General features: G+C 38.6%; 4 protein-coding genes and 1 long non-coding RNA gene across 6 annotated transcripts in view; all 5 read right to left on the minus strand.

Moving 5' to 3' along the window:
- Positions 1-5,363: 5,363 nt before the first annotated feature.
- Positions 5,364-6,055, minus strand: LOC108992314 (blue copper protein 1b-like). The gene is made up of 2 exons (XM_018966848.2): positions 5,846-6,055; positions 5,364-5,730 (listed from the first exon to the last, which is right to left on the minus strand). Exons 1-2 carry the CDS (start codon positions 6,030-6,032, stop codon positions 5,474-5,476), a joined length of 444 nt encoding a protein of 147 aa, XP_018822393.1. The 5' UTR covers positions 6,033-6,055; the 3' UTR covers positions 5,364-5,473.
- Positions 6,056-25,945: 19,890 nt separating this feature from the next.
- Positions 25,946-26,801, minus strand: LOC108992309 (blue copper protein 1b-like). The gene is made up of 2 exons (XM_018966839.2): positions 26,570-26,801; positions 25,946-26,487 (listed from the first exon to the last, which is right to left on the minus strand). Exons 1-2 carry the CDS (start codon positions 26,754-26,756, stop codon positions 26,231-26,233), a joined length of 444 nt encoding a protein of 147 aa, XP_018822384.1. The 5' UTR covers positions 26,757-26,801; the 3' UTR covers positions 25,946-26,230.
- A 14,316-nt stretch (positions 26,802-41,117) lies between these two features.
- On the minus strand, positions 41,118-41,988 carry LOC108992311 (blue copper protein 1b-like). Its single transcript, XM_035686098.1, has 2 exons — positions 41,746-41,988; positions 41,118-41,618 (listed from the first exon to the last, which is right to left on the minus strand). The coding sequence occupies exons 1-2, from the start codon at positions 41,930-41,932 to the stop codon at positions 41,362-41,364; spliced, it is 444 nt and encodes a 147-aa protein (XP_035541991.1). The 5' UTR covers positions 41,933-41,988; the 3' UTR covers positions 41,118-41,361.
- Positions 41,989-67,047: 25,059 nt separating this feature from the next.
- Positions 67,048-67,795, minus strand: LOC108992340. The gene is made up of 3 exons (XR_001996299.2): positions 67,513-67,795; positions 67,220-67,389; positions 67,048-67,129 (listed from the first exon to the last, which is right to left on the minus strand). It is a non-coding gene; the product is annotated as an uncharacterized LOC108992340 (long non-coding RNA).
- Positions 67,796-69,068: 1,273 nt separating this feature from the next.
- Positions 69,069-72,089, minus strand: part of LOC108992302 (TMV resistance protein N-like) — a 6,675-nt gene continuing 3,654 nt past the window's right edge. Inside the window, exons 4-8 of one of the 2 annotated variants that reach the window (XM_018966831.2) lie at positions 71,688-72,089; positions 71,030-71,590; positions 70,906-70,925; positions 70,248-70,755; positions 69,069-70,139 (exon numbers count right to left, since the gene is read on the minus strand). The exon at positions 71,688-72,089 is cut by the window's right edge and continues 537 nt beyond it. In XM_018966831.2, coding sequence (XP_018822376.1) covers positions 69,609-70,139; positions 70,248-70,755; positions 70,906-70,925; positions 71,030-71,590; positions 71,688-72,089 — 2,022 coding nt within the window. In that variant the 3' untranslated portion in view covers positions 69,069-69,608. Of the gene's footprint in view, positions 70,140-70,247; positions 70,926-71,029; positions 71,591-71,687 lie in introns of both variants that reach the window. The other variant, XM_018966830.2, reaches the window with a different exon arrangement.

The raw sequence follows: 72,089 nt of genomic DNA on the forward strand, positions 1-72,089 counted from the left end.
GAGGAGGAATTGACTCCACTGTTGGGAGATGATGTGACATCTGAGTATGTTGATGTGTTACCTGCCAACAATACAGTTATTAATGAGCATCTTAGTGATGAGGCCATGAATAGTAACACCGATGAGGAAGGAGGCTCTGATAATCAGTTCTATGCAGAAGAAGACATCTTGGTCACTCAGAGTAATACAGACACTGATGATGAACTATAGTGAATATGTTTTATTGTATACCAAATTGAGGTATTTATTCTCTCTTATAAAATAAAGTTTGACTGTTAAGTAATACAATAGATTTAGTTTTTTTTTTTAATTATTATTCAATTGTTGTATGAATTAGTCTATTAGAATATATGGTTTTTGCAATGACTTTGGTTTAGGGATTTATGTAACCCCCAGAGGTCTTCCCCCATTTGTAAAATGTATTCTTACACCATAAGAGAGGGTTATCAATACAAATTGGGGATATCGTCTCTCTTATTGAAAAAATGGGCATACACTTTTTATATTATACTCTTTAACTTTTAGAATAAAGTTGAGATATATTATCATTTTTTATACTGATTAAGAAATTATTAAATTATAATTTCTTCAACTCTATTTGAAAATTTAAAAAGTTCGTACATTTTAACTTTTAAATTGAAGTTGGAAAATTGTTATATTTTTAAATCAATAAAAAATGAACAGACTTTTAATTTTTATTTGGGCATGTATTATCTTTTTTTATATATATAACAAATTGTACGTACATTCTTTTAGTTTTAATATAAAGTTGGTGACATATTATCCTTTTAATTAATATATAATATAAAAATTGTACGTACATTTTTAACTTATAGAATAAACTTAAAAGGTTTTTTCTTTTTAATCAATATAAAAGAAGTGTATGTACAATTTTGACGTTCTATAGTTCAAGTTTTATGATGTGTTACCGTGGTCCTTTGAACCTAATATACACATTTTCTTATCAAGTATAGTTGACTTATTATCAACATATGAATTCAATTAATTCTCTATATCGTTGTTATATTAACATATAGCTAGTCTTGTTTCTATTTCATCTTTCTTGCTAGTCGTTGTTATATTAACATATAGCTAGCCTTGTTTCTATATCATCCAGTGTATTTGGTTACACATTGATGTTAATAATTTTTTAGTTATAAAGAAATATAAATATATAGTAGATGAGAATTCTTTTAAAACCATATAATCCACTCTCCACAAAAAAATGTGCATCTTAATGGCATCTTCATATTTATTCATAATTAACTAATGATATATTTGCCAGCATGATTGTGAACGAAATATAGATTTTAGAAGAACATAGATTGATTACGTTTGAGAAATAAAAAATAAGAAAAAAAATGGCACATGAGTTAATACAAAGGCAAAAAATGGCACAAGATTTTATCATATATTGAGTTATTTGATTAAAAAAGTGGCAGATCAATAATCCTACATTTTCTCTAAGTATCTTTTTTTTTTTTTTAATTCCAGAACACAAGACATTATCAATTTATATTTTATATTTATAATATTTTATATATACATAGGTGGTGTTTAAAGCCCTGATTTGAACGAGTAATTCTGTAAGTCCGGGTTACGCACGCCTCCATATGAATGAAATTTTCATAAAATTACTTATAAAAAAAAATATTTTATATATAAATATAAATATAAAATATTATATATATTTTTATATAATATATATAATTTCTAATTTACAGATCATGGATTCAGGTGATAACAACCAACCATGCATTGAATCAAGGGAAAAAGGCATGGCACGTTAGTCCTTGATTTTCTCTTCAAGTGAGTGGGTTCACTAGGTTGACAAGTTCAACAAATGAAGTTGGCGGCAATGTCAATTCGGCTGGCACTTTTTTTTCCCTCCAGATCTCATTTTTACTCCTTGCCTTTATTTCCATATCCCACCATTTTCAGAGCAGTTTTTTGTACGTATTCATTGCCTTTTTGTACGTATTCCTTACCTTCTTCCTTACCTTTAGTTTCTTTCTCCACCAATTCTCATTGCATTTTTTTTATGTATTCATTAACCTTTCTTTGTCTTTTTCTATCTTAATTATTACTACACTCCATCAATCACTACCATTTTCAGGTAAATCTCTATAAATTGTTCTAATTCTTACTTTCTAATTGTTTAACACTAAAATCTCTATTGAATCAATATCATGAAGCTTTTGTATGTATATTTTTTTAATAATTATGGCTCCAATTACTACTCGAGGACGTGGAGGACAATCATCCCGATTGACTTCAAGAGGTGCTCCTACGGATCAACTACGATCCTTTCATGAAGGATCTTCTTCTATAGGGGGATCCTTGCCAATAGACTCAACAATAATTGGTAGTCAAGTGCATGAAACACAGTCAAGTGGTGAAGGAGCATGTAAGTTAAATTTTTTAATTTTTTTAAATCTTAATCTTGTAATGGTTTTCTAATTTTTTTCCTAAACTATATTTTGATATACCATGATGTACTTTTTAATTAGCTTCATCTTCTTTAGTTATGGTTTGTGATGCCTCTCATGATTTCACTTCTTAGAAATTCTACCGTAAAACTTATTTCATACTTGGTGAAATCTTTTTCTATTGTGTTTCCTGAAAATACAAGGTGGGGTCATCGGTAATTGATATGACCTGCTGGTCTTTAATATGCCATTAACGGCTAATCCCATTATCCCAAAAGTAGTTTTTCAGGTTATGTGCTTATTTAATGCTACTTTCTTTTGGGTGCGTATTTAATTATGATTTATTGATAGCTAAGTTTATGTGTGTATGCATGAAGTTTAGTGTCGGCTCCAAGATCCTCATAACCTGATTCTCAATTGCTAAAATCTCTATAAACAAAATAATTAAAAACTATATTTCTGGTTTCATAACCTTAATAATTAAATGTATAGTTCCAAATGGATTTGAAGCAACTAAAATATAAGCTAAAATAGAGTTGCTGCCATGTAACTCTTTCTTTAACACTGCTAGATTTAGTAAAACACATTGGATTGGAAGCACCCACAATAATATTTGTAGCCTCAACCAAAAGTTTAGATATACCAAATCAAGTTCCATTTATTTCCTTGCATCTAAAAGCATAACACAACCCAACCAAGCATACCAACAACATTTTATATGAGTGGAATTAATCCCAACCAACCAAGCATACTAGCAACAAACTCACTACAACTCCATTATTCAATCCCAACACTTCAAGACAATTCATCAATAAACATAATCCAACACAAACATAATCACACATTTAGAAATCATTTCCGTCCTCACAAATCCAATATGAGTGAAGTTAAAGATTAAATATTAAATCCATCAACTACAAACAATCCAACCATTACATTACTCCAATATTTAGCATCAATTCATAGGATTCCACTTCACACTCCCATATGCATAATCTAATAATTTCACAACCCAATATCATCACAAGCCACACCAGCTTTCCTCAGTCTGCCACATCAACACAATCAATTTATAAAACAGATTTGTCCATAATTTAACACAAACAAGCAATCACATAAACAACCTAGAGCTCTAGATAAAGGAATAGCTGTTATACCATAAACAATCTAGACGTGGCTACAGTGTTGCTCGGGGCTGTAGTTTTTGCTTGCTGCCGCTTGAGGAGGTGTCCAATGGGTGGCCGGACAACCATAGAAGCTGTGGCCTTGTGGTGGTATTGCATCGTGGTGGCTGATGGCATGGGTTTCCGTGGGACTGACCAAGAGGAGGGGCTGCGTCACGGGGGGTACCTTGATTTTAGGAGGCCAGCCGTGAGACATGGGAGGAGCAGTCGTGGGGTTGCCATTTACGGCGGTGTTGGGTTGCTGTGCACAGGGGAGGCGACTTGAAAGGGAGATGATCCGAAGCTGAGAGGAGGAGGGGTTTTTAAATCTTCCATCTTGGTGGCGTTAGGTGGATTGATAGCAGTCTTGTTATTACCTGAGGAAATGAGAGAAAAGGAAGAGAGAGGGGAAGGAGAAGAATTTTATGGCGGAGTGATCTTAAATTAGTTGGGGAGTCGGCTTGGATACTCTTGCTGATCTTGAATTGGCCTAGTAGGGAGGAGATCAGTAAGGGCGAGAGAACATTCATTAGGAAAGGAGGAGACTACCAGCAGCGATCGAACCAGCAGAGGGCTCTTGTAGGAGGTTTGTGAGAGAGGAAGACGAGTCTTAGCGAAGAGAGAGGAATCAGGATTTTGGGGAGAACGGTTTATGGGTTTTCAGAAAAAAAAAATTCATCATCTTAGTTTTCATCATCTTCTCATCTAATGTAAAGTAATTATTTTATCTCAACATTATTATACATGCATGCATCTTTTATAAGAGCTACAAAATAGTAATTTTAAAAATGATTTATTCCTATATTTTTCAGCCACTTCTAATGTGAAACGAGGCCGTGGTAGTTAAGTTATGAAACTCTTTTTATTGTAAAATATTATATTTGATGTACTACATCAAGTCCCATAATTTTTAACTAACTTTCTGTAATCTTCTTCCTAAACTAACCATTTCACTTTGAAAATATTGTTCAAATTTCATAAGATTGAGAGTTATATAATATAATACATACTCCAAATAATTTTTGGACACGAAAGTAATCACGTCAATCCATCAACATATATATTGGAAGTAATTGACAAAAATAATGATAGTACTTCTTACAACTATTTAATCACTCATTTTCAACAAACTAACATGCATGATTATATATGGCATTCATAAAAAATATAAATTTTTTTATTCTAATTCATATTTTAAATAAGGGAAATGATATTCCAACCGAGAAAGGTTACCAGCAAAGTCTATCGATTTTTTTTATTTATTTAATAGTTAAAGAAATACTTTTTTGATGAGCATGTGATTTATTTTTTAAATGTTGAAGTATTTTAAAGAATGTTTGAAAAAAAAATTACACTATCAAAAGAAAGTTTTGGTGATTTTTGTCAATAAATGTAGCATTATCCTTAAAATAAATACCCTCTATTTAAAACCAAGTTATAAAAAACTGTACGTACATTATTTCAACAATAGTGGGCTTCTAGTCTCGTGAATAAAGTTTGGAGATGGGCCACAATATAGAACAGCTATATATATAAAAAGGGCTTCCATTCGTCTTTTATGATCTTTGTGCAATTATACCATACCTTTACATTTCTATGGAGAACAACACATAGTTTCAGCAAACGAAGGATATAAGAAAGCATCATAATATAAAAACAAAGGCTGTTTTATTTCATTCATGGTGATATATCAAGAAGAAACACAAAGCATAAGTAATTGGGAACAAACCCTTTTATTGATATGCATTAATCATGCAGATGATCTGCATGATTGAATGTTTTTGTACCATAGAAAATAAAACCTGATGAACAACACACAGCAAGCACTGCCTGCGTCGTTTTCAAGCCCTCGATCGGCGTCGTTAAGCTGGTCATCGATAATTAACTCGGATGTGGCAATGGGATAGCAAAGAACTTCATCTGTCCCTCACGGCAGTGACTGCCATCCTCTGCTGTAGAAGCAAAGTATGCAGGCCTCCAGCGGTTCAGCACAAACTCAAAACCTTCGCCACTTCCTTGTGTTTCGTTTGCCAGCAGCTTCGCACTACTGAAGTTACATGCCAAATAGCTCAATAGGTTTGGTAATAGGTAGACATTTGGAGCAACAGAGGTGTCACTTGGGGGTGCATATTTGAATACTAGTGCAAAACAAATGGAAAGATTATTAGAACTTAAACTAAATTCAATAGTTTGAGTGATATTAATTGCCAATTTAATGCCATATATATTAAAGTAATGGCCAATATTACCCACCTAATTTATCGTTCAGGTAGAAAGGACTTGTTTTGAGAGCCCAATCTGTGTAGTTGAAGCCAAAACGCCAGCCTTCTGAGCCTCCGACAACAATGGTTCTAGCCTCACCAACTAGCAAGAAAGAGGCTGCAATTGCAAGTAGAATGAATCCTTGTGCACCAAAAGTAAACGCCATCTTCATTCTCATATAGAATCCACCAATATATGGCCTTAGCATGAAAGAAAACCAAGGTGGAATGGAATGAAATGGCTGGTAAAGTGGGTTTATATAGGAAAACTAAGCCAAAATGTTTCAAACCAAAACGTGTAGGGCTTATAATTCAATTCAAAGGGGTTGACAATCACATGATCAGTTCCAGTATTCGTAATTTTGGTAAGTTTCCATTAGGAATAGAAAATGATGCTCATGGTTATGATTAGTGAGGCAGTAAGTTATCCAATTAAAACAACTCGTTTTTGTCGGCGGGGTCGATCTAGATGTAACCTTTTAACACAACGGTCTCAACGGTCAACCAAGGGCATCTCTTGTATCTACACTACTTTTTCTATTGTTGAGCTGCAATTCCTTCTTTTCCTAACATTTCCAAACCCACTTTCTCGGGAAACTTGGGTATAATATGGTATATATGTTTTTGGAGAAATGATCGGTTGCATTTCGCATTTTTAAAAAATAACTTGATCGAACTTGATCGAAGACGCACTTACGTCCCCATTCAGCATAAAAGCTAGGAACGACTGATTTGCACTCTATTTGGAAAACATAGTGGAGATTCAATTAACTGCATGCATATCTCCAGGGCACAAGAAGAGCAAATGCAGGAAAAACTCAAACTTCAGGCCTTGGGTTCGAGGAGTTTGGACCTATGACGTCCCATGGCTGTGGAGCACTGAATTAGAATATTCAACCAAGTTACTCGTGTAGGTCGTTGACTAATTATTTTTATTATTTATCTTTTGTTTTTTCACGTTTGATGTATAAGCAATGATGTAAATAATGTAGAAGCAAAATCAACTCTTTCTCACTTGTATTCCAAAATTTTCATTCAGTACGTACGTACAACTTCAACCTTATTTTCATAAAGTTTCTGCATGATTAATGATTTATTCATCTCTAATTTCCATTATTGCAACCGGCCACTAATGCACGCGGGTGTTAAATAACATAAAAAGAAGAACAGCATTGATGAAAGAATGCACATGTCAAAGGCCTTTGTGTTCTTTTACATGTTTTCCCATTTGAGTTTATTACTATTTTGAATGCATGTAGTAGCTATTTATAGAAAATAAAGTCACATTTATAGAAAATTGAGAATTCAGTAAGAGAACATAAAAAATATCAAATAAATCTCTTATAGTCTTACGTATTTGGTCGTCTCTCAAATTGGTTTTTCATATTTTTCTCTTCTTCTCAAAACTCAACCTTTATTGAACTTTTCTTGTTCACAAAAACTAATATAGGTTCGAATACCAAACGGGCAAAACTTGTATAAGCTCGGTTCGACTCGATTTAGATTCGTGAACAAAGTTCGCATGAACTTGACTTGACTCGTTTGAACTCGTTTTGAAGCTCGTAGCTTGTTATATATGTATGTGCTATATTTATTACATGTTATTTATATTTTATATTCTTAATTATTTCATTAATTAATTTATAGTTTACTTTATTTAATATATTTATTATATTCCCAAAGTGTGTATGGGATAATTTGTATAATAATATATCATACAACTTGAACTCTTGATTTATTAAATTATCTATACATACATATATATATATATATATATATATATTAACTAGTTTAGTTTATTACATTTATATTTTTTAAATTTATAACTATAAGTTAATTTATTGGGTAATTCTTCTCATCAGCCACTATTCACTATCCCACACCCTATGTAAAAAAAAAGAGTTATCAAGTGTGGGGGTGAATGGTGGCTGATGTATAACAAAATCTTAATTTATTTTATACGAAGTTATACTATAAGAATGTTTTAATAAAAAATAATAGGTTAAATAGTTAATGGGTTAGAGTATTTTGTAAAACTCAAAATGTTTTTTTTAATAATGGAAAGATAAGATTCAGAATTAAAAAATAAAAAGAAAGGGAGTTCGAGCTACTCAACCTCAAGTCGTTTGTTTATTTTTAATCGAGCTCGAGCCGAATTTAAATAATTTAATGGTTAACAAGCTGAGTTCGAACAAGGATATCTGTGTTTTATTCAAGTTCGATCCGTTGAACGAGTAAACATGCTAATCGAGTTCGAGTATCCTTGTTTGACTTCGACTCAACTCAATTTATTTGCAACCCTAATTGTGTTTAATTATGATAAAAAAATAAAATGAAATATTATATATTTTGCAAGAAATAAAAGGATAATTTAGTTTTAAAATAATCAGGTAACTAATGTTTACAGGAATTTTTAGAAGAGGAGTGCTATGTCTATAAAGAAAAATACGAAACAAAACTTACATTTAACATGTGGTAGTTAGGTCATGAAACTCTTTTTATTGTAAAATATTAAGTCCCATAATTTTTAACTAACTTTTTGTAATCTTCTTCCTAAACTAACCATTTCGCTTTGAAAATATTGTTCCAATTTCATAAGATTGAGAGTTATATAATATAATACATACTCCAAATAATTTTTGGACACGAAAGTAACGAAGGAAATAAGAAAGCATCATAATATAAAAACAAAGGCTGTTTTATTTCATTCATGCTGATATATCAAGAAGAAACACAAAACACAAGTATTCCTCACACACTTGTTTCCCTGAAAGGCATTAAGTGTACGTAACTTAAAACCAAAACAAAGTAATTGGGAACAAACCCTTTTATTGATATGCATTAATCATGCAGATGATCTCCATGATTGAATGTTTTTGTACCCTACAAATAAAACCAGATGAACAACACACAGCAAGCACTGCCTGCGTCTTTTTCAAGCCCTCGATCGGCGTCGTTAAGCTGGTCATAGATAATTAACTCGGATGTGGCAATGGGATAGCAAAGAACTTCATCTGTCCCTCACGGCAGTGACTGCCATCCTCTGCTGTAGAAGCAAAGTATGCAGGCCTCCAGCGGTTCAGCACAAACTCAAAACCTTCGCCACTTCCTTGTGTTTCGTTTGCCAGCAGCTTCGCACTACTGAAGTTACATGCCAAATAGCTCAATAGGTTTGGTAATAGGTAGACATTTGGAGCAACATAGGTGTCACTTGGGGGTGCATATTTGAATACTAGTGCAAAAAAAATGGAAAGATTGTTAGAACTTAAACTAAATTAAATAGTTTGAGTGATATTAAATGCCAATTTAATGCCACATATATCAAAGTAATGGCCAATATTACTCACCTAATTTATCGTTCAGGTAGAAAGGACTTGTTTTGAGAGCCCAATCTGTGTAGTTGAAGCCAAAACGCCACGTCGCCAGCCTTCTGAACCTCCGACAACAATGGTTCGAGCCTCACCAACTAGCAAGAAAGAGGCTGCAATTGCAAGTAGAATGAATCCTTGTGCACCAAAAGTAAACGCCATCTTCATTCTCATATAGAATCCACCAATATATGGCCTTAGCTTGAAAGAAAACCAAGGTGGAATGGAATGAAATGGCTGGTAAAGTGGGTTTATATAGGAAAACGAAGCCAAAATGTTTCAAACCAAAACGTGTAGGGCTTATAATTCAATTCAAAGGGGTTGACAATCACATGATCAGTTCCAGTATTCGTAATTTTGGTAAGTTTCCATTAGGAATAGAAAATGATGCTCATGGTTATGATTAGTGAGGCAGTAAGTTATCAAATTAAAACAACTCATTTTTGTCGGCGGGGTCGATCTAGATGTAACCTTTTAACACAACGGTCTCAACGGTCAACCAAGGGCATCTCTTGTATCTACACTACTTTTTCTATTGTTGAGCTGCAATTCCTTCTTTTTCTAACATTTCCAAACCCACTTTCTCGAGAAACTTGGGTATAATATGGTATATATGTTTTTGGAGAAATGATCGGATGCATTTCGCATTTTTAAGAAAATAACTTGATTGAACTTGATCGAAGACGCGCTTACGTACCCATTCAACATAAAAGCTAGGAACTGATTTGCACTCTATTTGGAAAACAAAGTGGAGAATCAATTAACTGCATGCATATCTCCAGGGAATTACAAGAAGAGCAAATGCAGGAAAAACTCAAACTTCAGGCCTTGGGTTCGCGGAGTTTGGACCTATGACGTCCCATGGCCGTGGAGCACTGAATTAGAATATTCAACCAAGTTACTCGTATAGGTTGTAACACTCCGTATTTTTAGTATATTTTTAATTGAAGGATTATTTGTTGTTAATTTAAAATTTGATTATCTTGTTTTAAATTTTCAGATTTTAATGGGTTTATTTTTATAATTTTTAATTTGAGAAAATTAAATTTGACATGATTCCTTAATATTAATTATTGTTATGCATTTAATTTTTTTTCATATTAAATTAATTTCTTGCTGGATTTAATTATTTATTTTCATTTTAATAACTACATTTGAATTATTTTATTTCACTTGCTGTTTTAAAATCGTTTCTGTTGGATTATTTTTGTGACCCAAGATGTAAGAATTGAACCTCATTTCTTTCCCTACATTTTCTCTTTCCTCTTTCTCTTTCTTCCTTTTTCTTTTCTCTTCTTTTTCTTTTTCTTTCTTCTCCTTCTCCCGCGCGCGACCTGTCTCTCCCTCTCTCTTCCCGTGCGTCGCCCCTCTTCCCCAGCCCGCCGCCGTGAGCCGGCGGTGACCGACACCGCCCCTCCCATCAACTTCCCCACCGGTCGGCGACCCCACCCCTGCATTTCCAGCCCTCCTCGGGCCGCCGTTAGCCACCACGAGCTTCTCCATGTCGCTGCACTCTTTGCGCCGCTGCGCCGCCGTCGTGCCACCTCCGACCACCATTTCTTCACCACTTCATCTTCCACCTCCTAGCAACCCAATGGACCCAACCCCAGCTCCGATCCGTCACTGATGAAGCACATCTAACTCCATTTCCGTTTTGGGTATCTTTGCACTTCAACCACCCTTTGTGCCGCCACCCACGGCCAACCACCACCACCACTAGTTCCACCGACATCCCTAGGCCCTACCCTATCAATCTCGGGTCTTCGTTTGCACCCGTTCAAAAGTGGGTCTTTGAGACCCACGGCCACAGTGCATTTGGCACTGTTTTGTTGCTGCGTTGTCGCTTCTTGCTGCTCCGTGATCTTTCAAAAATTATATTATGGCATTGTAAGTATTTTTTCAAAGAAATTTTGAGATTTAAATGTATTTCACGCTAACTCATATTTACTGTGAATTGGTTGGTTGTGCTGGACTGAGTCCGAGGAGTAAGGGGTTCGGTTGGATTGGATGATAGAGTTGTTTGTGTGATTGGTTTATGCGACGAGATTTGTTGGCTGTTTCGGATTTAAATATTGATGTTTTGTGTTTGACGTGGATTATGGTGGATATTGGTGATTTTAGGAAGTGATGATATATATTTTGAGATTATGAAGGTTTTATGTTTTTTAGGAATTAAAATAGGTTATTTAAGAAGCTTAGGCTTAAATATCGAAATCCGTGATTGATTGGAAACTTACAGAAATTATGTGATTATTTTTATAGGTGACGATTTATAGTTGACTCGACATTTTTGAGGAAAATTCTGAAAAGCTAAGTTGTCCAGGTAAGCGGGGTTCCTATACTAGATTTGCATAAAAATAAAATGGACTGAGGTTGATTTTTGAAAATAAACATGTTTTGCTATGAAAATATATTTGAACTACCTCAATTATTTGTTCTGCATTACTCATGAGATTCTGTTTAAGAATAAAGTAATTTTTGGCATGACTGGTGTAGACGAGCTATTTTACATTTTGCTTCTAAACTGTGAAAAAGAGAGCGAATATGAAAGTTTGTGCATAAAATTATGTTTTGTGATTTCTGAAAACTCTGTTATGTTCTGAAGATGTTCTTTACTCTGATATGATGTGGTTTCTGAAAACTCTGTTCTGTTCTGAAGATGTTCTGTACTCTGATATGACATGATTTCTGAAATCTCTGTTTTGTTCTGAAGGTGTTCCGTATTCTGATATGATGTGATTTCTGAAAACTTTTAGCATGACATTCTGAATCGGGATGTGGTTTGTGGATGGTGACCTATTTGGCCTACCACGGGTGCTAATAGTGGCTTCTGTTTGGGTTGGTACCAACTCTTCTGTTTCTGGTGCACCCACTTTGGAAACAAAGTGATTTTTTAGTGGTCTTTCCTGTATGCACACTCAGGGTTTCGAGAATAAATAAGGGGAAGATTCACATTCTGTTTCTGCTCGGTTAGCTACCGGGGTTTGCACAACCCTACCACGAGGGTTAAACATGGTCTCTGATGCGATATGATGCTCTGGTATGATGGTGGTCAGTTATGCTATGCCAAAAGAATTTGAATAAAAATATTTTTGAACTTTCGCTCTGATATTTTTATAACATGTTCTGATTCTGCATTATGAAAATAAAGTGTTTGTTCTGCATTCTGAAATCTGTAAATGCACATGTTTGCATACTAGTATATGTTCTCTGCTTACTGAGTTGTTGATAACTCACCCCCCTTTTATCTCCAATATTTTCATATGATTGTTGGATATTTCAACTGAGGATCAGGACTATGACAAATTGGGTGAGATGACTTAAGAATAGTGGATTAAGAATAGAAGCTTTCGATAAGTATTGGTAATATTTGATAATTATATTGTTGAAATGTGAGTATAAGTGACATGTAGAGAAGTTGGTAATTTTTTTGGGAGTTATTGTATTGAGGATTTTAAATACGAGTAGGTGTGGTTAATTAAATTTGAAGTGTTTACGTTTGATTTGAATCTTTTGGAAGAGTATTTGCAACGTTGGAGTTGATTATCTGGTAATATGAGTTAACTCTCCGGACCCTCGGAGACGGGGCGTTACATAGGTCGTTGACTAATTATTTTTATTATTTATCTTTTGTTTTTTCACGTTTGATGTATAAGCAATGATGTAAATAACGTAGAAGCAAAATCAACTCTTTCTCACTTATATTCCAAAATTTTCATTCAGTGCGTACGTACAACTTCAACCTTATTTTCATAAAGTTTCTGCATGAATGATTTATTCATCTCTAATTTCCATTATTGCAACCGGCCACTAATGCACGCGGGTGTTAAATAACATAAAAAGAACACCATTGATGAAAAAATGCACATGTCAAAGGCCTTTGTGTTCTTTTACATGTTTTCCCATTTGAGTTTATTACTATTTTGAATACATGTAGTAGCTATTTATAGAAAATAAAGTCACATTTATAGAAAATTGAGAATTCAGTAAGAGAACATAAAAAATATCAAATAAATCTCCTATAGTCTTATGTATTTGGTCATCTCTCTAATTGGTTTATCATATTTTTCTCTTCTTCTCAAAACTCAACTTTTATTGAACTTTTCTTGTTTAATGGTTTTTTTTCCTGGAATCTTTTGTCTCACAATCAAGCCCTTTATTTTCATCTTAAGTAGCAAGTGAAGTGATCTTTGGAGGTAGGACTACCGTAACTAGGGAGACAATGGTTGCAAGTAGGGAGGGGGTTCAGGGGAATGTGCCCCTTGAAGCAGCTAAAGCAAGTATGTAGTTTGAGTTCGAGTTTCTCCTGTATATCTCTTTTAATTTCTGGTGTTAATACGGAGACATGAAATGGTCCAACTTCTTATTATCTCCACATAATAATTATTTCACATACTCTCCTCGTAATGATAAATTCGCTTTTCGTTGCTATCACTTTAATGTATAATATGAAAATTATGATTGTCAAAATCTAATTTTCTAATGTTCATAAAAAGCTTTTGTATAACCCTATTAAGAGGCAGAAGCCCACTTTTTTTCCCCCCTAAATGCGAGGGTTATTTATAAAACTTAATTGACAAGAATGGTTATAATTGTGGAGGGACCTTTATAATCCTCAACAAGAAATAGACACAATCAGGAGGCCCAACAAATGCAAGCCCAAGGCCAGAATGGATTAGTCATCTGGGTCTTAGAGACCAATAGGAATCCATTTTGAAACCACCAAATATGACAGATAAGATGATCAAGCTAGTGAGATGGGATAAGCCCTCCATTCTCGGGATGACCATCATGTAAAGTGTATAAACCGATAAGAGCAACAACGAGAGGATCAAGCCTATAATTGGTACTTATCAATGATTTACCACGTATCACATATATATGTATATATATGGTAAGAAGGTAATGACTCAAGTAACTTTGCATTCAAAACTTTGGTGATAACTCACTCTACGTATCGTTGACTTAGGCGGAGATGCATCGAGCACACTAGGCCATCGTCTTTCTTTGTTACAAGTAGAGTGCATTGGTGTGCGGGATGTGGAACACGTTCGAAACAATAGCGTCGTCTACGGGATCTTTGTTGAATATGTAAGTCAGTTCACTTTCCATCAGATTCCAGTGTGGTTTCCACATGCCGACTACCACGCATTCTCAAGAAAATCATGATCAAGACACGGTCCCAACAGATTTAGATGCACGACTTGTAGAAACCAAGGAGAAACTAAAGCAGGTCACGATAGTAATGGAGGATCTCCAGTGGCAGGATGAAGACCTGAGGCATCGCAATGCCGAACTTGGCGAAGCCACATTACCAAGTCATAATAAGCAGCTAGAAGGAAAACCACAAAGCGCTAGAGGGACAAATGCCGAAGAGGCGGCACGACAAGCTACGCAGTCTCGTTGATAAGTACGAGGAGATGGCCCAAAAGATGAGAGGATCATCCTCAGTCAAATTGCTGCTGAATCGTACAGACCTACCCTACAGTGCTGTGGTAATGGCTATACCACTCTGACCAAAATTCAAAATCCCGCAGATAGAGAAGTTCAATAGATATCTTATTATAGGAGGCTTTTGCAAGGATGGGCATTGACGCTAGTAGGTTACGACCTTCGTCCACCCCACTAAAAGGATTCTCAAGTGATTGCATCCAACCATTGGGTGCCATAACCTTCCTATCATGGCTGGAAGAAGAGCATGCATAGTTACCACAATGACCGACTTTTTAGTGTTCAAAGTCCTATCATCTTATAATGTTATATTAGGGCGCCCAACCCAATATACCCCCAAGACGGTCACATTTACCCACCTTCTCAAAATGAAATTTCCAGCGGAAGCAAGAGCAGGGGAAGTGTGAGGCAAGCAAGCCCTGGCCAACACGGGTAGGCACGCGACTCCCACTAGATATAAAGGAAGCCTTGAAGCAACTGATGATCAAATACAGAGACATATTCGCATGGAGCCACGAGGACATGCCCGAGATTGAGAACAAAGTCATTGAGTAAAAACTGTGTGTCGACCCTGGCTACAAGAAGGTCCGCTAGAAAAGAATATCGTTTAGCATAGAGAAGGGTGTAGCCATATAGCCGAGGAGGTGGACTGTCTCCTTGCCATAGGATTTATCATTGAAGCCCACTACCCCGAATGGTTGTCTAACGTCGTCTGGTTAAGAAGGCAAATGAGAAGTGGAGAATGTGCGTCGACTTTACCGACCTAAACAAAGCATGTCCAAATGATAGTTTCCCATTGCCATAAATCGATGTTATCATTGACGCCACGACAGGACACCGAATGTTGAGTTTTATGGATGTCTACCCAGAGTAGAATTAGGTCAAAGGAACCCGAAAAATGAAGAGAAGACTTCTTTCATCGCAGATAAGGGGTTCTACAACTATTAAGTTATGTATTGTGGCTTGAAGAATGTTAGGACAACCTATCAAAGGCTTGTGAATCGGATGTTTAGAAAATTGATTGGACGGACCATGGAGGTATATGTCGATGACTTGTTGGTAAAAAGTAACAAACCTGCCCAGCAACTAGCAGACCTAAGAGAATTTTTTGTGATACTCTGCCATTACAGAATGAAACTGAACCCCGTTAAATGATCCTTTAGAGTGGACTCTGGAAAATTTCTAGGTTTTAGCGTGTTCAAGACGGGAAGCGAAGCCAACACTAAAAAATTTGATGTAATTGTAAACATGAAGCCACAATGGAACTCGCAGGTCGAGTGACGACTTTAAACAGGTTCGTGCCCAGGTCCACGAACAAATGCTACCTTTCTTCAGAGTGTTACACAAAGTGCACCCCTGGAATAATGAATGTGACCAGCCTTTTCAAGAGTTGAAGCAATGTCTGTCTTGCTCGCCATTATTGAAGTAGCCCGAGCAGGGAGATACACTCTACATGTACTTGGCAGTGTTGCCCCACACAATATATGCAATCCTGGTCAGGGAAGAAGGAGAGGCCCAAATGCGAGTCTATTACACGAGTCATGCACTACAGCGGCCAAGTACCCACGAATGGAGATGCTGGAGTTTGCTTTAGTGATAGCCACCAGAAGATTACAATTGTACTTCCAGGCCCATCCTATTAAATTCCTGATAGAGATCCCCTTGAGAAAGATACTATAGAAGTCCAAAAAATCCAAAAGACTAGTCAGCTGGTCGATCAAGCTCAATGTAACGCTCCGTGCCCAGATGAGTCGGAGAATTACCACATGTCACTTACCAACCTGTCTCTCCAAGTACCTAAAACCCCAAGGATTTCATAAATAACACACAATCTTATATTATCCAAATAATCACAAGACAAGCTCCATAATTCATCATTACAAAAATAATATAATCCAAAAGAGTCCACAATTTTTCCAATAATCTCAGCGAAAACAGAACGAGACATCTTTAAAATCTCAATAGGTCCAAACAACTCCAAGTACTTCAATTACTCAAGTTGTACCCTTTTACTAATAATGGAACTCAACTTTCTATCCATATCTAGATAAGCTCCAATTTCTAATTGTGACTCCTAGATGGGCAATCAATGTCATCTGAAAATATAAGAAGATAAGGAGGTGAGTTATCCACAACTCAGGAAGCAGAGAACATATACTAATATGTAAACATGAGCCATTTTTAGAAAGTTTGGTATGCAGAAATAAAACATTTCATTTTCATATACACATCTCAAAGCGTGTTATCAAAAAATCAGAGCAACGATTAAATCCTTTCATACTCATAAACTGTTTTCATCTTAAAAAGAAAACCACTTTAGCATAACATAACTGAACATCTCAATCTTATCATATCATATCATATAATATACCATGTTTAACCCCCATGGTAGGGTTGTGCTGTCCCCGGTGGCCAAACCAGGCAGTATCATGTGGTGAACTTCCCATTTTTCAATCTCGGAGTCCTGAGTGTGCACACAGGAAAGAACACGTAAAAAGACCACTTTATTTCCAAAGTTGGTGCACTCATATCATATCATATCATGTTGGTACCAACCATATCACGTGAATCAGTATCATCATCTCAGAACCATATTCAAAACATATAAGTATGTCAAAGTTATCACATGTACAAAATTTCACATATATCGTATTCGCTCTTTTGCACATTTTAGAAACATGTCAAATATTGCTCATGTCTACACATTTCATGTCAAAACATTTCTTTTCTCTTTCATACGTATCTCATGAGTGAATGCAAAACATATATTGAGGTTGTTTTTCACTTTTTCATTTTAAACCACATGCATATTTTTACAAACCAATCTCAGTTCATATCTTTTTATGCAAATCTAGCATAGGAACCCCGCTTACCTGGGCTTCTTAGCTTTTCGAAAATTTCTTCGAAAGTGCCGAACAAAAGTTAATCGTCACCTATAAAATAATCATGTAATTTTCGTGAATTTTCAGTCGATCACGTACTTCGATATTTAAGCCTAAAATATTGAAATAACCTATTTTAATTCCTCAGAAACTTAAATTTCCAATCTCTAAAATATCATCATTTCTCAAACCCTTAAGTGTCCAACTTGACCTTTGACTAAAATATTAAATTCTAACTTATTTACTATTGAAGAATCAGAATAAAAAATTTAATACTAAATAGAATAATCACACCAAAATATTTTAAATTATATAACAACAATTATTTAATAAACTGGATCATAATAAATTACCACATTATCGTTTACCTTTAAAAGAAGCTTTACTAACAATAAATTTTAACTTATTAAAAATCATTTCTGTAAACATGGAAACTTAGAATTTACAAATACACATAAAAGGTTTAAAACACAGTGATGAAACTTGTAACTCGTAGATAATAATGAATTTTTTTTTTTTTTTGCCGACTATACAAGGGCTTTTGAATATCTATATAAACATATATATATATATATATATATATATATATACAACAATTTAAAGTTAACAAAATGACAAGGAAATAAACAGAGGAACGTAGGAGCTACGACCAAACCGTGTGTATGCGTGGAGGGGCAAAGCGCGGTGGGCTAGATGGAGGAGCTACGGTGGTGCGACTGGAGTGCAACGGAGGTGTACGGCGGTGGGGTTACCTGCGCTGGCCGACGAGAATGAGAGCGAGACGCACGGTGAGAGAAAAAATGAGGTAGAGACCGAGTGGGAAGAACCAACCAACTAGAAATGGTGAGCTTACCGGGGGACTGAGGCGGTGTGCGGTGGACTGGGGTGATGGAAGGTCCTCGCCGGCAGTTTCTGTGGGGGCACGCGTGGTGGAGCTCTCGATGGAGTGTGACTGCAGTGGCTTGGATGCTGCTCTATTTTAGACAACTAAAACAGAGTATTTCAGGGCTTCTAATGGAGGCTACGGAGGCGTTGGGAGGCGGCTTTGAGGCTGAGGTTCCGCGTGGACTAGGTCCGGGAGAAAGCAGCGACTCGATGGCTGGGCTGGTGCTCTATTTTTTTGTGATGCAATCGAGGTAGTGTTTACACAGAGAGGGTGGTGGCGCACGGCTTAAGTGGTGGACTTCGTGTGACTGAGGTACCGGCGTGGGCTTCGTTTGGTGGGACAGCAGTACATGAAACGGCTTGGTGGTGGCAGATCACTGGTTGCTAACTGAGCTCCACGGCTTGGTGTTTACGGGGGAGTGATGGCTGGTGCGTGCGATGGTCTGGCTGCGATTCACAGTGAGAGGCGAAGACTCAAACAAGTTGAGTGGCTGAGAGCATGAAACGACATTAGTGGCATTGAACTAGGTCAAGGATCCATAACATATATATATATATATATATATAAACTATAAGAAGTAAAGGGTAAAAACCTAGAGGGAAGAGGGATGAACGACATGCATGAAAATGGAAAGTAGACGTGAACACTGTGCGACGTTAAAACTGGAGTTGTTTCACGGGCTTGGGCCTGACAGTGGGCTAGGTCTTACACTAAGTGAGTTCGGCATCGACTATTTACCAAGAGGAGCACTAAAAGGGTAAGTTTTGGCATATTTCATCACTAAGTTCACTGCCATCCCTCAAGAAGTGGCAACCACCCTGGTTGGAAAACCTTGCCAAATTCTTGTCAACAGCTCTTCTTGTCGTGCCAACGGGTGGATAGGCATCCATGTAGTCAACGATGCGGGGTGAGAATATCACTACATGGCAAAAGTCATGTTCAAGACCACCAACAATGAAGTTGAATATGAAGCACTTATAGCAGTACTCTCTGTCGCAGAAACACTAAGGGCGACTGAGGTTGAGCTGAAGGCAAACTCCCAAGTGGTTGTTAACCAGGTGTCGGGAACATACGCTGCCAAGGGAAAAAGGCTGAAAAAGTATTTGAACTGAGTTTGGGAGGGTCAACCGGTTCTCTTACTTTAGTATTGCGCAAAATCCAGGGAAAACAACTCTATAGAAAAATAAATTGGCAAGAGCAACTTCTGGGATGGATGAATCCACCCTCCCGTGGAAGGTGGAGAAGAGAGTCATCGAGGTCCCAGTGGTCGGGATGGAATTTTACGAATTTGAGCCCAAGGAACCTGAGTGGGCTAGGGAGATAACAAGATACCTAGATACAAGCGAACTCCTGGTTGGGAAGGAGGAGGTGAGGAAAGTCAAGAAAATAGCAGCACGGTTCACCAAGGTCAACAACATTCACTATAAGCGAGGCTTTGCCACCCCTACTGAGATGCGTCTCATCCCAAGAAGCCCACTATGTCCTAGCAGAAGTACAGGAATGGGTATAAGAGAATCATTCTGGAGGAAAGACCTTGGTTAGGGAAATTATGTGGGCTGAATACTACTGTCCTAATGCTCTATAAGACGCCAAGGAGTTCGTGAAAAGGTTCGTCAAGTGCCAGGTGTTCGCCCCAACACCATGTGTGGAAGATTTAACCTTCATCACTACCCCATGGCCCTTCGCACAATGGGGAGTCAACTTGGTGGGGCTCATTTTGCTAGAGAAAGGAGGAGTGAAGTTTATAGTCATCACCGTAGATTATTTCACAAAATGGGTGGAGGCAGAGCCCTAACTACCATCATGGAAAAAAGCATCACTAAATTCTTATGGAACAATGTCATCTGCCAATTTGGGATTCCCCAGAGCATCATTTCAAACAATGGGGGAGCAATTCGACTCAGAAACCTATCAGGAGTGGTGCGTAGAATTGAGGATCTAGGCTAAATACTCATCCACGGGACAACCTCAAGCTAACGGGTAGGTTGAGGCTACGAACAAGTCCTTGTTGACGATATTGAAGAAAAAGCTCACGAAAAAAAAAAAGGAAGTGGAAAGAAGAGCTCCCAAAGGTCTTGTGGGCCTATAGAACCACGATAAGGATCGCGATAGGAGAAACCTCATTTTCCTTAGCATACGGGAGTGAAGCTGTCTCCCTAGTAAAGGTCGGGCTACCCAATTACTGCATCGACCATTTCAGCCTGTCCCAGATTGGAAAAGCACTCGAAGAACTTCTTGACCTCCTAGATGAAGAAAGGGAAGAAGCCGAGGTCCTTACAAATATCAACAAAAGAAGGATAGAGAGTTATTTTAATAAAAGAGTCAAGCCAAGGACCCTCAAAGTAGGCGACCTAGTGCTGAAGGAAACAGGACTAACTACATAGGACAAGAGAAAGCTCAGACCCCACGGGGAGGCTCTACATTATAATCGCCAGCCACTAACCTAACTCGTATCTCTTAAAGGATAGACAGAGAAAGAAATTGTAGCACCTCTAGAACGCATAGCACTTAAAGAAACTTCATCTTTGATTTTGTATATTTTGGAATTAAAGAACAATGAATAAAGGTGATCATTTCCCCCCACTCCTGTGCCAGAAGAGAAAAATGCATGTAGGTCTAAAGACCCTACGACCCTCAACCACCAAAATCAAGTCCAAAGACTTGCGGTGAAAAAAAAATGGCATATAGGTCAAAAGACCCCATGACTGTCAACCACCAAAGTCGAATCCAAAGTCTCACAGTGAAGAAAAAGGGTGTGCAGGCCAAACGACCCCGCGAACCTAAACCATCAAAGTCAAGTCCAAAGACTCAAGGTCAAGAAAAAAGGGTGCGTAGGTCAAAAGACCCCACGGCTCTCAACCACCAAAGTCGAGTCCAAAGACTCACATATAAGAAAAAAGGGTGTGCGTGTCAAAAGACCTCGCGACCCTCAACTAACAAAGTCGAGTACAAAGATTTGTTGTGAAGAAAAAGGGTGTGTGGGCCAACCAACCTCGCGACCCTCAACCACCAAAGTTGAGTCTAAAGACTCACGGTGAAGAAAAAAGGGCCTGCAAGTCAAACCACCACGCGCCCTCAACCACAAAAATTGAGTCCAATGACTTGCGCTGAAAAAAATAAAGGGCGTGTAGGTACAAAAACCCCGTGACCCTAAACCACCGAAGTCGTTGAAGAAAAAATGGCGCAGAGGTCAAAAGACCCCACCACCCTTAACCACCAAAGTCGAGTCCAAAGACTTGCAGTGAAATGAAACGGGCATACATGCCAAAAGACCCAGCGACCGTCAAACACCAAAGTCGAGTCCAAAGACTCACGGTGAAGGAAAACGGGTGCGCAGGTCAAAAGACCTCTTGACCTTCAAACTCTAAAAGTCAAGTCCCAAGACTCGCGATGGACAAAACAGTTGAATTTAACGACTCACTAAAAACGCGAAGCATATCTCAAGCTCTTGAACAAAAGTAAAAGAGAATACAAAGTAAACTACAAACATAGTAAATAGATATACACACAACATAGTAAATAGATGTCTACACAGTTTGATGTGCAAATATACATGAATAAAATTTTGAACGGTAAAATTCAAAAGATCCTAAGGGGGAGCAACAGAAGCTGGGGGTGTGGACCTTGCAGGTGGGAAGGCATCAGGCATTGTGTCACACCCTAACGCATCAACGAATTGGTGAGAAGTCTAATCAGGCTTAAACGCCTCAAGGTTCAACTGCCTCAAATCAATTAGGGGATTCGCCAACAGGAAGGACCTGAGCTGCGCCACTCCAGCTCCGTACCCATAGCCAAAAGCTTGGTCACGGATAGCCCTGGCCGCCATGAGTTGGGGAGAGAGATGAACAAGTTCCTCCTTCAAGGAGACCAACTCTAATTCCAACTTGAGCACCTGCTTGTCCCAAGATTTGGCCTTTGCGTCGAGATGCAACAAGGACTCATCCAGTGTCTGTTGATTCTCGACCATCCTCTCTCAATCCTTCTTCATCGCCGCATGCCTTTGGGAAAGGTCCTCCCAGGCCCCCTTCATCTTAGAAAGCTCGAGGCCAACATGCCGATGAGCCTCTTCGACAGTCACAACCGCTCCAAAAAGTTCAGTGCAGCACTGTTTAGCACCCACCAACCCCCTTTGGGAAGAGCCTAGTTCCAACCTAAGACTCGATAGATGCACCTGAGTGGAACCCCGTTTTGCCTTCAACAAAGTTAGCTCAAAGTTGTTCTGGGCATTGACCTCCTTCGCCTGCATGAGCTCACTTCGGAGGCTAGACACCTTTTCATGAAGAATGTCTAGATCACCCTTTAGTGAGTCGGCATAACCATTCGACTGCTCAAGGAAGATCTCCAACTCGACCTTCTCGGACTTCGACTTTTCAAACTCCCTCTTCGTCCAAAAGGCAAACATGCTCCTCGACCGCACTTCTTCCTTCAAATCAGCCCGATCAGCGACGATCTAGGCGACAAAGGTGTAGTTTGGATAGTGAGATGAGATGAGATGGTTTTAGATTAAAGTTGAAAGTTCAATTGAATATTGTCAAAATTTTATTTTTTAATATTATTATTATTTTAGGATTTAAAAAAGTTGAATTATTTAGTATATTTTGTTTAAAAATTTGGAAAAGTTGTAATGATGAGATGAGATTAAACACTTTCACTATCCAACGACGGCTAAGTCATCCACACCTTACAACAAGTAGATATGCAACAGTTTAAAAAAAACACATGAAGGAAAGAAGAGAATAAGTCATATCGAAGAGGAAGTTGCTTAGCCGACCAACCATGTCACTGACGGACTTGCTTCTGGGGGGGATGAGAGGGGCCTGGCACTTCATCCCTCGAGAGCTTGGCACTGAGTCGTGCCACGACCCCAGAGAATAAGGGCTCGACATGACGAAAGCAGAAGAGTTCCCACCCCCAGGGGCATGACCAGGTTCCTTGGTGGGGTGGACAAGTTCCACCATGGCAGAATCGGGGAAAACTGACCCCCCATCGTTTCCACCTTCCTTGGTGGAAACGCCCTCCTCGAGAGTGGATCATCTCTTGTCACCCGAAAAGGATAAGTCAAAGGTAGAAGGGATGGAAATCCGTTCCCCACTTGCGTCCAAATCAGTGGACGGGGTCTCACCCCCAGAGACAATAGTGGGAAGAGAGCTCGGAGTGGGTTCCCTTTCCCCTTGATCCTTGTAGGGGTCGGGGGCGAATAGCTGCTCCTACTCCCGACTTTGTTCCTCATCGATTGCTAGCGAGGTAACTGTTAGAGGCGTTAAGGTAGAGAGGCCTAAAGAGAAGGTAGTGCAGATATTTGTCAGTGACTGTCTAATCGCGGAAGGCAGGGTCGATGAGTGACATTCGTCGACACGGACAAAAGCCTTAGTGCCAGTCTTGGCACCACTTTGGGCCAAGGGCGCCTTGGATGTCCTAAGGCTCTCGTGGTGAAGGGGATCTTCTTCTTCTTGATTGGTGGTGCGTAAAGACGGAGGACGTTTACTTGCTTTCTTAGGCAAAATAAGGGCGGGCCTCTTCTTGGGAGAAGCCACTGCCTTTGTAAAAAACAAACAACCACTCTCGCGGGAGCGATCAGGCATAGATGAAAAACGATCAACATTGGCTAGAGTTAAGAGGGCCTTAGTCCAAATGGCATCCTCATTTTCTTGAACTTAGGTGAGGACCATATCAACGCGAGCTTGTTCTCGTTTCGACAAAGTGACTGCCACCACCTTCTCGTCAGAAACTTTACACCAATTGGTGTTAACTGGAAATCTGCCCTTCGGGGCTTCACGACTAGGGAACTGCCAACCTTGACCAGAAATAAACAAGAACTTCCTTTGCCATTGTTTAGCATTATAATGACGAGTTTCAAATCACTCTAGACATCCAGAACACGTATGGAAGTTGCAAATGTTGCCCGCAAAGCCCTAATCGAATAAATTGCAAAGAATTCTAGAGTGGTCAAATCTGGGTATTCCTCTCGAGCAGGCTCCAAAACCATCCGCCATAGAATGCAACAACATAGGAGGACCCTCTAAGTGTGAGAATGAAGTTGGGCAAACGCCAATTTTAAGAAGTCAAGAACGTCGCACACTGGGTGATAAAAGGATAATTTGTATACTAATATATCATACAACTAGAACTTTGGATTTATTATATTATCTATTTATATTAACTAGTTTGGTATGCTACATTTATCTTATGTATTATTTTTTTATTTATAATATACAAAGTTATATTATAAGAATTGTTTTATAAAAAATATTTGGTTAAGTAGTAAACGGCTAGAGTATTTTGTACAACTTAATTTTTTTTTCTTAATCAAAAGATAATAGTTAGAATTAAAAAAAAAAAACCATGTTCGAGCTACTCGACCTTGAGTCGTTTGTTTACTTTGAGTCGAGCTCGAGCTAGGATGTTCGAGTTTTATTTGAGTTCGAGCCGAGTTCGAACGAATAAACATGCTAATCGAATTCGAGTATCCTTGTTTGAATTCGACTCAACTACGTTTGTTTGCAACCCTAATTGTGTTTAATTATGATAAAAATTAAAATGCAATATTATATATTTTGCAAGGAATAAAAGGCCAGTGTAGTTTTAAAATAATCAAGTAACTAATGTTAACACAAATTTTGGGAGGAGAAGTGCTACGTACGTCTATAAAGAAAAATATCTAACAAAACTTACATATTAACATCACTTAATGTGGTAGTTATGTTATGAAACATTTTTTTTTTGTAAAATATTAGATTTGATGTATTACGTCAAGTCCCATCATTTTTAAATAAATTTTTGTAATCCTCTTCCTAAACTAAACATTTCGCTTTGGAAATATTGTACAAATTTCATAAGATTAGAGTTATATAACATATAATACATACTCCAAATAATTTTTGGACACCAAAGTAATCACTTCTCAATCCATCAACATATACAATGGAAGTAATTGACAAAAAATAATGATAGTACTTCTTACAACTATTTAATCACTCATTTTCAACAAACTAATATGATTATACCATTCATAAAAAAATATGAATTTTTTTATTTAAATCTCATATCTTAAATAAGGGAAATGATATTCCAAACGAGAAAGGCTACTGACAAATTCTATCGATTGTTTTTTTTTTTTAATTAATGGTTGAGGAAGTTTATTTTAATGACTTTGTGAATTTTTTAAAACTAGAATTTAAAAAAATATTTGAAAAACAAATTACACTATCAGTAGAAGTTTTCGGTAACTTTTGTCAATTAATGTAGCATTATCCCTAAAATAAATACTCTCTATTTAAAACCAAGTTATAAAAAACGATACGTGCATCATTTCTACAATAGTGGGCTTCTAGTCTCCTGAATAAAGTTTGGAGATGGGCGGATGGGCCACAATATAGAACGCTGTATATATATAAAAAGGGCTACCATTCGTCTTTTATGATCTTTGTGCAATTATACCATACCTTATACATTTATATGGAGAACAACACAGTTTCAGCAACAAAGGATATAAGAAAGCATGATAATTTAAAAACAAAGGCTGCTTTATTTAATTCATGCTGATATATCAAGAAGAAACACAAATATTCCTCTCACACTTGTTTCCCTAAAAGCCATAAAGTGTACGAAACTTAAAACCAAAGCAAACTAATTGGGAACAGACCCATTTATTGATATGCATTAATCATGCAGATGATCTGCATGATTGAATGTTTTTGTACCCTACAAATAAAACCAGATGAACAACAAACAGCAAGCACTGCCTGCGTCTTTTTCAAGCCATCGATCGGCGTCATTAAGGTCATCGATAACTAATTCGGATGCCACCATGGAATGGCAAAGAACTTCATCTGCCCCTCCCTGCAGTGACTGCCATCCTCTGCAGTAGAAGCAAAGTATGCAGGCCTCCAGCGGTTCAGCAAATACTCAAAACCTTCGCCACTTCCTTGTGTTTCGTTTGCCAGCAGTTTCGCACTACTGAAGTTACATGCCAAATAGCTCAATAGGTTTGGTAGTAGGTAGACATTTGGAGCAACAGAGGTGTCACTTGGGGGTGCATATTTGAATACTAGTGCAAAAAAATGGCAAGATTGTTAGAACTTAAACTAAATTCAATAGTTTGAGTGATATTAATAGCGAAAATTACTCACCTAATTTATCGTTCAGGTAGAAAGGACTTGTTTTGAGAGCCCAATCTGTGTAGTTGAAGCCAAAACGCCAGCCTTCTGAGCCTCCGACAACAATGGTTCTAGCCTCACCAACTACCAAGAAAGAGGCTGCAATTGCAAGTAGAATGAATCGTTGTGCACCAAAAGTAAAAGCCATCTTCATTCTCATATAGAATCCTCCAATATATGGCCTTGGCTTGAAAGAAAACCAAGGTGGAATGGAATGAAATGGCTGGTGAAGTAGGTTTATATAGGAAAACAAGGCTGCGTTTGGACGTTAAGCTGACCTCAGCTCTTTATGAATAGTAGTGAGTTGAGTAGTGAAATGAGTTATGTGTGGCATATCTAAACTGAGTTTAAAGTGTGTTTGGATGTTAAGATGAGTTTGAATACTTTTTTTGAGAAGTTGAAAAAGGTTGTGGGTCCTACGTATAAAAATGTGTTAAGTTAAAAAAAATTGTGGGTCCTATATGTAATGAGGTTTTGAGTTGAGATAAGTTTAGTAATTTAAGAGTTGTGTATTTAGATGCTAGACTCAGTTTAAAATTAGATTAAACACAATTAAGACAAAATGTTTCAAACAAAAAAGTGTACATAGGTCTTAAAAGTCAACTTAAGGGGTTGACAATCACATCAGTTTTAGTATTCATAATTTGGTAAGTTTCCATTAGGAGTAGAAAATGATGCTCATGGTTATGATTAATGAGGCAGTAAGGTCAATATCCAGAAACAACTCATTTTTGTCGGCGGGGTCGATCTAGATGTAACGACCTTTTAACACAACGGTTTCAACGGTCAACCAACGGCATCTCTTGTGTCTACACTACTTTTTCTATCGTTGAACTGTAATTCCTAATCCTTTTTCAAACATTTCCAAACCCATGCACTTTCTCGAGAAACTTGGGTATATATGGTATATTATATGTTTTTGCTTCTTTCTATCTTTTCAAAATGTGAGTTTTTTTGCTTAGAAATAATAATTGCGAAGTCTGAGTTTTATAATTTTTTTATATATATTTGGAGAAATTAATGATAGGATGCATTTCGCATGTTTAAGAAAATAATCCGTGTCAGCCTATCATTTAATTCATTCAATATGTACAACTAGCTACAAGAAAAATGAGTTTTGTGGCCATTTGTTTGCGACAAAAAGACTATTTGTGATCAAAATAGACTGATTTTAACTGTAAATAGTCATTTCGCTGGAATTAACTTGCTGCAAATAAATAATTTTCTTGCAGTGACTTCAACCTTATTTTCATAAAGTTTCCGCATGAATGATCGATTTATTCTCTTTCCATTATAGCAACCACTGATGCACGAAAAATCATCCTAAATAACATAAAAAGAAGAACACCTTTGATGAAAAAATGCACATGTCAAAGGCCGGCTTTGTGTTCTTTTACATGATGTTTTCCCAGAGAGTCACGTTTACCCAAAAAATAAATATGTGATCATATACTCAACAATCGTACTTTGGCCCCTTTGACGTTTGGTATTGCGTTCGAGAGGTAAAAACTAGATCGGCTCTTTCACGAGGCAATTTAGACATGAGTCGCCTAAGGTCCCTAGCAGAAGAAGCCCCCAAAAAACTCCCAAGTAGAATCTTTAGAAAGATAAGAGTCCCATTTAGAGAAAAATGAGAATTCAACGAGAGAAAATAAAAAATATCAAATAAATCTCTTATGTATTTGGTCATCTCTCTAATTGGTTAATCATATTTCTCTCTTCTTCTCAAAACTCAACGTTTATTGAACTTTTCTTGTTTTATATATATATATTTTTTCCTGGAATCGTTCGTCTCACAATCAAGCCCTTTATTCTCATCTTACGTAGCAAGTGAAACAACCTTCTGAGGTAGGAGTACCGTAACTAGGGAGACAACGGTTGTAACTAGGGAGGGGGTTCGGGGGAATTTGGCCCCTGAAGTAGCTAAAGCAAGAATGTAGTTTGAGTTCGAGTTTCTCCTGTACATCTCTTTTCATTTCTAGTGTTGATATGGAGACATGAAATGGTCCAACTTCTTGTTATATCTCCACATAGTAATATTTCACATATATACTCTTCTCGCAATGATAATTTCGCTTTTTGTTACTATCACTTTAATGTACAATATGAAAATTCAAAATCTACTTTTCTAATGTTCATAAAAAGCTTCTGTATAACCCTATAAAGAGGCATAAACCCACTTTTTTTTTCCCTAAATGCAAGGGTTATTTATAAAACTTTGTTGACATCAATGTTTATAATTGTGAAGGGACCTTTATAATCCTCAACAAGAAACAGACACAATCAAGAGGCCCAACCGATGTAAGCCCAAGGCCAGAATGGATTAGTCGTCTAGGTTTTAGAGACCATTAGGAATCCATTTTGTAACCACCAAATATGACAGATAAGATGATCAAGCTAGTGAGATGGGATAAGCCCGCCATTCTCGAGATGACCATCATGTCAAGTGTATAAACTGATAAGAGCAATGAGAGGATCAAGCCTATAACTAGTACTTATCAATGATTTACCATGCGCGCCTATATATATATAGTAAGAAGGTAATGACTCAGGTAACTTTGCATTCAGAACTTTGGTGATAACACACTTTACGTATCGTTGACTTAGAGACATCGAAAATACATCGGGGCACACCAGGCCGTCATCTTTCTTTGTTGCAAGTAGAGTGCATTGGTGTGCAACGTGTGGAACACATCCCAAATAGTAGCGTCGTCGATGGGATCTTTGCTGAATATGTAAGTCAATTTAGTTTCCATTAGACTCCAGTATGGTTTTCACATGCCAACTGCCATGCGTTCTCAAGAAAATTGTGATCAAGACACGGTCCCTGTAGATTTGGACGCACGACTTACACAAATCGAGAAGAAACTAAAGCATGTCACGACAATAATGGAGGATCTCCAGTGGGAGGATGAAGACCTAAGGCATCGCAATGTCAAACTTGGCGAAGCCACATTACTAAGTCATAATAAGCAGCTAGAAGAAGAAGCACCAAGTGCTGGATGGACAAATGCAGAAGAGTTGGAAAAGAAAAGGCTGCAAGACGAGCTGCGCAGTCTCATCGATAAGTACGAGCAGATGGCCCAAAAGATGGGAGGATCATCCTCAGTCGATTCGCTGCTAAATCGTACAGACCTACCCTACAGTTCGGTGGTAATGGCTATACCACTCCCACCAGAATTCAAAGTCTCACAGATAGAGATGTAGGACGGATCCCAAGACCCAGTCGATCATCTGGTGAACTTCAAGGCGCACATGATCCTTCATGGTTTCTGGGGGAAACAGCTTGTCGAGCCTTCCCATTGACACTAAAAGGCATGTCAAGAGGCTGGTTTGGAGCACTAAGACTGGGGTCGATTGACAGTTTCGAAGAGTTGGCCAAGCAATTCCTAACGCAATTCGTTGATGGACCGCTATATATCTCCTAACCATCAAGCAAATTGAGGAAGAAAGTTTAAAGGCATATCGAACTCAATTCAATAGAGAGAGGCCGACCACCGATGACCAAGAGGAGAAGATAACCCTGGCAGTTCTCTTGGGAGGTGTGTGGCCTAGAAGTTTGTTCATGGCTGAGTTGGCGAGGAAAACTCCTTCTACTTTGAGGGAGTTTATGGACAGAGCCGACGACTTTGTCAATGCAGAAGACATCTTGCAAGCCCTAATTGAACTGAGGAAAGGTGACATGAAATTGGAAGGCAAGAGCTCCAGTAAAGTAGGGCAAAGGAAGATTTGCTTAGGCCAACAAGAAAGAAGGCATGAAAGACATGCACCCATGTGTGAGCAAGGTACCCGGCTCATCCATAACAACTTGAATGTACAGGGAGAGAACGACCCTAAAAAAAAGAGTCATGTCAGGCCAGGAAAGGACAACACTTCTGCAAATACCACCAGTTAGATAGATACCCACAGGACAGAAGATTGCGCGGCACTAAAAAAAGGTTTTCGAGCTAATAAGCAGTGGAGAAGTCGAACGAATGCTTGCGAAACATGTAAAGCGGAGGCAAGGAGTAGAATGGGAAGGCAACCCTCTACGAAGCAATAACCCAAAAAGGCGACAAACGACAAGAGACGAAAGTCGCAATGCCCCTCGCCAAAATTCTAATCACAGACACACACTATAGGGAGAGATATGCATTATTGCTGGGGGATTTGCTGGGGGTGGCGCCTCCTCTTCTAGTAGAAAAGCGCATGCTCTTAGGGCAATGTATGAGGAAGTTTATATGATAGACAGGCTACCCAAGCAGAAACAACGCAACAACAGGGCAACCATCTCTTCGAGGAAGAGGATTGTGAGGGTGTTTTGTACCCCATGATGACGCATATGTAGTAACCCTCCTAGTCGCCAATTATACTACTAGGCAAATTCTAGTCTATAACAGAAGTTCAACAGATATCCTATTACAAGAGGCCTTTGTAAGGATGGGCATAAATACAAGCAAGTTACGACCTTCGTCCACCCTATTAAAAGGATTCTCAAGTGATGCTATCAAACCATTGGGTGCCATAACCTTTCCTATCACGACAGGAAAAAGAGCATGCATAGTTACCACAATGACTGACTTTTTAGTGTTCAAAGTCCTATCATCTTATAAGGCTATATCAGGGCGCCCAACCCAAAATACCCTCAAGACAATCACATCTACCCACCACCTAAAAATGAAATTCCCAATGGAAGCAGGAGTAAGGGAAGTGCGAGGCGAGCAAACCCCTAGAGTGCTACATGCAGGAGCTCAAAGTAGGGGGATCCGACGTTCGCCCTGCCCCCACCACCAGTCCTCCTTGACCGTGGCATGGAGGCGTGAGGCGAGCAGAATTTATAGTAGGCAGAGGCGAACAAACAATTGTAGTTAGTAACGTTGTATCCGGGGCGGCCAGATAATACAACACGGGTAGGCACGCAACTCCCACTAGATATAAGGGAAGCCTTGAAGCAACTGCTTATCAAGCACAAAGACGTGTTCACATGGAGCCACAAAGAGACGCCTGAGATTAACAACACAGTCATTGAGTATAAATTGTGTCTCGACCTTTGTTGTAAGAAGGTCCGCTAGAAAATAATATCATTTAGCATACATAAGTATGCAACCATGTAGTAGCAGAGGTGGACCGTCTCCTTGCCATAGGATTTATCAAAGAAGCCTACTACCTCAAATGGTAGTCCAACGTCGTCTTGGTTAAGAAGGCAAATGGGAAGTGGAGAATGTGCGTCGACTTTACCGACCTAAACAAAGCATGCCCAAATGATAGCTTCCCATTGCCATGAATTAATGTTATCGTTGACGCCACAACGGGACACCAAATTTTAAGCTTTATGGATGCCTACTCAGGATATAATCAGATTGAATGAACCCGAAAAATAAATAGATGTCTTTCATCACGGATAGGGGGCTCTACTACTATCAAGTTATGCATTTTGGCTTGAAGAATGTTAGGACAACCTTTCAAAGGCTTGTGAATCGGATGTTTAGAAAATAGATTAGGCAGACCATGGAGGTATATGTCGATGACTTGATGGTAAAAATCAATGAACCTGCCAACACCTAGTAGACCTAAGAGAATCTTTTGCAATACTTGGCCATTACATAATGAAACTATGGCTAAATGATCCTTTAGAGTGGACTCAAGAAAATTTCTAAGTTTCAGCGTGTTCAAGAGGGGAAGCGAAGCCAACACTAAAAAAATTGATGCAATTGTAAACATGAGGCCACAATGGAACTCATAGGTCGAGTGGTGGCTTTAAACAGGTTCGTGCCCAGGTCCATGAACAAATGCTACCTTTCTTCAGAGTGTTACGCAAAGTGCACCCCTAGAATAATGAATGTGACCAGGCTTTTTAAGAGTTGAAGCAATGCCTGTCCTGCCCACCATTATTGAAGTAGCCTGAGCAAGGAGATACGCTATACGTGTACTTGGCAGTGTCACCCCACGCAATATCTACAATCCTGGTCATGGAAGAAGGAGCAGCCCAAATGCTAATCTATTATACAAGCCGCGCACTGCAAGGCACAGAGACCAGGTACCCGCGGATGGAGATGCCGGTGTTTGCTTTAGTGATAGCCGCCAGAAGATCATGATCGTACTTCCAGGCCCATCCTATTAAATTCTTGATAGAGAACCCCATGGGAAAGATACTACAAAATCCAAAAAATTCAAGAAGACTAGTCAGCTGGTCGATCAAGCTCAGTGAGTTTGGTATTGATTATTTACCAAGAGGAGCGCTAAAAGGGCAAGCTTTGGCAGATTTCATCACTGAGTTCACTGCCTTTCCTCAAGAAGTGGCATCCAACCTGGTTGGAAAACCTTGCCAGATTCTTGTCGACAGCTCTTCTTGTAGTGCCAACGGGCGGATAGGCATCCATATAGACAACAATGCGGGGCGAGAATATCACTACATGGTAAAACTCATGTTTAAGACTATCAACAATGAAGTTGAATATGAAGCACTTATAGCAGGACTCTCTATCATAGAAACACTAGGGGCGACTGAGGTTGAGGTGAAGGCAAACTCCTAAGGATGTGGTTGGGTGTCCAACTACTCTGAGGTACTTTGAGTAATTCTCGTACGGATGAAAATAGTCTTCCATCCAAATGAGGAAGGCTATGCTTGCAAACTCTACTTTCGAATGAAGGACGAATGTGCAACACTTCTCTAGTGTCTGCACCCGGTGGGCCCGTCGTCCTTCACACATGTTAGAGAATGCCTTGCTAGGAGGGTGTAAGGGCGCATGAGAGAAAGACTCTTCAATGCCAATTGGCATCACTCCGTAGTCAACTGGCCGACCTTATCCTCTTTCTTTTTCTAAACTTAAAAATAAAATATTAAAATGTTTCTTTTAAAAACAAATGATATTTTTAATAAAAATAAAAATAAAAATAAAATGATGTTGTAAATAGTTTCTTTTTGCTTTTTTGGTGAGTGCTCGGGCTACATCTCTTGGGGATGTAGCACTAATATATTTTTAGTTTGTCTGAGAGATGATTTATTATGTCATTATATTTACCACTATTATATATAAATAAAATATAAAATCACTATAATATTTATTACTATTAAAAAAGAATCAATCATTAATGGGACCCATACATTTTTCAACTACCTATCCAAAAGTCAACAACTCAACATACTCTATACATCCAAACAACTCAAAATACACTCAATGGGACTCACAAACTCACTTCAATCTCTACTCATAACTATTTACAAACATTCTCAACACTTCTCAAGTATTCTCACTACTCAAACGTAGCCTAGTGGATGTTAACCAGGTGTCAAGAACATATGCCACTAAGGGCTAAAGGCTGGAAAAGTATTTGAACCGAGTCTGAGAGGGTCGCACCTGGTTCTCTTACTTTAGTATTGCGTAAAACCCAGGGAAAACAATTCTATAGCAAAACAAATTGGCAAGAGTAATTTCGGGGATGGATGAATCCACCCTCCCGTGGAAGGTGGACAAGAGAGTCATCGAGGTCCCAGTGGTCGGGATAGAATTTTACGAATTGGGGTCCAAGGAACCTGAGTGAGCTAGGGAGATAATAAGATACCTAGATACAAGTGAACTCTCAGTTGGGAAGGAGGAGGCAAGGAAAGTCAAGAAAAGATCAGCACGATTCACCAAGGTTGATGGCATTCTCTATAAGCGGGGCTTTGCCACCCCTGCTGAGATGCATCTCACCCTAAGAAGCCCACTATGTCCTTGCAGAAGTATAGGAAGGGGTATAAGAGAATCATTCCGGAGGAAAGACCTTGGCTAGGAAACTTATGAAGGTTGGATACTAATGTCCCAATGCATTCTGAGAAGACAAGGAGTTCGTGAAGAAGTTCGTCAAGTGCCAAGTGTTCGCCCCAGTGCCTTGTGTAGAAGATTTAACCTTCATCACTGCCCATGGCCCTTCGCACAATGGGGAGTCGACTTGGTGGGGCTCCTTCTGCTAGAGAAAGGAGGAGTGAAGTTTATAGTCGCCACCGTAGATTATTTCACAAAATGGGTGGAGGTAGAGCCCCTAACTACCATCACGGTGAAAAGCATCACTAAATTCTTATGGAACAATGTCATATGCCGATTTGGGATTCCCCAAAGCATCATTTCAAACAATGGGGAAGCAGTTCGGCTCAAAAACTTATCAGGAGTGGTGTGTAGAATTGAGGATCCAAGTTAAATACTCATCCACGAGATAACCTCAAGCTAACGGGCAGGTTGAGGCTACGAACAAGTCCTGTTGGGGATATTCAAGAAAAAGCTCATGGACAAGAAAAGGAAGTGGACAGAAGATCTCCCAGAGGTCTTATAGGCATATAGAACCACGGTAAAAACCGCGACAGGAGAAACCTCATTTTCCTTAGCAAACAGGAGTGAAGCTATCTCCCTAGTAAAGGTCGGGCTACCCAATTACTGCATCCTACATTTCAGCCCGCCTCAGAATGAAAAAGCACTCGAAGAACATCTTGACCTCCTAAATGAAGAAAGGAAGAAGCCGAGGTCCAGACAAACATCAACAAAAGAAGGATAGAGAGTTATTTCAATAAAAGATTTAGGCCATGGACCCTCAAAGTAGGCGACCTAGTGCTAAAGGAAATAGGAGTAACAACATAGGACGAGGGAAAGCTCGGCCCCCATGGGGGGGCTCTACATTATAATCGCCAGCCACTAACCCAGCTCATACCAATTAAAAGGATAGTCAGAGAAAATAATTGCAGCACCCCTAGAATGTCGAGCACTTAAAGAAATTTTATCTTTGATTTTGTATATTTTGGAAATAAAGATAATCATTTCCCTCCACTCTTGTGCCAAAAGAGAAAAAGCCATGTAGGTCTAAAGACCTTGTGACCCTCAACCACCAAAATTGAGTCCAAAGACTCGCGGTGAAGAAAAAAGGCACATAAGTCAAAAGACCCCATGACCGTCAACCACCAAAGTAGAGTCCAAAGTCTCACGGTGAAGAAAAAGGGCGCACAGGCCAAACGACCCCGTTACCCTAAACCACCAAAGTTGAGTCCAAAAACTTGAGATGAAGAAAAAAGGCACGCAGGTCAAAAGACCCAGCGGCCCACAACCTCCAAAGTTGAGTCCAAAAACTTGCATAGAAGAAAAAATGGTGTGCGGGACAAAAGACCCCGCAATCCTCAACTAACAAAGTTGAGCCTAAAGATATGTGGTGAAGAAAAAGGGGCGTGTGGGCCAAACAACCCCGTTACTCTCAACCACCAAAGTCTAGTCCAAAGATTCGCGGTGAAGAAAAAAAGGCGCACAGGTCAATAGACCTCGTGACACTAAACCACCAAAGTCGGTGAAGAAAAAATAGCGCATAGTTCAAAAGACCTCACCACCCTTAACCACCAATGTCGAGTCAAAAGACTCAGCGATCGTCAACCACCAAAGTCGAGTCCAAAGACTCACGGTGAAGGAAAACGGGTGCGCAGGTCAAAAGACCTCTTGACCTTCAAACTCCAAAAGTCAAGTCCAAAGACTCGCGATGGACAAAACAGTCGAATTCAAGGACTCACTAAAAACACGAAGCATATCTCAAGCACCTGAACAAAGGTAAAAGCAAATACAAAGTAAACTACAAACATAGTAAACAGATATCCACACAACATAGTAAACAGATGTCTACACAGTTTGATGTACAAATATACATGAATAAATTTCGAAGGGTAAAATTCAAAAGATCCTAAGGGGGAGCAACAGAAGCTGGGGCCGTGGACCTTTCAGGCAGGAAGGCATCAGGCATTGTGTCATGCTCTAATGCATCAACAAATTGGCGAGAAGTCTGATTAGGCTTAAATGCCTCAAGGTTCAACCGCCTCAAGTCGATCTTGGGATTCACCAACAGGAAGGACCTGAGCTGTGCTGCGTCATGGATAGCCCTGGCCACCATGAGTTGGGGAGATTGATGAACAAGTTCCTCCTTCGAGGAGACCAACTCTGATTCGAACTTCAGCACATGCTTATTCCGAGATTTGACCTTCGCATCAAGATGCAACAAGGACTCGTCTAGCTTTTATTGATTCTTAACCACCCACTCCCAGTCCTTCTTCATCGTTGCATGCCTTTGGGAAAGCTCCTCCAAGGCCCCCTTCATCTCAAAAAGCTCGAGGCCAACACACCGATGAGCCTCTTTGGCAGCCGCCACCGCTCCAGAAAGTCCAGTGCAGTGCTGTTTAGAGCCCGCCAACTCCCTCTGGGAAGAGCCTAGTTCCAACCTAAGACTAGATAGATACGCCTGAGTGGAATCCTGCTCTACCCTCAATAGTGTTAGCTCAAAGTTGTTTTGGGCATTGACCTCCCTCGCCTACATGAGCTCACTTCAGAGACTAGACACCTTTTCATGAAGAATGTCTAGATTACCCTCTAGTGAGTGGGTATAACCATCCGAGCGCTTGAGGAAGATCTCCAATTCGACCTTCTCGGACTTCCACTTTTCAAACTCCCTCTTTGCCCAAAAGGCAAACATACGCCTGAACCATATTTCTTCCTTCAAATTAGCCCAATCAGCGATGATCTAGGTGGCTGAGGTGCGGTTTGGAGTGTGAGGTGAGATGAGATAGTTTTAGATTAAAGTTGAATAAAATATTGTTAAAATATTATTTTTTAATAATATTATTATTATTTTTGGATTTGAAAAACTTGAATTATTTAGTATATTTTGTTTGAAAATTTGGAAAAGTTGTAATGATGAGATGAGATTAAACTCTTTCACTATCCAACGGGGCCTAAGTCGTCGACACCCTACAATAAGCAGATACACAACAGTCTAAAAAAACACATGAAGGAAAGAAGAGAATATGTCATACCGAAGAGAGGAAGTTCCGTAGTCGACCAACCATGTCTCTGACAGACTCGTTTCTAGGGGGATGAAAGGGGCTTGGTCACTTCCTCCCTTAAGAATAAGGGCCCGTCATGACGAAAGCAAAAGAGATCCCACCCCTAAGGGCATGACTAGGCTCTTTGGTGGGGTGGACAAGTTCCACCATGGCAGAATTGGGGAATACTGACCCCTCATCGTTTCCACCAAGGTTTCCACCTTCCTTGGTGGAAACAGCCTCCTCGAGAGTGGAACATCCCTCGTCACCCCAAAAGGATAAGTCAAAGGTAGAAGGGATGGAAATCCGCTCCCCACTCACGTCCAAATCAGTGGGCGGGGTTTCTGAGATAGTAGTTGGAAGAGAGCTCAGAGTGGGGCGACTGTCTGCTCCTTCTCCCGACTCTGTTTCTCGTCGATTATTGGTGAGGTAACTTTTAGAGGCTTCAAGGCAGAGAGGCCTAAAGAGAAGGCAGTGCAGATATCTGTGTCCCCCTTTCCTCTGCCCTAAACCAGGTCGGCAGAAGGGATCTTAGGGAGCTCAAAAGATGGTGAGTGAGCTTAGCCAAACTCCCAAGGAGGTCAAAATTGAAGGCGTGGCCAATTTAGTATGTGGTTGGCCCATCAAGTCGTCAAGGTCGTCAAGGCCAAGGGAAGCCCCATGTGTCAGTGACCGTCTAATTGCGGAAGGTGGGGTTGATGAGAGACATTCGTCGACACGGACAAAAGCCTCAATGCCTGCCTTGGTGCCACTTTGGGCCAAGGGCGACTTGGACTTCCTAAGGCTCTCGTGGTGAAGGGGATCTTCTTCTTCTTGATTGGCGGTCCGTAAAGAGGGAGAACGTTTACCTGCTTTCTTAAACGGAGTAAGGGCAGGCCTCTTCTTCGGAGAAGCCACCGCCTCATATAAAAAAATGACCGCTCACATGGGAGCAATAAGGCATAACCAAAAAAGGGTCAAGATTGGCTGGGGTTAAGAGGGCCTCCGTCCAAATGGCATCCTCATTTTCTTGAACTTAGGTGAGGACCATATCAACGAGAGCTTGTTCTCGCTTCGACAAAGTGATTGCCTTCGACAAAATGACTGCCACCACCTTCTTGTTAGAAACTCTACACCAGTTGGTGTTAATTGGAATCCCCCCTTTGGGGCTTCACGGCCAGGGAACTGCCAACCTTGACCAGAAATAAACAAGAATTTCCTCCGCCATTGTTTAGCATTAAAACGGTGAGTTTGGAATCACTCCAAACATCCAGAACGTGTATGGAAGCTGCAAATGTTGCCCGCAGAGCCCTAATCGAATAAACTGCAAAGAATTCTCAAGTTGTCAAATCTGGGTATTCCTCTTGAGTAGGCTCCAAAACCATTTGCCATACAATCCAACTACATACGAGGACCCTCCAAGTGTGAGAATGAAGTTGGACAAACGCCACTTTTAAGAAGTCAAGAATGTCGCACACTAGGCGATAAAAGGAAGTCTTAAGCCATGGACAAAAGCGTAAACTGGCAAAGCCACCTATTCTGCAAAAGCTTCCTTGTCGATGGAACCCAGGTGAGGAAGCTGAAGAATCACAAAGTCTAGAATCCCATAAGAATTCATCAACTTAGTGAGGTCCCTTGACGTGAGAATAGAGTGCCAGTCAACACCCTCAAATAGGGAACATCCCTTTGAATAGAAGATTCTAGAGCAGAAGAGGAGGTACCACGAGCGAGAGGTCGAGAAGAACTCTGTTGGGCCATTGTAAGGCAAAGATAGCTAGGGTTTCACAGCAAGGACGAAGAGAAATATGAGGTTTAAGGGTGAAGACAAAGAGAGAAGCATGAGAATGTAAAAGAAGGAAGAAAAGAAAAGACAAGTAAACAAGGAGTAAAGATGTTGTTATAAAGAATAAACAGAACGATGGCTACGTGATCGAGTAGAAAAATATAGGGACTAATAATGGCATCATTACACAATATGGTAATGTGACGGAAAGTGGGTGTCAGAGTAGTTTCATCCTACCTGAAGTCTAGAGACACGTGCCTTGAAAGTGAGTGGCCATTGAAATCCCTAAGAACTGAGGGAAGCGAATCGTCAAGCAGGGTATTCATTGAATTATTGCCCAAGGTAAATGTCAAGTGGGATCTAGGCTTGTGAACAAAGTTTGTATAAACTTAACTTGATTCGTTTGAACTCATTTTGAAGCTCGTAATGTGTCATATATGTATGTGATATATTTATTACATGTTATTTATATTTTATGTACTTAATTATATCCTTAATTTATTTATAGTTTACTTTATTTAATATATATATATTATATTCTCAAAGAGTTTATAGGATAATTTGTATAATAATATATCATACAACTAAAACTTTTGATTTATTATATTATCTATGAATATTAACTAGTTTAGTATACTAGATTTATGTTATGTATTATTTTTTTTATTTATAATTATAAGTTACTTTAATGTACACAAAGTATACTATAAGAATTTTTTTATAAAAGTTATTTGGTTAAGTAGTTAAACGGTTAGAGTATTTTGTACAACTTAAAAATGTTTTTATTAATCAAAAGATAATAGTCAGAATTTTAAAAAATAAAAATAAAAATAAAAATTGAGTTCAAGCTACCCTACCTCGAGTCGTTTGTTTACTTTTAGTCGAGCTCGAGCTAGGATATTCGGGTTTTATTTGAATTTGAGCAGAGTTCGAACGAGTAAACATGCTAATTGAGCTCAAGTATCCTTATTTGAATTCGACTCAACTCGATTGGCTTGCAACCCTAATTGTGTTTAATTATGATAAAAATTAAAATGCATTATTATATATTTTGCAAGAAATAAAAGGCTAGTGTAGTTTTAAAATAATCAAGAAACGAATGTTAACACAAATTTTCAGAAGAGTGCTACGTCTATAAAGAAAAATTCCTAACAAAACTTACATTTTAACATCACTTAATGTGGTAGTTATGTTATGAAACATTTTTTATTGCAAAATATTAGATTTGATCATTTTAAATAACTTTTTGTAATCCTCTTCCTAAACTAAACATTTCGTTTTGAAAATATTGTACAAATTTCATAAGATTAGAGTTATATTTCATATAATACATACTCCAAATAATTTTTGGACACCAAAGTAATCACGACTTCAATCCATCAACATATACAATGGAAGTAATTGACAAAAAATAATGATAGTACTTCTTACAACTATTTAATCACTAATTTTCAACAAACTAACATGATTATACCATTCATAAAAGATATGACTTTTTTATTCAAATCTCATATCTTAAATGAGGGAAATGATATTCCCACCGAGAAAGGCCACCGGCAAATTCTATCGATTGTGTTTTTTTTTTCACTTACTGGTTAAAGAAGTATTTTTTAATGCGTTTGTGAATTTTTTAAAATGTTGAAGTGTTTTAAAAAATATTTGAAAAACAAATTACACTATCAGTATAAGTTTTCGGTAACTTTTGTCAATTAATATAGCATTATCCTTAAAATAAATACCCTCTATTAGAACCGGGTTATAAAAAACTATAAGTGGATCATTTCTACAATCGTGGGGGTCTAGTCTCGTCAATAAAGTTTGGAGATGGGCCACAATATAGAACGAATATATATATAAAAAGGGCCACTATACGTCTTTTATGATCTTTCTGCAATTACATTTCTATGGAGAACGACACTGTTTCTGCAACGAAGGATATAAGAAAGCAAGATAATATAAAAACAAAGGCTGTTTTATTTAATTCATGCTGATATATCAAGAAGAAACACAAATATTCCTCACACACTTGTTTTCCTAAAAGCCATGAAGTGTACGAAACTTAAACCAAAACAAAGTAATTGGGAACAAACCCTTTTAATCATGCAAACATGATTGAATGTTTCTGTACCCTACAAGTAAACCAAATGAATAGCAAATAGCAAGCACTGCCTGCGTCTTTTTCAAGCCCTCGATGATAACTAATTAATTCGGACGCGGCCATGGAATAGCAAAGAATTTCATCTGCCCCTCACTGCAGTGACTGCCATCCTCCGCAGTAGAAGCGAAGTATGCAGGCCTCCAGCGGTTCAGCACAAACTCAAAACCTTTACCATTTCCTTGTGTTTCGGTTGCCAGCAGCTTCGCACTGCTGAAGTTACATGCCATATAGCTCAATACATTTGGTAGTAGGTAAACATTTGGAGCAACAGAGTTGTCACTTGGGGGTGCGTATTTGAATACTAGTGCAAAAAAATGGCAACATTGTTAGAACTTGAACTAAATATCATGGCTAAATTCAATAGTTGAAGCCATATTAATAGCCAATTCAATGCCATATATATCAAAGTAATGGCCAATATTACTGACCTAATTTATCGTTCAGGTAGAAAGGACTTGTTTTGAGAGCCCAATCTGTGTAGTTGAAGCCAAAACGCCAGCCTTCTGAGCCTCCGACAACAATGGTTCTAGCCTCACCAACTACCAAGAAAGAGGCTGCAATTGCAAGAAGAATGAATCCTTGTGCACCAAAAGTAAAAGCCATCTTCATTCTCATATAGAATCCTCCAATCTATGGCCTTAGCTTGAAAGAAAACCAAGGTGGAATGGAATGAAATATTGACCGGTAAAGTGGGTTTATATAGGAAAACTAAGGCAAAATGTTTCAAACCAAAAAGTGTACGTAGGTCTTATAATTCAACTCAAAGGGGTTGACAATCACATCAGTTTTAGTATTCATTAATTTGGTAAGTTTCCATTAGGAGTAGAAAATGATGCCCATGGTTATGATTAGTCATGGCCGGCTGTTCCATGAGGCAAGTTAGGCAATTGCCTAAGGCCCCTAATGAAATAAGGTCCCAAAATATATATATATATATATATAAAGTAGAATTAAAAAAATATATATATATCCAATAAAAAATTTTAATTAACTCAATGAGAATGGGAATATAAATAAGATCAAATAGATATTATATTATTATTAGTTTTTAAAAGTATCACATATAATAATTATTTTACCTATTTTCCTTCTAAGAATATACTTCTCTTTTATCATTATTAGTTTAATATATAATTAATGTGAAAATTATAAATAGCAAAATTTAATTTTCCAGTGTTCATAAAAGGTTTTTGTATAATTATTTGAAGAGGCAATGACCCATTTTTTTTCAAATGTGTAAGTTGCTTTTAGAATTTTATTGACAATAATAATTATAATTGTGTCTAAGAGTCTAAAGTATTTGTAAAACTAGATTTAATAAAATTTTCTCTAAATCAAAAATTTCTTAATAAAGATTAAAGTCAGTTATTAATTGAAAATGTGGTATAAAATCTTAATCAATAATTTTACTTTACAAAATGATAGGACTTATTTTTAAATAAAATTAAAAATTAAAAATTAATTAATTTAATTTTACTTTAAGAAAAAAAAATGTCTCAAATTTTAGCCTTAGCTCCGAAACGTATTGAGCCGGCCCTGTGATTAGTGAGGCAGTAAGGTCAATATCCAGAAACAACTCATTTTCGTCGGCCGGGTCGATCTAGATGAAACCCTTTAAGACAACGGTTTCAACGGTCAACCAATGGCATCTCTTGTGTTTACACTACTACGGTACTACTGTTGTAGGCCGAGTGTGCAGCCCCTTCTCTGCTACGGCCCGAATCTTCTTTAGGCCTGAAAATCTGCCCAAGCCGATCGAGAAGCCATGCAAGTTGGGCTTTACAAGGACAAAAACTGGTTTTCTTCTCCTTTACGCATGAGTGAATGCATGTCATGGTCCAAAGAAACAAATTAAATTATAAAAGAATAATGCTAAATACAGTTAGAGACAGTGTAAGTGCCACGTATTCTTTTTAAAAAATAGTAGAGCCCACTATTAAAAGACTAATATTTTCATTTGGGTATCATATTTTTTTTCTCTTTTTTCCAAGAAGTGTGTGGCATTTGGATATTCTATAACTACAAATATGATTTTTCATTACGAAAATAAATGATTTAAATGGTGTTAGACTGACTTCTCGTGTCTATATCTCTTTTATTCGAGGTCCTTAAATTTCAACAAGAACACCAAATGATCTTTTTCCGTTCCATAAAGCATAACCTAATTAAAAGCAAAGTCAATAACCTAACCGGACTTATCATGACCTATATTATTATATTGTACTCATGGTTCCAATCATGCTTTGTTTTCAATTTGTTCGGCGGCCATCTTCTTTGTTGGGTCGAAATCCAAGATGGTGAATGTCAAGGCTATTAAATTTAATTTCTTGCTCGGACTTCCTTTTAATCAGATAAAGTATTAGATTGTTGAACTGTAATTCCTAATTCTTTTTCTAACATTTCCTAACCCACTTTCTCGAGAAACTTGGGTATATGGTATATGGAAAATGCTATATCTCCCGCAGGGGGCTCCCAGCTCCCGCTAGAGATTAGTAGTATATTTTTTATGTGGTTTTTTTATAAGTTATGTTTTTATATAGATTTTTTTAATAATTTTAAATATTTTTAAAAAATAAAAAATATTTAGAATATTATTAAAAAATATTTTCTTAATCACGAAAGTGAAATATGTTTATGATTTTTTATTTTACTTCGTGACTAAGAAAGTATTTTTTAATGATTTTTTTTTTTTACTTTCTATTTAAGAAAGTGTTTTTAATGATGTTCTAAATTTATTTTATTTTTTTAAAAATATTTTTTATAATTTTTTATTTTACTTCATGATTAAAAAAATATTTTTTAATATCTACTTTTTTACTTTCTGATTAAGAAAGTATTTTTTTAATGATGTTTTAAATTTATTTTATTTTTTTAAAATATTTTAAAATAATAAAAGATCTATATAAAAAATTATTTAAATAAAACACAAATAAAATAACACTACACCCCTAGCGGGAGCCCCCTGCGGGGGCTATAGCATCACCCATGGTATATATATATGTTTTTGTTTCTTTCTATCTTTTCAAAATGTGAGTTTTTTTTTCTTTTTAGAAATAATAATTGTGAAGTTTGAGTTTTATAATTTTTTTTTTTTTTTTTTTTTTATATATTTGGAGAAATGATCGGATGCATGCAATTTCGCATTTTTAAGAAAATAATCCGTGTGATCATGAGCCTCTCATTTCATGGTGTAAAATGTGATTTTAGACTATAACTTGATCGAAGATGCACTCAAATTTACAACATGAGAAACATGGCCTTCTAATCCACAATATTGCGTACCCATTCAACATAAAAGCTAGGCACTGATTTGCACTCTATTTGAAAAACTTATTTTCATAAAGTTTCTGCATGATGAATGATTTGTTGATCTCTTTCCTTTGTGTTCTTTTACATGTTTTCCCATTTGAGTTTATTACTATTTTGAATGCATGTAGCTAGCTAGCTAGCGATAAACTGATAGTGAAATTCTGAAATTATATATAGTGTACGAGCTGCGAAAAAGAAGTAACCCATTATGTAATTAAGTTTAAAAATATAGTAATAAATTTTCATGGAGAGAGCGAGTCACGTTTACCCTAAAAGTAAACATGTGATCATGTACTCAACAGCAGTACTTTGGCCCCTTTGGCGTTTGGTATTGCGTTCGAGAGGTAAAAACCAGATCATCGATCTGCTCTTTCACGAGGCAATTTAGACAGTCGCCTAAGGTCCCTAGCGGAAGAAGCCCCCAAAAAACTCCCAAGAAGAATCTTTAAAAAGATAAAGTCCTATTTAGAGAAAATTGAGAATTCAGCGAGAGAACATAAAAAATATCAAATAAATCTCTTATGTATTTGGTCATCTCTCTAATTGGTTTATCCTATTTCTCTCTTCTTCTCAAAACTCAACTTTTATTGAACTATTCAGCTTGCTTTATGGTTTTTTTTTTTTTTTTTTTTAATCTTTTATCTCACGATCAAGCCCTTTATTTTAATCTTAAGTAGAAAGTAAAGATCGAGGTAGGAGTGCTGTAACAAGGGAGACAACAGTTGTAACTAGGGAGTGGGTTTGAGGGAATGTGCCCCCTGAAGTAGCTAAAGCAAGTATGTAGTTTGAGCTCGAGTTTCTCATGTATATCTCTTTTTCATTTCTAGTGTTGATATAGAGACATGGATTGACCCAACTTCTTATTATATCTCCACATAATAATTATTTCACGTACTCTCCTCACAATGATAAATTCGCTTTTCGTTATTATCACTTTAATGTACAATATGAAAATTATGACTAGCAAAATCTACTTTTCTAATGCTCATAAAAAGCTTTTGTATAACCCTTTGAAAAGGAAGAAGCCCACTTTTTTAATTCCCTAAATGTGAGGGTTGTTTATAAAACTTTATTGACAACAATGATTATAGAAGAGCCGAGATCACCTGTCCATGAGTGACTTCTTCCCAAATTTTATTAATAGCCCTCACTTATGGCGGAGGAATACCGTGGTTACAGATCGACACCTAGTATTACAAAAAATTCCACTCCCAGGTGTCAAAATTACAAAAAAACATCAAAAGAAAGACTTACTAAAAAGGACAACCAAACAAAAACCATTCCTGTAAAAAACCACCAAAACCAACAATGTTAACCCAAAAAATATAAAGTCATAAACACTTACCAAACCAACCAAAAGACATGAATATCGCATGAACATGACGCTAACAACAACGCAATGAAGGCAAACCTAGAATATCCAAACGGATTAAACCACGAAGCACCCTAGGCACATCCCTAATAAATCTCCACTCAGAATTAAGACCCGACGCACCACTCCGGGCCAACCAATCCACAGCTTTATTTCCCTCTCTATAAACATGACGAACTACGCACACCATAGAATCCATAAGAGCCAACGTATCTTCCCAAAAATCTTCCAAGTACCACACACCACACCTTCTCCTATTCCACCACGAAATTACCACTTGAGAGTCTAATTCAATTTCTACAAAATTAATCCCCAATTCCTTACAGGCTTTAAGTCCCTGAAAAACAGCTAACAACTCTGCTCTATTGATGGATCCGACTCCAATATAAGAATTAAAAGCATAAACCATATGACCTCGATCGTTCCTAATGATACCGCCCACCCCTGAAGAACCTGGATTACCAAGACTACTCCTATCTGTATTCAATTTAAACCACCCTTGAGCTGGCTTTTGTCAAGCCACTAGCTTTAAATACTTCCTATCAAGAACCAATGCTAGAATATTCAATGACTGTAACACCTGTGAATCATGTCTAGAACATTTGCTGACCTTTTTCATATCTCGAACTAATAATCCCATCCATCTACTAATAGAAATCCAAACCGAAACAAGAGACTGAAGCCTGCCCTCCATACGTGCAGTACATCGTCTACACCAAAGATGCCAAATAATAATAGAAGGTAGAAGCCCCACTATTATTCCCAGTTGAGAATTAGAGGACGCCCGTCGAAACCAAATTTGCACCGTCTCCCTCCAAGTAAGACCAATAGGAATACCAAAAATAGATCCATAAAAATGCCATATTGCCGATGCAAACTCACCTGTAAGTAACACATGATTTTGATCTTCATAATTAGCTTCATCACAACAATCACAACGAGAAAATATCTGGATCCCAATGCGCTGAAGACGATCATCTTCACTTAAGGCCATGTTCCACACTTTCCACATTAAAACTGAAATTTTAAGTGGAAGTAACTTATGCCACACCCAAGGATGCCACTCCATACTAGATCCTTGTACTCGAATGCAATCCCAAGCGGATTTGGTAGAAAAATTCCCATTGTCATTCTTCATCCAGATCAAAACATTCGATCCTCCCTTACACCCAGCCAAAGCCTCAACAATATCCTCCACATTATCCTGTCCAACCAACGTACTCAAAAACTCTACATCCCAACTATTGGACAACTTACACTCTTTAACTTTCAACATCGGATTACCCACTATCTGGAACTCATCAATTAGAGGACCCTCCATCTCTCCATTTGTCATACCAAAATAACATATTACCATCTCTAACTCTCCACTTTGCATTATTAAGAACACTCGGAATACTTTTGACAATCATTTTCCAAAACCTCGCTCCTTTTCTCATATCAATAAGACACCAAATCGAAGATTCCACATATTTTCCCTTAAAAAAACTAGCCCACAGGGATTCTCCTTTCAAAAGATTTCATGCAAAGCTCATGTGTAAAGCTTTTAGTATATCCCCCAAATTCCGCAAACCAAGTCCACCCTCCTCTATTGGCTTACAAATACTCTCCCATGCCACCCACTTTTTTTTTCTTTTACCATTAATCTCTCCCCAAAAAAATGTGCTCAGCATTCGGTTTAGTTCTTTAATAATAGATTGGGGAACCTGCAATACTGTAAATATATGTAAAGCCATATTAGACAGCACATGGCGAAGTAGAATCAAACGGCCACCCTCTGATAATAATTTCATTTTCCAACCACTGATTTTGTTCCAGACTTTGTTATTCATCTCCTCTAGATGCTCATGCTTAAGACGCCCCAATACAATCGGAACCCCAAGATATTTAAAAGGAAACATGCCTTCGGAGAACCCTGTCAGCCTTTTAAGAGCTCTCTTTCTTACTAACGAAATTTTTGGAGAATAAAATATGGCCGTCTTTTCTTTACTAAGTTGCTGACCTGACCAATTTTCATACTTTTCAAAAACCAACAACAGCTCCTTCACGGATTTCTTTCCTCCATTCAGAAAAATTACAATATCATCAGCGTACATAAGGTGAGAAATATGAGGAGTACCTGTTGCTTGGGAAAATTTTCCAATCTTTTTTTCAACAAAGCTATGTTTCAAAAGTCTAGAAAGCACTTCTTGAAGGATAATAAAGAGATAAGGCGAAAGGGGATCCCCTTGGCGTAAACCCCGCCTCCCTTGAAAGAAACCTTTTGTCGTTCCATTAAGCATCACAGAATACCACACATTCGAAATACAAGCACGAATAAGTTCACAAAAAGAAGAAGGAAAACCAAAACACCTCAATACCTCAACAAAAAATTCCACTCCACCCGATCATATGCTTTAGCCATATCAACTTTAATCATTATATTACCACCGTGTGTCGACCTCTTCAGTGAGTGAACCATTTCCTGGGTAAGACTGATATTCTCAAAAATACTCCTCCCAAGTATAAACGCTCCTTGCTCTAGAGAAATCATTTTGGGAAGAAGACCTGTCATACGATTCACAATAATTTTCGAACAAATTTTATAGAAGACTGAACAAAGGCTTATTGGCCTAAATTTATCAAACCCCGAAGGCACTTCTACCTTCGGGATAAGCACAATAAAAGAAGTTGACTAAAATCTCAGAAGGCTTTTGGAAAGAAAAAATTCTGAAATAGCTTCTAAGACCTCAACTTTAACCACCTCCCAGCAACTCATAAAAAAAACCCGGGCCAAAACCATCTGGGCCCAGGGAACTATTAATAGGAATAGATGATAGGGCCTCTTTCACTTCAACCAACGAAGGGATCCCACAAAGCCGGACACAATCCTCTTCATCAATAACCGACGATATCAATCTAGTTAAATCTGGCACCTCCCTTGCCAGATTAGATCTCTGAAGAAACTCAGAAAAATAATCAACGGCACCAAGATGAATTTCTTCCGTAGAATTAAACTCCATCTCATTCGAAGTTCTCAACTTATGAATTTTCCTATGCCTTTTATTAGATAACCAAACATGAAAGAATTTGTGTTCCTATCACCATCCATTCTCCACTTGATTTTAGCCATCTGAGCCAGTCTAATATCCTCCCTTCGCCTCCAAGAAGACAACTCATTAGAACACCTCACTAGCTCCCTTTCAATATCATTATCCCAATCTCTCTGCAACAAATGTTCAAGACTCTCAACCTTTTCTTCAAGAATAGCAATCTGATTATTAGTTCTCCCAAACACCCTCTTGTTCTATTCACGTAACGCCACCTTAAGCTTTTTAAGTTTTCTAGCTAATTTAAAAAGCCCCGAACCTGTGATAGAGTCAGACCACACATTTTGAACAAAATTCATAAAATCCGAGTGCTCAACCCACATTTGCTGAAATCGAAATGGAGGGGGGCCATAAGAGAAAGGATCAATTAAAAATTCTATTAACATAGGACAGTGATATGACTTTGTCCTTGGAAGATACAAACAATGAGCACTCAGGAATAAAGTCAGGAAATTTGCATCAAGTAACACTCGATCCAACTTTGCCCAAGCTCTAGATAATCCCTGCTGACCATTGCACCATGTAAACTTTCCTCCTTGTGAATTCATTTCCATCAGCCCGCCCTGATGAATCCATCTATTAAACTCATCCATTGCAACTCTAGTCCGCGGACGCCCACCACACCTTTCCACATCCGACCGAATTATGTTGAAATCCCCAGCAAACAGGCAAGGCTCAACACCCATTCTATCCAAACTCAGCTCCTCCCAAAGCATCTGTCTCTCATACCTATTACACTTAGCATAAATAAAATTGCCCAAGAAATGAAAATCACCTTCGCTAATACGTAAAGACACATACTGCAAACTCATGCGGACCACCTGCACGTCCACTTCATTTTTCCAAAACACCCAGATTTTCCCACCATCCTTCTCATTCGTTATCACCTTATCAAAATGCAACATCCGCATGAAACTCTGGATTTTATCCACACTCTGAAAAGGTTCCAGCAACACTGCCATCTTTGGCTTGTGTTTAGACAGCATTTTGTAAACGTCTCTTAGAAGTACCTAAACTTCTTATATTCCAGACTAATATAGATCCTATCATTGAGTAAACTTCTGTGTTCTAGTGATCACCCGCCTAGAACTCCTGATTTTCTCAAACTGCCGCTTTTTATATTTTCTCTTTACAACTTCATCTTCTGCGTCCGAATGATATTCCTTCTCCTGCAAAAATACTTTTGCATTTTTCTCAGGTTTCGGATTAGACATCGAACCATCTTCCAGGCGTACCTCGTCCTTATGAACATTATTAACCTCCCTTTCTGCAGAACTAGGAACTACTTCCCCCTCCCTCATGTCCGTTTCCAACTCTGTTTCCATTAAGTGGTTTGAGCAATCCTTTTTTCCTTCAAAACTTATTGGGTTCATTTCTTCCGCAAGATCTGCAATCTCAAGATTTTCCTCTTGATCCTTTTCCAGTTCCAACTCCTCAACCAAAAGAATGGGATCACCTAACACCCGATTTTCCTCAGTATCTTTTTTTGTTGCAACTTCTTTATCCTCAACAACTGGGGTATTAATCTTTTCCGTCGGCTCTTCCACGGTCGGTTCTTGTTGCCGAACCCACACATTACCTCCTGCAATCTTTTTCCCAGCACGGCAAGTCTTTGAATTATGCCCCTGAATTTTACACTTAGAACAGAACGCCAGCAGAGTTTCATATATAATTTCTTGCTTTCGGCTAGCTCCCAGACCAGGCATCCCAATCCAAAAATAAGGTAAAGGTTGTTTTGCAGCATCCATTTCCACACAAATACGAGCACCATCGATTCGAGTAGCACAACGAGTAGAGTTATCACTTCTAATAAATCTACCTATAGGGGCTGTAAGAATTTTGAGAAAAGTTCATGATAATAGTTAGGAGGCAAACCTGGAAGTACAATCCATACCGGTACAATAGATAGTTCTTCTTCTTCTTTAAAGTCTGGAGTCCAGTGAAATGGACGGTAAGGAATCCCATCTATATCATTAACTTCACGAGATAGAGCCTTCATGCAGTCTTCTTCCGAAACCAACTTGATAAATACATTCCAAGGATGCCTCATATTAGAAACGACTGGAATGCCATCAAGATTCCATCGCTTGTGAATGAAGGCCCTAATGGCATCCAAGGATGGTCGGTTCCTTAGAAACTTCAAAACAATCGAGTACCGAAAAGGCTCGACAGATCGTTGGATTTCCTCCTTAGAAAACTGGAAAAAGATTTCGCCATCCTTGGATTTCGGCACACAGTGCACCACAGACATTTCTGGAAGCGGCTGAGGAACCACCGATACGAGATCCACGAAGAGACGTCGACCTCCGTTGTTATCAGCAGCAGCCATAGAGAACTTGCGTCAAACGTAGCAAGAAAAAACTTTCAAGAAGAAAGCCATTCTTGGAGCGTTCTTGGAGCGTCATTCATAGTTCTGACAACAATGATTATAATTGTGGAGGGACCATTATAATCCTCAACAAGAAACATACACAATCATGAGGCCAAACTAATGCAAGCCCAAGGCCAGAATGAAGTAGTCGTCTAGGTCTTAGAGACCAATACAAATCCATTTTGTAACCACCAAATATGATAGAGAAGATGATCAAGCTAGTGAGATGGGACAAGCCCGCCATTCTTTGGATGACCATCATGTCAAGTGTATAAACTGATAAGAGCAATGAGAGGATCAAGCCTATAACTGGTACTTATCAATGATTTACCACGCCTATATATATATGGTAAGAAGGTAATGACTCATGTAACTTTGCACTCAGAACTTTGGTGATAACTCACTCTACGTAACGTTGACTTAGGCATCGGAGATGTATTAAGCACATCAAGCCATCATCTTTCTTTGTTGCAGGTAAAGTGTGTTGGTGTGTGGCTTGTGGAACACGTCCCAAATTGTGGTGTCGTCTATGGGATCTTTGCTAAATCTGTAAGTCAGTTCAATATTCATCAGACTCTAACGTGGTTTTCACATGCCAACTACCACACGTTCTCAAGCAAATCGTGATCAAGAAACGGTCCTTATAGATATGAACGCACGGCTTGCAGCAATCGAGGAGAAACTAAAGCAAGTCACGATGGTAATGGAGGATCTTTGGTGGGAGAGTGAAGACATGAGGCATCACAACGCCGAACTCAGCAAAGCAACTTTACCAAGTCATAATAAGCAGCTAGAAGGAGAAGCAAAAAGCACTAAAGGGACAAATGTCGAAGAGTTGGGAAAGAAGAGGCTGCACGAAGAGTTGCACAGTCTCATTGATAAGGACGAGGAGATGGCCTGAAAGATGGGAGGATTATCCTCAGTCAAATTGTTGTTGAATCGTATTGACCTACCCTATAGTGTGGTGGAAATGGCTGTACCACTCCCACCAAAATTCAAAGTCTCGCAAATAGAGATGTACCACGGATCCCAAGACCCAATTGACCATCTAAAGATCTTCAAGGTGCACATGATCCTTCATGGTTTCCCTAGGAAAATACCCTGCCAAGCCTTCACACTAACACTAAATGGGGTGGCAAGAGGCTTGTTTGGAACACTAAGATTGGGGTTGATTGACCGTTTTGAAGAGTTGGCCAAGCAATTCCTAACACAATTCATGGCAAGTAGGAGGCGTGAACGGCCCACAACATATCTCATAACCATCAAGCAAAGAGAGGAAGAAAGTTTAAAGGCGTATCTAACTCGATTCAGTAAAGAAAGGCTGACCACTGACTACCAAGACAAGAAGATAACCCTAGTAGCTCTCTTGGGAGGTGTGTGGCCTATAAGTTTGTTCATGGCCGAGGCTGTGAGGAAAACTCCTTCGAATTTGAGGGAGTTTATTGACAGAGTCAACGACTTGTCAATGCAGAAGACACCTTACAAGCCCAGATCAAATCGAGCAAAGGTGACATGAGATCGGAAGGCAAGAGCTCCAGTAGAGTAGGGGAAAGGAAGACTGGCTCAGGCCAACAAGAAAGAAGGTGCGAAAGACATGCACCCCTGCGTGAGCAATGTACCCAGCTCATCCATAACAACTTGAATGTATAGGAGAAAGAAGGGTCCTCAGAAAAAGGGTCGCGCCAGGCTTAGTGAGGACAATGCTTCTGCAAATACCACCAGTTAGATACCCACTGAACAGAAGACTACACAATACTAGAAAAAGGTATTCGAGCTAAAAGGAAGTGGAGATCTCAAACAAATGCTCGCCAAACATGTAAAGCCGAGGATGGGAAGGCAACCCTTGGCAAAGCAACGGGCCAAAAAGGAGACAAACGACAAGAGAAGTAGTCGTGATGTCCCTCTCCAAAATGCTAATCACGGAGATGCACCTTTGGGAGAGATACACACTATTGCTAAGGATTTGCTATGGGTGGTACCTCTGTTTCCAGTAGAAGAGTGCATGCCCACTAGGCAAGGTATGAGGAAGTTTATATGATAGACAAGCCAAGCATCAATGATGCAACAACGCGACGACCATCTCCTTCAGGGAAGAGGATTGTGAAGGAGTTTTGTACCCCCATGATGATGCAATGGTAGTAACCCTCCTGGTCGCCAATTATACTACCAGGAAAATTCTTGTCAATAATGGAAGTTCAGTAAATATCCTATTCTGGAGGCCTTTACAAGGGTAGGCATAGACGTTAGCAGGTTACAACCTTCGTCCACCCCACAAAAGGGATTATCAAGTGATTCCATCCAACCATTGGGTGCCATAACCTTGCCTATCATGACAGGAAAATGAGCATGCACAGTTACCATAATGTTTGACCTTTTATTGTTCAAATTCCCATCACTTATAATGCTATATTAGGGCACTCAACCCCGAATACCCTTAAGAAGGTCACATCTACCTACCACCTCAAAATAAAATTCACAAGCATAAGTAGGGGACGTGCGAGGCGAGCAAGCCCTGGCCCAAGAGTGCTACGTGCAGGAGCTCAAAGCAAGGGGATTCGATGTTCGCACCGCTTAAGACCACACTCAAAACAAGCCCCCACCCCTACCACTAGTCCTCGACCGTGGCGTGGAGGCACGAGACGAGCATAATTTACAATGGGTAGAGGTGAACGAACCAGTGGAGTTAGTAACGTTGTATTAGGGGTGATCAGATACAACAACACAGGTAGGCACATGACTCCCCCCAGATGTAAGGGAAGCCTTGAAGTAACTACTGATCAAACATAGAGATGTGTTCACATGGAGCCACGAAGACATACCCAAGATTGACAACGCAATCACTAATTATAAACTATATATCGACCCTGGTTGCAAGAAGGTCCGCTAGAGAAAGAAGTTCGTTTAGCATAGAGAAATATGCAGCCATATAGTCAAGGAGGTGCACTATCTCCTCACCATAGGATTTATCAGAGAAGCCCACTACCCCGAATGGTTATCCAAAGTCGTCTTGGTCAATAAGGCAAACTGAAAGTGGAGAATGTGTGTCGACTTTACCGACCTAAACAAACATGCCCAAAATAGAGTTTCCCATTGCCATGAATTGATGTTACTGTTGATGCCACGGTGAGAGACCGAATGGTGAGCTTTATGGACACCTACTCAGGGTACAATCAAATTCGCATCAATAAAAAAACGAAGAGAAGATGTCATTCATCACGGATAGGGGGCTCTACTGCTATCAAGTTATGCATTTTGGCTTGAAGAATGTCAGGGCAACTTATAAAAAGCTTGTGAATCAGATGTTCAGAAAAAAGATTGGGTGGACCATGGAGGCATATGTCGATGACTTACTGGTAAAAAGTAAGGAACCTGTTAAACACCTCGCAAACCTAAGAGAATCTTTTGCGATACTCCGCCAGTACAAAATGAAATTGAACCAGCTAAATGTGCCTCTGGAGTGGACTCAGGAAAATTTGATGCTTTAGCGTGTTCGAGAGAGGAAGCGAAGCCAACACTTAAAAAATTGATACAATTATAAACATGAAGCTGCCACGAAACTAGTAGGCCAAGTGGCGGCTTTAAACAGATTCGTGTCTAGATCCACAGACAAATGCCTACCTTTCTTTAGAGTGTTACATAAAGTGCACCCCTAGAATGATGAATGTAACCAGGCTTTTCAAGAGTTGAAGAAATGTCTGTCATGCCCGCCATTACTGAAGAAACCCGAGCAGGGAGATATGCTCTACATGTACTTGGCAATGTCGCCTCACGTAGTATCCTTAATTTTGGTCAAGGAAGAAAGTGCGGCCATGTAACATCTGGGCCCAGCACTAAGTCCGTTCTTTAGATATTTTTTGGTTTGACATATGAAAAAGCCCATTTATTACGCTTTATTCACTACGACGGGAGCCAAATTTTTTTTGAAATGGCCAAATAGCCTAAGCCGTAAGATCTTGTACCAGAACCCACGACGTGCACGTCCGTTTCCTTTTCATGCACTTCTATCACGCTAGGGTTAACGACATCACTATTTATTCATAAGTTTTTCACTTCACTTGCAGTTCACACAAAGCCTCATTCTTATTTCGATCACCTGCAACCCTATACTAGGTTACCACCCCTTCTCGACGCACCAATGGCCTCTAGTCCTCGTTCAGTAAGCAACCACCCTGCCCAACTCGAGTACAAACACGTCGCAGCCCAAGTGTGTGTCGAGGAAGCAACCGCCGCGAGCCATCATGGCACGTCCACAAACACTCTTGTTTTTATAGCTCAAAACCGAGCAGGACCTGTTACGTTAGGTGCCACCAACCATGGCACAGTGAACCCACCAGCCACCTTTTCTCCATTCCCGCTGCAGCCCCACACCCATTGCACGTAGACCCCTGTTTTAGCCCCCGAAGACAGAGCAACAACAACCCAGTGCTCTTTCGTTCGAAGCCACCACACGGTGCCCAGCCCCCAAGCTCACCACCGTCGACTGCTGGCCAACCACCGTATCCAGCCTTGTAACCATCGTGCAAGGAGGCCACCAAGTCACCTGTAGTCACACGGTGAACCTCTGTTTTTCACAACTAAAAACAGAGCAATCCACATACATCAACTCCTCCATGCCAGTTGCCTCAGCCTCAAGCAACATCACTACCCGGCCATCGAGCTCACCACTATCGACCTCTGCCTAGCCTTTGGTCTGCTGTGTGCCACCTCAGGCTTAGGGTGAGCTTCATCCTCTCTCACGCCGAGCTCTCTCTTTTTCTACGTGAGGTTTTTATCTCACTCATCTCTCTCTTTCTCTCTCTCTCTCTCTCTCTCTCTCTCTCTCTCTCTCTCTCTCTCTCAGTGCCCCACCACCGTAATCTGCCACCGCCCCCAGCTGTGTTGCCGCAGACTTCCACCTAAGCCAAGCTGCACATAGATTTCGGTATGCATGGCCTTGTCACATAATTTTAGATCCTAGGTTATTTTCTCAAAGAGCCATGTAGGTTATGAGTTTTTCTTTCCCAAAATTCCCTTGAATGAGTATGTATCGATCATGTTTTTATCATATGCTATGCGTGGGATTTTATTTGTAGTATAAGAATTTATATTTACGGATAGAAGTTAAATTAATAAAAATATGAGTTTTAAATATGATTGAGTTAATTTCCAAAATGAATCTAAGTTGTAGTTGTTTAATTTTAAAATATTTTGGTATAAATATATTAGCTAGTATTAAACTTTATAATTTGATTTCATTAGTAAATAAGTTAGATTTTGTGTTTTAGTTGGACTAATTATTTGGCCATCGATGAATTGAGAAATCTGACGATATTTGAGGATTACGTGAATTTAGGTTTTTGAGGAATTAAAATAGGTTATTTTGGCATTTTAGGCTTATATATTGAAATACGTGTTCGATTGGAAATTTATGAAAATTACGTGACTGTGTTATAGGTGACGATTAATATTTGTTCGGCATTTCTTGACGAAATTTCAGAAAAGTTAAGAAGTTTTGGTAAGTAGGGTTCTTATGGTAGACTTTGCATAAAATAAAAATGAATTGAAGTTGATTTACAAAAATGTACATCATATGTTGTTTGAAAAGAAATGTGAAAATAACCTCAGTTATTTATTCTTCATTACACATTGAACTCTGATGAAAAGGAAAGCATTTTTGTCATGACTGGTGTAGACATGAGCTTATTTTAGACATTCTATTTTTTTCACATACGCAAAAAGAACAAATATGAAAATTTGTGCATAATTATGTAAATATGGTTTGGATCTGTTTTGATTACGAAGATGATATGATTTTGTTCAGTTCTCTATTTGGGTAAGATGTGATTTCTAAAAACCTTTGGCATGAATCTTTGATTCTGAATTTGATTCTATTTTCACTCTGTTCAGTTACGGCCCTGCCACGGGTTATAATAGTGGATATGGCCCTGCCACGGGTAATAATAGTGGATACGGCCCAACCATGGATTACGATAGTGGCTACGGCCTAACCACGGGTTACAATAGTGAATACGGCCCAACCACGGATAATAATAGTGGATATGGCCCAAGCATGAGTTATAATAGTGGATACAGCCCAGCCACGGGTTATAGTAGTAGTCTCTGTTTTAGTGCACACCTTGGTGACAAAGTGATTTATGTTCTGCTTAGCTATCCGCAGATGCACAACCCTACCACTGGGGATATACATGGCTTCTGTTCTAATATGATGTTATGATTATAATGATGATCATTTATCTGATATTTTGATAATATGTTCTGCTTCTGGACTCTGAAAATGAAAATGTTTATTCTGTATTCTGATCTCTGTAAATGCTCATATTTATACACTAATATATGTTCTCTGTTTACTGAGTTGTTAATAACTCACCCTTTATCTCCATATATTTTTCAGATAATTTTGATGGTTCAGCTAGAGAACAAGAGTAAGAAGTTTTAGCAAGGTGTTATGATCGTAGTGGAATAAGTGTTTGAGGGTACAAGTGCATATTCGAGAGTCATAGTTAGTAAATTGATTTATTTTCGGTATTTTGATTGATGAATTCAGGATATTTTTGAGGGTTTGGAGAGTTTGTAATTTATGTTATTGAGAACTTCTTTGTTGTCCTTATGAAGGAACATAGATTTTTGGGTTAAGTAAATAAATTACTATTTTATGGAGTTTTGTGGATTTTATAGTTGTGTTATTCAAGTTGATATTAGGCATTAAGAGCTAACTCTCCGGACATTACAGGACATTACAGGCCCAAATGCCAATCTTTTACTCAGTCGCGCATTGTGAGGCGCAAAAGCCAAGTACCCGTGAATGGAGATGCTGACATTTGCTTTAGTGATAGCCGCCAGAAGATTACGGCCGTACTTCTAGGCCCATACTATTAAATTCTTGACAAAGAAGCCTCTGAGAAACATACTACAAAAGCCTAACAATTTGGGAAGACTAGTTAGCTGGTCATTCGAGCTAAGTGAGTTCAGTATCGACTATTTACCAAAAAGAGCGACGATGGGGCAAGCTTTGACAAACTTCATCACCGAGTTCACTAGCTTCCCCCAGGAAGTGGCAACCATCCTGTCGAAAAACCTTGGTAGATCTGTGTCGACAGCGTTTCTTGTCCTGCCGACAGGCAAATAGGCATCCACATAGTCAACAATGCGGGGCGAGAATATCACTGTATGGAAAAACTCAAGTTCAAGACCATAAACAATGAAGCCGAATTTTAAGCACTGATAGTAGGACTTTCTATCATAGAAACACTAGGGGCAACCGAGGTTGAGGTGAAGGCAAACGCCCAAGTGGTTGTTAACCAAGTGTCAGAACATACGTCGTTAAGGGCTTGAGGCTGAAAATGTATTTGAACTGAGTCTGGGAGGGTCGCGATCAGTTCTCTTACTTTAGTCTTGCGCAAATACCCAGGGAAAACAAGACAAATTGGCAAGAGCAACTTCAGGGATGGATGAACCCACCCTCTCATGGAAGGTGGAGAAAAGAGTCATTGAGATCCCAGTGGTCGGGACGGAAGTTTTCGAAGTGGAGCCTAAGGAACCTGATTGGGATAGGGAGATAACAAGATACCTAGATACAAGTGAACTCCCGATTAGGAAGGAGGCGGCAAGGAAAGTCAAGAAAAGAGCAGCACAGTTCACCAAGGTTGACGGTATTCTTTATAAACGGGGCTTTGCCACCCCCTGCTGAGATGCATCTCATCCCAAGAAGTCCAGTATGTCCTTGTGGAAGTACACAATGGAAAGGGAATCATTTCAGAGGGAAGACCTTTGCTAGAAAAATTATGAGGGTTGGATACTACTGTCCTAATGCTCTCGAGGATGCCAAGGAGTTCATGAAGAAGTGCATGAAGTGTCAGGTGTTCGCCTCAGTGCCACATTTCTCTCCGGAAGAGTTAACCTTCATCACTGCCCCATGTCCATTCGCACAATGAGGAGTGAAGTTTATAGTTATCGTCGTAGATTATTTCACAAAATGGGTGGAGGCAAAGCCCCTAACGACAATCACGACGAAAAACATCACTAAATTCTAATGAAAGAATGTCATTTGGCGGTTTGGGATTCCCCAAAGCATCATTTCAAACAATGGGGAAGTAGTTTGACTCAGAACATTATCGGGAGGTGCACAGAATTGAGGATCCAGATTAAATACTCATCATTGGGACACCCTCAAGCTAACGAGTAGGTTGAGGCTACGAACAAGCCCCTATTGGACATATTGAAGAAAAAGCTCACGAAAAAAAAAAAAAAAGAGTGGGCAGAAGAGCTCCCAAGGGACTTATGGGCCTATAGAACCATGGTAAAGATCGCGACAGGAGAAACCTCATTTCTTTAGCATACATGAGTAAAGTCGTATCCCAGTAGAGGTCGGGCTATCCACTTGTTGCATCCACCATTTAAGCCTGCCCTAGAATGATAAAGCACTCGAAGAACATCTAAACCTCGTAGATGAAGAAAGGGAAGAAGTCGAGATCTAGACAAACATCAATAAAAGAAGGATAGATCGATATTTCAATAAAAGCATTAGGCCCAGGACCCTCAAAGTTGGCGAGCTAGTGCTAAAGTAAATAGGTGTAACCACACAAGACAAGGGAAAGCTCGGTCTCCACTGGGGGACACTACATTATAATTGCAACCACTGACCCGACTTGTACCACTGAATGGATGACCACGGAAAGGAATTGCAGCCTAGGTTTTAAATTTTGTATTGTAACAACCGGTACGATCGGTATTTATCGTACCGGAGTGGTGACTAGTACAGAAAATGTATGTGTTTCATATCGGGTCAAATACCGGTCGTACCAGTACGTTTTGGTCAATACTAGCCGATTTTCGAGGTACCAGCCATTTCGGTGTATCAGGCGAAAGTTTTTTTTTTGTAATTAATGTAAAAACTCCGACTTTCATAATTTTTACTTCAATTCTCACATATGAATACTATTTTCTTAACTTTTTTAATCATTTTTTCTCGAAGATAGAAAATCAAATCCCTACTTCCATTTTCATGATAAGGATGAGTTATTATTATCTTTTAAATAGTTGAATTGAGAACTTAGAAGTATTATTGAGTTTTATAAATATGTGTTTTAGCTTTTTAAGACTTGCATTGATGTTATTTTGAAATATAATTTATACATATATAATTAATTTATTATATATAGATTATCCCGAAACAATACCGATATCGAAATATTTCATTCCAGTACCTTAACCAAAACGGCCACCAAAACGGTATTCAAAACATTAATTGCAACAGCCCTGGAACGCCTAGCACTTGAAAAAATTTTATCCTTGATTTTGTATATTTTGGCAATAAAGAACAATGAATAAAGGCGATCATTTCCCCCCACTCTTGTGCCAGAAGAAGAAAAGGCACGCAGGTCAAAAGTCCTCGCAACAATCAACCACCAAAGTCGAGTCCAAAGACTCGTGGTGAAGAAAAAATAGCTTGCAGGTTAAAATATCCGACGACCCTTAACCACCAAAGTTGATTCCAAAGACTCACGGTGAAGAAAAAGAGCGTGCAGGACAAATGACACCACGACCCTCAATCACCAAAGTCAAGTCCAAAGACTCGCGGTGAATAAAAGAAGTTGTGCAGATCAAAAGACCCTGTGACCAAGGTTTTGAATTTCGTTCCATACCGGCCGGTACGGCCGAAATTTTTCGTACCGGCCGTCCGGCCGGTACAGGGATTATATACTTTTCGTACCGGCCAAAATACCGGCCGGTACCGGACGTACCGGCCTAAATTTCGGCCTGTACCAGCCGATATTTCGGCCAGTGTTTTTTTATTTTTTCAAACTATAAGTTTATTTTTTAACCCTCAATTCAGACTAGACTATTTATAATTTATATATATATGTATTTATATATAATTTATTTATATATAGACTATTATTTTGAAATATAATTTATTTATATATCGACCATTCCGAAATATTATCCCGAAACGGTATCGATATCGAAATATTTTGTTCCAGTGCCTTGACCGGTACAGCGTCCGGTACGGTATTCAAAACATTGCCTGTGACCCTTAACCACCAAAGTCAAGTTCAAAAACAAGCGGTGAACAAAAAAAGGGTGCGCTGGTCAAAAGACCCCACGACCCTCAACCACCAAAGTCGAGTCCAAAGACTTGTGAACAAGAAAAAAAGGCGCGCAGGTCAAAAGACCCCGCGACCCTCAACTACCAAAGTCTAGTCCAAAGACTAATGGTGAAGAAAAAGACGCATAGGCCAAACGACAACGCGACCCTCAACCACCAAGGTCGAATTCAAAGACTCAAGGTGAAGAAAAAAAGGTGTGCAAGTCAAAAGACCTTGTGCCCTCAACCACCAAAGTCAAGTTCAAAGACTCGTGGTGAAGAAAAAAGGGCACGCAGGTCAAAAGACCATGCAACCTTCAACTACCAAAATCGAGTCCAAAAACTCGTGATGAAGAAAAAAGGGTGTACAGGTCAAAAGACCCCATGACCCTCAACCACCAAAGTCGGTGAAGAAAAAAGGACGCACAGGTCAAAAGACCCCACGACCCTTAACCACCAAAGTCGAGTCCGAAGACTCACGGTGAAATGAAACGGACTTGTAAGCCAAAAGATCTTGTGACTGTCAACCACGAAAGTCAAGTCCAAAGACTCGTGGTGGAGGAAAACGGGTGCACAGCTGAAAAAATCCCTCAACCTTCAACCTCCAAAACTCAAGTACAAAGACTCGCGAAGGACAAAACAGCCAAATTCAACGACTCACTAAAAACACGAAGCATACCTCAAGCACCCAAACGAAGGTAAAAGAGAATACAAAGGAAACTACAAACATAGTAAATAGAGGTCCACACAACATAGTAAAAAAATGTCTACACACAGTTCGATGTGCAAATATACATGAATAAAATTTTGAAGCGTAAAATTCAAAAGATCCTAAGGGTGGAGCAACAAAAGCTGGGAAAGTGGACCTTGCAGGTGGGAAGGTGTCGGGCATTGTGTCGCGCCTTAACACATCAATGAATTGGTGAGAAGTTTGATCGGGCTTAAACGCCTCAAGGTTCAACCGCCTCAAGCCAATCTGGGGATTCGCCAACAGGAAGGACCTGAGCCGCCCCACGCTAGCCCTGTACCTACAACCAAATGCTTAGTCATGGATAGCCCTGGCCACCATGAGTTGTGGAGAGAGATGAATAAGTTCCTCCTTTGCAGAGAGCAACTCTAATTCCAACTCCAACTTTGCATCACCTGTTCATCCTCTGTTGCTCTCAATGTATACTCCGATGCTCTAATTGGGCAACATGCCCTGATGATCGATGGTCCACAAGTGGGTTCTACATTTTCTAGGCCCCAATCTTCTGTCATGGAGCTTTAAGAAATAGAAAACTGTCTCTCAATTGAGTACAAAATCTGAGTATTGCACCATTGTTCATGCCACTACCGAGCTCATCTAGCTTCAATCATTACTATCCAAGTTTCATCTAAAACCCTCTCATCCACCAATATTATGTTGTGATAACATCGCTGCAACGTACCTCATGGCCAATCACTTGTTTGACTCCCACACCAAACATATTTTCATTGACTACCATTTTGTTTGCAATCAAGTTGCCTCCAAAAAACCTAATTGTTAAATTTCTTTCTTCCAAAGACCAACTTGCAGACACACTCACTAAATCTATCCCCTCCACTCGATTCACCACTCTTTGAACCAATCTTACTGTCAAATCAAACACTCCTTCAAACACTCAACTATCAGATCAAATGGAGAAATCAAAAGTTCAAAGCTATCATGTATCAGATAAGGATGACCAAAAATACCAGTAGCTGTCATCTCGTGCTCAAGATAAATCTGTTGAAGATAAGGACAACACGTAGTTCAGTTTGTAATTCGTATTTCAAATGTACAAACATCTCTAATAATATTCATCTATTTTGTAACCACTTTATTTATAAATACAAATACAGCTCTCACCAAAACAGGAGAAGTTATCCAGTATATCCTATTATATTCATAACTCTGTTAGAAATAAGCCCGACTTTGTGTGTTTTGTGTCATCGTTTCTAATAAAATAGAGATTCTATCTAATTATTCAATTAAATTAGGTGGTTCAATTGTATGGTAGCTGTACATGATCAAGAGATCGAATTAAGGAAAAATATAGTACACGCAAATGACCTTAAATCAAACATGCAATCCAATCAAACTAGACCGTACTTGTAGAATTAAAGGGATCATAAAAGTACATAATTTCAAAGTCAAGAAAATGTCTTCATGATCTTGCCTGAACCATATGGAATCGAGCTGCTAATAGCATGCACTTTGATTAACTAAGACCATTAGAGCTCGAATGCATATTGATGTACGTAGCCAGAAGCACCTGTTGTTAATGCATCAAGCTAGCCATGGAAATGCTGTTAACTGCAACAAATTATAGGCAGGAAAGTAATTTTTTACCATAATTTTGTTAATTATATCATCCTCCACCAGAAATCATGACCGAAAGAGAAATGATACATAAAAAAAATCTTTTGAGTCGGATTTTCATTCAATGAAAAAATCATTAGATGTCTCGATAGATAAGATATACTTATTTATCTCACCTTTCTGGGAACACAACTCTCAGATATAAAATAAAATAATATATGCACCATATCATCACCTAGATCATCATTTAACGACTTGATAAAGCGTTATCTTAAAATGATTAAGCACATGCAATGGCAATATGCCACTCAAATTCAGTGCAATAACAGAGGTGGTACAATTTAGACCAGCATGTGTGCCGTAATCTTCTCGGACATTTCTATAAATTTTTTATCCTAAAATCTTTGTACTAAAATATTTTATCCAAAATAGTCTTAGCTTAAAATATTTTTAATGTTTTATTTTACTATCTATATTGCCGTTGAAAGGGCTAAATAATGGAATAAAAAAAAGAACTTTTGGATCACTACCGTAGGGGTGTCAAATCGTATTAATGGATCGTGTTCATGTTGTGTTAAAGCATGTATATTATACTATATAGGTCAACCCGAACCCAACCCGTTAAGTTTATTGTGTCAAAATATCAAACTTTAACATGACCCATTAACATAACGGGTTGACCCGACATGATCCATTTTAACCCATTAGTGAATACTACGAAATAGGTTAATGTGACCCGACCTGTCCTATCTCAACCCGTTTATGTAAATGGGTTGAACAGACCCAAAATTAATTCGTTTGACTTGATTAAATTTAGCCTAATTTTATATAAATATTAAAAATCACAACATCTATAAAAAAAATATAAACTAACTACAAGTCTAAAATTACAATACAAATAATAAAAATATCAAAATTAAAATTTCAACAATTTTACTTTTAGATATAAGGGTATAATTGTAACTTTAACTTTCTTAACGGGTAGACCGTTATCAACTCATTAAACAATCATGTCTTAACGAGTCAACCTGTTTTGACTCGAATACATTAGACTAAACTCGAACCTGCTATTATCGTGTCGTGTTTGCGTTGAATTGAATGATCGTCTTACATATGTGTGTGTATATATATATATATATATTACCACCCCTAATCACTGTATATAAACTATTTGATTATATATAAGTATACACCATTTCGGATCAAGTCAATCTTGAGAATATCAAAAGTCCTATCTTGGAATAATTGGAGTTCTTTTATCTAAAAATTTCCATAAAGGAATTACAAATTAACTTCCAACAGTCTTCAAGGTTGCAAGGGATCAACGTGTCCTCAAAGTTCGTCGGGTCAACATATAAATTCCGCCAGACATCCCCGTTATCATATATATATATACATACACTAGGCGAGGATCAACGTGCAAAGCACGTTTGCCTAGTTTGGGTGAAATAAATTTGTGCACACAGAAAAAATAATATGATTTTTTACCAAAAAAAATTGATTAATGAATAATTTAATGCATAGATCAGAAAATGAAAAGCTTTTTTTACAAGATATACCGATAAAAGAATAGTTATTTTACAAGATAGATAAATTTTATTAATAAAAAGGGAGTTATCACTGTATACTAGGAGCATATATTATTCACTCAGCCAGCAAAAGAGAAAAGTGCTATAAAATCCTGAAAAATGCAATTAGGATAAATAGTAGCAAAGTGTTAATAAAGGGGAAAACCTGATAATGGGGACACTTGATGGCCAAAGAGATGGAGCTTGCAAGTAGTAACTTGACGCTGTTGTATACTCCCGGCTTTTGGAGTCACTCTCCCCATATAATCCTTTATAACGAGCAAGGTCACCCAAGTATATCAAACAACGATGACAATATATCAGACCTTTTTTCATTTCAGCAGATTTCTTCCCATCTTTCTATGTAATAATTCAATTATCTGAATCCTCAGAGAAATAACCCAGTGGAAGGCCATACTTAACTCAGATTTTTAATATGAACTCATGGTAAAACCCAGTTGCTTCTGAAAGAAATTTTTTAAATTGGTGTCTTATTTTTGTAATTCAATCAGGTCGAGCAGGGCCTTTCACACGTTGAGATGCGTTTGAGCCTACAGACATTAGAGCAGCACTGAAGTGTGCTCTCAACTCCTCAATTTTCCTGTAAAAAATGAATGAATGTTGATTTCTTCCCATATTTTTCTGTAATAATTCGATTGTTCTAACATTAGAGTAGCATAGACATTAGAGCCCAGGATGAAGGCAAGGGAAAGGTTAAACCCAAACAAAAAGACATACAACAGCTGTGAGGAGAATTATGAGCATACCAACAAAAAACTAAAGCATATCGAGAAGAACGAACAAGAAACTCACATGCAAGCCATTGGCAAATCCAAGAAAAAATGGTCTATACCGACGAACAAAAATCCAACAAGCAGATTCACATCCAAAAAAAATATAGAACAAAAACCCAACAAGCAAAAAAATGAAATAAAAAAATCCACTTGAAATAGGAAAAAAATCAAACCATCTTTCAGACTCACATCCCACAAAGTGAAAAAGATCCAAAAACCATACTTGAAATTGGGCTAGGGAATTATGAGCATGATGATGGGCATTTAGAGGGATCCAAGCTTGAAGATCTTTGGGATGAGGAACGGAGGAAAGAAAATCTCCATTGGACACTTCTATTTTCTCAGTTAGCAAATATTGTCCTTGGATCCGGATCTCTAATTGGATGCCTTCTAGCTTTTTCTTCCAACATCCAAAGAGGACAAAGCAATAAACTGCTTCCACCCACCCTTAGTCCCTTGCAAGAAGAAAGGCTCAAAAATCTATAGCAAAGGTTTGAAGTCCCTTTGATGGTTCTCGTGGGGAGCACCAGGATGCACTGAAATTGTTGTGGAGGCTAGTTTTTCCTAATAGGTAGCTCTCATCTCTTAAATCCCAGGTCTCCATGGACATAGTATGGAATTCTTACCACGAAAGCTCTTCCTACCCAGGAACTCAACAGCAACCAGAGTGCCGAAGCCAAGCTGCCGACCACCACTTAACTACCCACAAAAACTGTCGAAACCACTGAAAGAGGCTTTCCATTAACTCAATCATCTTCCGTTTGTCTCCAACGAAAGCAACTTTTTTTCTTTTTCTTTTTTTTTTTTTTTTCTTTCGTGTCTTCTTACTCTCTTTTCTTCTTTTCTTTATGGTTCTTCTCCCACCATCTCATATTTCGGCTTACACAAATTGATGCTTGTGCCTGAAATCAGAGCATCAGTTTTAGAAACCCAATAAAAAACACAAATTTCTTCAAAATATAAAATCCCAAAAAGGCAAGATATTTATATACATGTATAGAGAGATCAACTCTGGTACTACAGGGTTATCCATGATATGCTAGTTGGTGAACGAGATTTCACATCTAAGAGCTTATCTCCCACTTAATATTCGTCGTGAGCTTCTTCAAACGTAGTGTAGTGCCGATTGCCTTTGATTTATCAGCATCCACGGCAGCTCCACCTAAATCCACCACCAACCCCAGAACAAAAAATAAAACCACCTAATGCACAACTCAAACAAAAACCCAGATTTCAAACACACTCAAGAGCACATGCAAAAGCTAAAGCTTTGAAATTATTTTACCCAAAGACAACGATGACACCAAGGCCTCGCCTTCAATAATGAAACCAGCACATTTATTCGCATCGCAGGCATCAGTGGGCTTTGACGAACTAGTGTTCAGCAGATTAGGGGATTGTAGATACGATTCACGAAGACGAAGAGAAAAAGAGAAGATGAAGAGACAGAGGGAAAGGATTTTGGTTTTCGGAGAGTTGTTTGTGTCGGTTTGTATTTCATTGCTGATTTATACCTTTGCACTGTTTTCATTGCTGATTTAAAGTTGAGCTATTCTGGGCATCAGCCCATATCCGCAGCACACCCATGCTGTGGTTTTTTTTTTTTTTTTTCACCCAATACACTTAGTGTGCAGCGGCTATCATGTACAGTAGAGTGCGATTTATATTTTCTCTTTAAAGTTATCATAATGGAGGCTTTACAAATTATTACAAATGGAGGCTTAACGGAAAGTTAATGGAAACAAAAAAATTATGTTAAAACAAGAAAATTCCGTTTCATAAGCTCTTTATATATATAAAGAGATATCATATTGAGCCCAAAAATGACTTTTTGTTTCATCAAATTGATCATTTAGCTTGTCTTCATCGTACGAAAGACAGAACCCACACTTTTGCACTGTCAAGCTGCTGGGCAATCGGCTGAGATATAGCATCAATCCAACTGCATTCACCCAGAAAATCTGGAAACAACCGGCGGATATATAAGACAACCAGAAGAATCCTAGCTTTAACAACTTCTATCTGGGAATGATTTGCTGCAATTGAAGCCTCAATCAAAGTGCTATGATTTAACCAATCTGGGATATATCAAACCAGACCCATCCAATTACACTATAATTGTACCAATTTTGGGGTATATCAAATGTCTCTGAGCGATCTCTTCTAGCTGTAATGGGCGGCTAACCCAATTACTCAGCTTGGAGGGCAGGCAGCAGAAATTATGAACAAAGCGTCCATCAAAGTCCTGAGAAAATAGTTTGAAATACAGTATGCATTAGTTGGGGAAAGAATCGAAAGATACAGAGCAAGACGTAGATATAATATTTTAATCAAAACAAATACTCTGTAATTTCTTACCAGAAAGTCACTTCAGCCAAAAGACAACCGAAAGTGTTCTGCATATATTGGACGTGGACCCCAAGAGTTTCTCTGGCTTAATCTCAACAATTTTAATTTTATCATGATGATTGATCAGACTTGAGCTTTCTGGTCATCAATTCACTTTTCATTGAAAAACAATGCTAATCATACCAAAATAGGGTAACTTCAAAATCTAAGTTAACTTACGGGAAAAGGATATGGTACTTATATCCTCATTATCTATTTAAAATGACTTGCGCAAATTAATAGATGTAGGCTGTAGCAAGCCCATGTACAGGCCGAGAGATTTTTCGTAAACTCGTACGTGTACGTGCTCGTCTTTGCTGGCAGATTCAAGAAACAGGGTGGTAAAATATAAATCTTGTTGATGAGATAACAATGGATAGCGAGTGATTTGTTTATATTTATACAGAGCTGCTGCAGCTGCAAATGTTACGATTTTTTCTTCTTCTTCGATCACACTTACATATACATATTTATATATATTAACCGTTCAGCCAAACAAGGATCCGAATCAACTCAGCATCAACTTGTAAAATCCATCTCAGCTGCACACGCAATAATCAAGCCATCTCAGCATGAAGATTCTTCCAGAATGTTATAGCACCTCTCTCTGCAAATTCTCTGAATTGGTTTTTCTGTTTTCCTTTGTAAATGGCATGTTACGGTTAAAACATGCACCTGCAAATAGCTGTAGGAAACACGCACACCATGTGCTTGATAAAATGTCAAAACTGCCCTGTAACTCTCCTATATAAAAGGAGCTCTTGTAAACAGTGAAAGTAAGTGAAATGAATATACAAATTCATGTTATTCTTCAATATATAATAAGAGAAAGAGAATTCTAGATTTAAATCAACCTTAAGAATATCAAAAGTCATGTCTTGGAATACTAGGAGTTCCTTTATCCAAAAATCTTCATACAAGAATTAAAAATTAATTAACTTCCAATAGTCTTTCAGGCTGCAACGGATCAGCGTGTCCTCAGGGTTCTCTGGGTCATCCATATAATTTCTGGAGAACATCCCCGTTATGGTACGCAGCCCAGCAATGATTTTCTGTTTCCTGAAACTGATCATGTAGCTCGTCTTCATTGTACAAAAGACGGAACCCACACTTCTGCACCATCAAGCTGCCTGGGCAATCGGTTGAGATAGAAGCGTCAATCCAACTGCATTCATCCAGAAAATCTGGAAACAATCCGCGTGGTATATAAGATAGCCAGATGAATCCACCTAGCTTTAACAACTTCTTGAGATCATATTCGGTGAGGCAATAGGTATGTAAACGTTCCACACTGTCAGTATCGGTTTCCAGATGACACATGAGGTTGGGAAGTTGGGAATCCAGATCGTCAACAACGTTACTCGAACGCCCTGGCACTGAAAGAGAAGCACAAAGAGCAAGTCCAATAAAAGAAGTACGATCGTTTGGAGGTAAAGGGATTGTCACAAGGGATTCGGAACTCCGATGGGTGAACCACTCCAGAATTTTACTTGGAGCATAACACCAATCATATACACAATCCGCCTGGGTAAAAGATAGAAATTATGGTGAACTTTATTCAAAATGAGAGAATTACTACAAATACCAAGGGAGAGGCGTAACAAAACAAAGACTCGTAAAAAAATTTCTTACCTTAAGGTTACTTTCACCGCTAGTTCCATTAGTTTTCCCATGATGAAGAATCGGCCTTATCGACATTTGAATTTCCAAGGGAGAGGCATCAGTTATCGTTGTTTCATTTGTTTTCTCCAAATCGGCCATAAAAGGACCTGTGGAATCTCTGTACTTAAAAAACAAGTCATTGCAGTGTTTTAGTTCTTGCTCGAATTGCACTTGATCATGATTGTACAAAAGACGAAGTCCACATTTCTTGATTGTAATGATTGGACTTTCACTCGCAAATGAAGCTGCAATGTGGCTGCACTGGGTCCACCTTGTCATATAATGTTTTCGACCTCCTTGGATATCTAACATACGCATCAATTTATTACCTGGTATGTAGGCTATCCAACAGAAGCCACCTCGAGTAATAAACCGCTTGATTTCATGTCTACTGGTGTTCAAATAAAGGATTTCACCATCCCGGCCATCTAATGTACCCATTCGAAACTGACAATTGTCGGGGAGGGTTTCTGGATCCCTGCAGATTGAAAAAGAAGCATATAGAACAAGTCCCACCCAATTATCATCACTATACAATGTTTGGGGTATGTCAACTGCCACCGAGTGCCCACAACTTTGATGAGTAAACCAGTCTTGAACTTTACTAAGAGGGGAACAAAAACTATACCTAGTGGAGGGATCAAAGTCCTGTAAAAATGGAAATTGTGTCAAATAAGAGAGAGAGAGAGAGAGAGAGAAAGAGAGAGAGAGAGCACTAGCCAATTGTGAGGATATGAATTATGAATCCTTACCAGTGGGCCAGTTGCATAGAAATTACCATGATGAGGCCCGAATCTGCCTTTGCGTTGTACAAGTACTGGTGGAAGCCATCCCAAATTTTTCTGGCTTAAAATTTGTACGAACTCCATCATATCTTGCTCATAGAGGATACGAGCACCACAACCTTTGATCACAATACTGGGTTTGTTCGATGTAAACCAAGCAGTGATGCAGTTGCGCAGGTCAAGGTGGTTCCCAAGCCTCGCATGCGATATATATAGGCAGAGTTCAAATGAACTATTGTGGCTGCATTGGTATCTAGGGAGGACTATGGAACAAGTTGCAAGATCTCCATCCATGTCCAAGCTGCATATCATCAACTCGTGAACATTATTTGAGGCATTAGCCAAAGTTTCGACTCCACGAACTCTAGTATGTAGCACTACATATAATACAAGTCCTCTCCAACTACTATCTTTAGAGAGATCGTATGGTAACGGGATCGACATTGATGACCCATATTTTAGGTTGAACCACTTTGGAATGCTAGTCCGAGGAATGCCATGATATTCTTCACTTCGATGAATTTGCTCCTGCCCAATATTATCGAATGGAAAAATTAGAAGGAAAGAAATGTTTCAGTTTGATAGTGAATATATATGAGAGAGAGAGAGAGAGAGAGAGAGAGACCTCCATCCATAGTGGCTGAAAGTGTATATCTAGCAAAGAAACCTCACTGATTAGAATGTCTTCTTCACGAGCAGCCAAGCTAAGGCAGTTAATAACAGTGAATTCTCCTCCACTTGAACTCGAAACTACAACTTGATTGGAATAATTTTGGAGTGAAGTGCATTCTCGAGCCATTATAAATTGTGCACTTGAGGGAAGATTTGGCAATAACTGAAGCCTGCTACAATTATCCAAATAAAGAAATTTAAGCTTTGGAAGCTGAGAAATGCTATCTGGTAAGTGTGTAAAATTGTTTCTGCTCAAATTCAGAGACTCTAATGAGGATAAGCCACTAAGATCGTCGGGGAGTGCTCCATCCAAAAGATTGCAGTCACTTAAATCAAGAGCTACTAAAGAGGTCAA

Source organism: Juglans regia, chromosome 15 (assembly GCF_001411555.2).
Source record: "Juglans regia cultivar Chandler chromosome 15, Walnut 2.0, whole genome shotgun sequence".
NCBI lineage: Eukaryota > Viridiplantae > Streptophyta > Magnoliopsida > Fagales > Juglandaceae > Juglans > Juglans regia.

Excerpts from the sequence above, each read along its gene's own strand:
- LOC108992311 (XM_035686098.1), bottom strand. The coding sequence starts at position 41,932 with ATGAGAATGAAGATGGCTTTTACTTTTGGTGCACAAGGATTCATTCTT. Across the intron at positions 41,619-41,745 it reads CTACCTGAACGATAAATTAG|TATTCAAATACGCACCCCCA; the intron begins GTCAGTAATATT and ends TTTTTGCACTAG.
- LOC108992314 (XM_018966848.2), bottom strand. The coding sequence starts at position 6,032 with ATGAGAATGAAGATGGCGTTTACTTTTGGTGCACAAGGATTCATTCTA. Across the intron at positions 5,731-5,845 it reads CTACCTGAACGATAAATTAG|TATTCAAATATGCACCCCCA; the intron begins GTGGGTAATATT and ends GTTTTGCACTAG.
- LOC108992309 (XM_018966839.2), bottom strand. The coding sequence starts at position 26,756 with ATGAGAATGAAGATGGCTTTTACTTTTGGTGCACAACGATTCATTCTA. Across the intron at positions 26,488-26,569 it reads CTACCTGAACGATAAATTAG|TATTCAAATATGCACCCCCA; the intron begins GTGAGTAATTTT and ends TTTTTGCACTAG.